The following is a 66205-nucleotide window of genomic DNA, read 5'->3' as shown; positions in this document are numbered from 1 at the left end:
GCCTCGGCAGCAGGCCCTGCAGCCACGCATGTGCGCTGGTCGGGCATGCTAGTCGAGCTAGCTAGCTAGATGCGAGGCCATGCGAGCTTGGCTTGCTGGGCAAGATAGCAGCGCTAGCATCAGCTCGCAAGCATGCGAGCAAGCCGATGCTAGTAGCGCTAGCACCAGCCCGCAAGCACGTGAGCAAGCCTAACAACAGCCCTCTAGCTTGCGTGGGCTTGCGGCTGTTAGCAAGCCCACCTGAAGGGCCAAGGATGCAACATGGAATGCCTTGAGACCAAGGCTTGGGGTGTGCCATGCGCATGGGGTTGGTGGGTGTATGCTTGCTCTCCAAGGATGGGCTTGTGGTCCTTACTTACTCCCTCCCTCATGTTGACACTTGTCATTTGACTATTGCATAGCTAATTTAATTTAACTTGGAATTAAATTAATTGCTTACTTTTCTCACTCTAATATTTCTCCCACACGGAAAGATGATTGAAGTATTTGGGAGTCTTTGCCTATAAATACCAACTTTAAGAGTTGACATTATTCACTTGAGTTGAACTCAATAAGGCATCTCCTAATAGGTGAGAAAACCTTTAAGTTCGTAATACTCTAGTTTTTTCTTGGTCTAGCCCCGACTAAGCTTCGGGGTAGAGGCCGTTCGGGTTGGGTCTCGAGGGCGTGAAACGTCGGAGGCTTGCGCATTTGCGGGGCTCTAGCTTTCAAGTTCGAGCTCTAAGAAAGAGCGAAGTACGCGTCAAGGGTGTGATCGTCTTTTCCTCCCCTCTTGGTTAATTAATTATGTGGTTATTGTTAATTAATATGCATGTTAGTTACTTTAATTTGTGTGCGGATTTTGGGAGGGTTTTGTTCCGCGTGTTGTCAGACATCACGAAACCCAACAAAAATAACATTATGATTCAGATAACATAATTTTTTTTAACAAATTAACAAAAGGTTTACATGAAATAACACTTAGTTTTAGCAAAAGTTGTAACATGTGACTTTAAAATAAATAAAACCTTGATTTAGGAAAATGATATAAGGTTAAGTAAAATAACATAAGGTTTAAACAAAAATAACACAAGGTTTTAGCTTACAAAATAACACTAGATTTTACGTAAAACTACATAATATTTAAGCAGAATTACATATTATTTTATTTAGTAAAATAACATGAATTTTGCATAAAATAACACAACGTTTTAACAAATTCAAAAATAACATAGATTCGATTGAATCAAATCACATTAACATTTTTAGTTCAAATTAGTAGTACATTTTCAATTAATTAAATTAAAATAAAATAAAACAAATTTAAATCTACTTTGTTTTGCTCATTCTTGCTCAACCATTTTTAATGTAGTGAAATTTATTTTCAACTTCGATTGAGCAAATTTGTGCTTGTTTGAGTGGTTAAAATAGTCAAGAACTTTTATGGTTTTTGTTGAGAAGAATGAAGGATTTGATAATGCTAATTTAAAATGGTGGGTTGGGAAATTAGAGAGAGAAAAGGTAGGGAGAGAGAAATGATATTGAAATTTTTATTATTTTAGGTTTATTTTCATTTATATACTCTCATAGCTTTTTATGTTATTTTATTATAAAGATATGTTATTTCACGTAATATGTTGGAGTACCAGTACTCCAGTAGTACCTAATACTAATTGGGGAAAAAGACTAAGAATTAAGAGGAATAATAACTTCCCTTTTAAAGGGATAATTAAGAGGCCATAACAACCAGCTATTGATGAGCGTAACTCCAGAATTAATGACATTCTAAACGAATTAATTTAACTCAAGCAAATAAACCTTGAATATTATAACAAATACAATATTCTAATAACAATGAATTTTCCAAGGAAAAATGGGTACCAAAAAGATAAGAGGTCAACAACCCACATACTTAGCAGTGTATTAAACTACTCCAAAATAAACAATGCAAAGATATGGTATTTTATCAATGTGAGACTATCTTTTTTACTCTTAACAATCTTTGTGTTTCACTCAAGAACTTCCAACATTTTTTCTTTTTAGATTGATACACATTGACTTACAAAGATGTTTCCATTAATATGTGGCTAGTCATACGATGTGGGTGGGTTACTCAGTCGGTCAGTGTTTTACTCGATTAGGGGTTACTCGTTCAGTCATGGGTCACTCGGCGAGGTTGTTTAATCAGAATTACTCTATTTGAGGTTACTTGGTCGCTCAAGGGTTACTCGGTCAGTGTTATGGTGTGTGCTACCAGAAGTCCAAAACCTTGTAAAAAAAAAAATTGGTTTTAATAATCCCAACTTCACTTGATGTTATTTTAATAATCCTAACTTTGGAATATTCTAGAATAATCCCAACTTTAGGGGGGTGTTTACTTTCTACAATCCCAAACCGGTCAACAAAAGTCAATGACATGATATAACAGGTTATGTGCCACATGTCAAGTTATAATTGGTCCAAAAAAATATAAAGAAAATTTTTTTAAAAAAAAAACTAGAAAACCCCTTATCCCTACCAGTCCAACCCTCACCCCCTGACGCCCGATTGCCGCGCCTATTCCTCCCTTCCCTTGCCCGATGCTGCACCGGTTTCCCCCTATCCACTAGTGCTAGTGTTGCGACCCACCCCGCCCCTAATCTCCTCTTTTTTTGGTTCTCCGTCTCCATCGAAACACCCAATCGAAACTCCCTTGAAACCCCTCCCCCACTCCCGAAAATCCCTAATTGTCCCTTCCCCACCATCGAAACCATTAGGGTTTTGGGATAGGGGGAAGGGCAGTTAGAGGTTTTCAGAGTAGGGGAGGGGTTTTCTTGGTGGTTGTGTGGGTGTTTCGGGAAGGGGGACGATGGTGGTTTAGAGGGAGGCGGGAGGGGCGATGCCAGGGGTGGCGAGCCGACGAGGGAGGGGTTGGGCTGGGTAGGTAGTCGGATCGTTTGGGGTGGTTGGGGTTTGGGTGGGTGGTTTTTTTTTTCTTTTTAATTTTAATTTTTTTTAACCAATTAACTTGCGATAGGTGTCATTTAAAAAAAATCGTTCAACTGATCACCGGTCATTGAGATTGAAGAAAGATAACAACCCTCAAAGTCGGAATTATTGCCAAATAATCCAAAGTTTAAATTATTAAAAGAAAAGAGAAATTTCCAACGGTAACCCCCTACTTTTTTAGTTTCTCAATGGTAACTTTCAATTTTTAAAATTATCAAATATAACCCCCAATTACTAATTAGCCATTAAATGTGACATTAGTAGGTAAAAAAAGGGTTTAAATTACAATAATTTCGTTAAGTTGTGGATGAATGAGTTAATTTGCTACCCATGGTTAAAAAAAATTAGGGAGAAGCATTAGTGCTGCCAACCAATTTCCTTTTACACCATTTTTCGAAATTCTTGATTTCTCTTTCTCCGTCTCACAGCTCTAGACTCAACATCTCATCAAAGTTGTAGATATTCTACATACTCTTTGTCAAAAACAAGCAAATTCTTCATTCTAGCTTTTGTGGAAAACGATCGAAAACGAGGGATGCAATACATTCGAAGGGTTTTGTGGGTCTTGGTGTTTTAATTGAACGATTTATGACTTTTTACCTTCGTATTTTTGAGGGCTTCAGATTACAAGTAAGTGCATGCTCTCAATTATGGGTAAAAAAAACTTTTTCAACATTTTGGCATAATTTTATGTTGGGTTTGTGTGTGTCAATTTTGCTAAAAATTTCATACTACGATAATTCGTTTTTCTATTACACTGGATTGCAGAAAATTTGAGAGAATCGGGTTGATACTTTGCTTAAATATATAGAAATTGGTGGTGGATTATAAATATGATGATAGAAATTGGTGGAATTGTGAGAGAAACCTTGTAAGTCGTAGCAATATAAAAGATATAGGGAAGAAGGCATGCAAGGAGTACAAAGCCGTCACCTATCAATAGGGATGGCAATCGGGCGGTGCGGGTGCGGGTACCCCCTCCCCTATACTCGCACCCGCCAAAATATTTTATACCCACCACCTACTTGCCACCCGCGGCGGGTAAAATTTTAACACCCACACTCGCCTAAGCAAGTAGAAACCTAAACCCACACCCTCTCCACCACCCGCCTTTTATCCGCCAACTCAACATTTTTTAAAAATAAATTTTCTATATAACTTGTCATTATACACTTTAAATTGCTGTGAATATGTAATATAATAGCATAATATACAATGTAGTAGGCAATATGTGGGTACTTAGGCGAGTATGCGGGTAAGTAGGCGGGTAATGGGTGGGTCATGTGGGTAATAGGCTGGTATAGCTCAAAATCCACGTCCTACCCACTACTCACAGTGTGTATGACTTTGTATCCATACCCGCCAAGCTTGTACCCATACCGCTCCAACTGGGATGGGTGCGATGTGGAATTCACATTTTTATACCCACCTACCATCCCTACCTATTAAGGAGGTAGATCATGGCTAGTTATCATCATGTTGCACCAATGCATGATAATTTCTTGTTAGTTGGTCAATTATCATGGAAGAAATTAGCTTAATTATAATAGTTAACCATGATTAGGATAATTATTATAATTAAACATGCATTTAACCTTTTTTTACCTACTAATGTCATGTTTAAAGACTAACTAGTGTGTACCCCAGGCGATGCACCGAGTTTTACGTTGAATCTCAACAAATATTATTTGACCTATAAAATATAAACTATATAATTAAAATAAAAGGAACAATAATACTTATGAAACCAAATAAGTGCTCTCAGATTGATGTTTAATACAAAGTATTTAGTATGTTTTAATTGAATATAAAACATAATTAAACGATAGAAAAGATGGTTTTAACATTAGTTTATTTCTTATTGTTCTTGTGTTCAAATCTTGTAATAAGCATTTTTATTTATTGCCATTAAAACATGTTTATAGTACAATGGATGATGTGGCATATATCTAAGAAGGGTGCCATGTGGCACATATTTCGTTTTAAGAACGCTTTTTAATATATAAAGTACATATTAACAATTGGGGGTTATATTTGATAATTTTAAAAATTAAAAGTTACCATTGAAAAACTAAAAAAGTAGGGTTTTTCTAAGCTATGCCCCTATAGTTGTTGAGTTTCTAAGGTATGCCCATGTTTTTTCAAAATTACAAAATGCACCCTCCAACTTAAGGTATTTATTTAATCGTACCCTCTAACCTCTAACGTTAACCCAACATGAGTAATTGTGTTAATTATTAATTACTCCGCTTTGGAGAGAATTTGCAGCCCTAAATTGGGTTAGATTTTATATGAGAGGATTAACGTTAAACATTTTTTCTACATTTTCTCATCTATCTTTTCTTTTTTCTTCTAAAAGCAATCATTGATATTCTCTCGATGTAATTCTTCTTCTTTTTTCTCATCCACTTTTTAATACTTCCTATTCCTATGTTTTTAAAATTACTAAAATCGAGTTAAAATCTGAAAATACACTTGATTAAACAATTTAAATTGGAAGATCCAACTTATAATTTTGAAAAAACACGAACACACCTTAAAAACTAAAAAAAAATAGAACCCGACAGATCAAAAGGAACGCAAAAAACATTCAAAAGATGAAAAGAGACGGAGACGAGAAGAAGATGAAGAAGAAAGTGGACGATAAACCATCAGTATTCGAGTTCTGCGAAATATGCAGAATCAACCACAATCAAGGTCGTCGCCACAATTTCTTCCCAAGCCACACCAATTCACTCTCCTCACTCTTCACTCGCTTCCATCAGAAGCTCTCCCTCGTCAAATCTTCACTCAGAAACCCTAGCTTCTTACTCTCTTCTTCGGATTCTCCTGATCGTCTTTGGTGCATCTTTTGTGATTCCGACATTGTTAAATCTGATTCTGCATTTGTTTGGTAAATTTAATTTTTGTGATTTTTTTTTGAATTTTTGTGATTTTTTTTTTTTTTTTTTTTTTTAAATTTTTTTGGCTGGAATTATGATTGGAGTAACTATTATATTTTGCATTTTTATGTCACAAAATTTGGTTGTTTTTTCATGTAATTAGTGGTAATGTAATTGAGCATTTGGCGAGTGATGATCATCTGAAGAATTTGAAGCATTTTCTGTGGAAGTATGGTGGTGGTATGAACAAAGTGGATTCTTTCAGAATTGCGGATGCTGAGTTAGCTGAGGTAGTTAACTCACTCAACCTCATTATTTAACTGGCAATTTGTTATTATACTTAATTGTATGTATATTTGTATTTATTTGGTGCATTTTTTATTTTTTGATTGAATGATTTGCTGTTCTTTTGTATGCCTATTTACTTTGAACTTTAAGATGTGTTCAGCTTGTTTAGTTTGCAAAAGCAATCGGAAACAAAGGGAAATAACCCATTGTTAAGAGTTTGTGTTTAAGGATACATCTATATTTATTTAAGAGACAATAAATGTCCTGGGACATCTCAGAATAGGATAATGCTAGAGTAATAAGTCACATCAATTTGAGATGGAGGGTCTATCTATCAAGACTCAAGAGTATGTAGTTATGTATCGCAACTAAGTATTTGAAATTCTATTGTCCAATCCTGAAGATGATTTTGATGAAATTCTTATTTGTTGGAGGATGAGAAATGGTGTTTCTACCAAGAAAAAAGTGTTTGGTTTAATTGGCTAGTGTTTCCATGAGTGATTATGCATCAAAAGGCTTCATTAAGAAGAAGTCTATTGTTGACTTGGTAGTTTAGTTATATAGCTTTTGCTCCATTTTTTTTTTCTTGCAAACATCATCCTGACCTCATCCATCTTTCTATGTTGCTAAAATTTACCAATGGTGGCAACTACCTCATAACAATGTATGTTGTTACAAAGCATTCTGTACTTTATATATCATTGTTCATCTTTGAAAGAAAACTAGTTTTTGGCCTGGTCCTGGCTCATTATAATGTAAAATAAGCACTTTCGCTAAGTATTTAAATTCTGAATGAGTTAGAGATATGATGGTTATATACTATAGCAACAACAAAGTCAAGTGATCAAATGAATCAAACCCTAGAGAGATATATAAGTAGTCCCTCTCCCCCCTGAGATGTAGAGACTCATGGTTGGGTCACTTGGGTGTGGCATATGACAATGTGGCAATGGAAACTATGTCTTTTTTTCTAGAAAGGGAAGGAGGAGGCGTTGGCTTGTCACACTTGAAATATAGGACTGATCATATCATATATTAGTAAATTACCATAACTCGGAGCTGCCTTTCTTACTTCTTTTAGAGTAAGTAAGAAAATAGACAAATTGATGTTGCTTGGCCTGCTCCTATTTCTAAGGGCCGCTGCTTCGTTAATCTCAACTACCAAACACCAGCAAAAGATGTCTTTATCTATTTTTTATTTCTTTTTTTATTTTAATGAATTCCATGAATTGTTGTGCTTAGAGTGTAATTTATGTTATATGCTCTTGACTTCTAGTTTCTAGCCTTCAGCTACTTGCACTTTTTTATGCCTTTATTTCATTGTTTTGCAGTGGAAGAAGAGGTGTGCAGTACTGAAGAAGGATGTTCCACCATCAAGATCTTCACATGGGCAGTCGTATGATATCCAAACAAATTATGAATTCATGAATAATTCTAACATAAATAATATTCACTTTCTTGAATCACGTCTCTCAAAAGATGTTATACCTTTACAATATGCCACAAATGAGAATTACCAGGTATATCATTCAGATATCTCACCAGCTGGTGAAGTTAGTTCATCTGCATACGATGTTGCTCCACATACAACTTGGACCCCAGAGCATCATATGGAAACTCAGAGTTTAACATGTATGAGTATGCTTACTTTCAATAGATTATACATAGTTCTTCTTATCCTTTCTCCTTTCTTTTTTCTTTAATGAATATTATGTTGTTAATGGAGATTTGTTTTTTTGGTCTGTGCTTTCATGGCAGGTCAAAGTAGGCAACAACCCCTTGCATCTAGTGTGGAAAATGTCTTTGCTGATGGTCTTGTAAAAACAGGGGTAAGTTTGTTTGTTGTTAATGGCTTTATGTCTTATCTTATTGATCATTAATTGTTTAGTTTCTTTGTCAATAAACTGGCTTAGATTTTCCCTAAAATGGTGGTTTGGTGATTTGATATGTCAAAATGTGCTTAAAATTTACTTGTTCACCTTTCCCCCAAAAAAGGAAGAGAAATGAATTCAAACATGAATGTAGGGATAAGAATGAAAAAATTTGACAAGAAATGCAGAAATTGAATGTCATGTTGTCACCTTGATATTACCCCCTTTGTCTTGGATTAATCACACCGATTTGACGAACGCATGATTTTTATGCACTAATTAACTTTCTTTATTTTTTAAATTATTATTTATTTATTTATTATTATTATTATTTATTTATTTATTTATTTATTTATTTTTAGCTTGTAGTAAGGTATTTGTTATTGTTATTGAAAGTGGGCTATTATTTTTGAAGGGTGTTAGTGAGAATCTTTTTGTGTGAATTTTGTTAAGGGAATAGTAAATAAATGGATCTAAGTGAAAATTGTGGATCAATTCTTTTATAGAACTATCACAAGTAGCCTATGACAACTTTATTTGTGAATTGGTGTTATTAATCTAGGAAGGGGGGATTAATATTACACTTCTTTGAAATTAGGCTGTATAATTTTATTTTTTTTAGTGTGTATCATTAGGGTTGCACAATAACCTGGACGAAGGAACAAGTATTGGCTATGGGTACAAATTTGCATGTCTTATACAGCAATTATAAAATCTTAGGATACATCCAAGATTAGGAAACATATACAGGGACATGAAACATATTAAATATTTCAGATTTTTCACCAAATGCCCTTGAGTTACTTTTTTATTCACCAAATACCCATTAAAATTTTCAAATTCACCATATACCCTTGAATTTAACAAAAATGTCACTAAATACCCAAATGACTAATGGACGTTTACTCCGTTAATCATTAAACCTAAAAATTGCCACGTGGCAACATTTTATTGGCTGTTTTTTATTATTATTTTTTTTAATTTTAAAATAATTATACATATAACTATCAAAAAATTAAAAAAAAAAATCACCCACCACAGCCAGCCACCACCACCAACATATCCCCGCCGGCGCAGGGGTCGGGAGACACCCGTGTCGGCGCCGCCCCAAACCGACACCCCACCTAGCCATCCCCCTGCCATCTCCACCATAGTAGCTGCCGCCCCTCCCTCTACCATCTCCGTCAAAAAACCTCTCCCCTCCCTAGTGTTGGCGTCCAAACTCTCATCCATGCACTAGCAAACCCAAATCACCCCTCCCCCTTCCATCTCCACCTCATAAACCACCATGCCACAACCCCAAAATTATAAACCCCCCAAAATCAAAACCCTAGATCTTGATTTTAGGGTTTTGATTTTGGGGTTTAAGGGTTTCGGGCTGGTGGGTGGCGGCTGCGTGGAGGAGGGTACCTGGCTGCCGGTGAAGGGTTTTGGCCGGAGTAGTTCACTGATATTCGGCTAAGGTGAAAAGACGGTGAGGGGTGTTTGATGTTCGGCTAAGGTGGAAAGATGGTGAGGGCTAAGGGGTGAGCACCGTGGTTGGCATCGGTGGGGGGGTGGGGGATGGAGCAAGCTGGTGTCGGGAAGGCCTAGCGTTGGTCGGTGCCGGCGAGGCTCGCAGTTAAAAAAGGGAAGGTGGCTGGTTGGTGGGGTTAGGGGTGGTGGGTTTTATTTATTTATTTTTTTTTGGAAATTAATCTAAAAAAAATTTTCTTATTTTTTTTAATTAATGAAATAATTAAAAAAAAAAACCAATCAGGTGCTGCACATGGCATAATTAACCCTAATGACTAACGAAGTTAATCACCGATCAGTCATTAAGGGCATTTAGGGCATTTGATGACATTTTTTGTAAAACTCATGGGTAAATGGTGAATTTCAAAAATTTCATTGGTATTTAATGAATAAAAAATTAACTCAGGGGCATTTGGTGAAACCTCCGTAAATATTTTCTTCTATTATGTTTATGGAAAGATAAACATTTCTAGTATTTCATATGGACTTGTCTCTATTTAATTTTTATTTAAAATGGAAAATAGAGCAAGATAAGGAGCTTGACCGCATAAGTTTTCTTGTAAATAATACTTCCTCTGTGATTTTTTAATTGGAATTTCACATTTCTCAATTGTACATTTAATATTAATATCTTAATTATAATTTAGTAAATTAAAAAATGTTAATATTTTTAAATTATATTTTGAAACGAATTTAACAAGATTCCACATGACTATATTTTTTCCAACATATATAAATCACTAAAGACAATCAAAGAGGTGTGGGTGAATAGTATAAATTTTCAAACGCTTAGATTGAAAATGGATGCAGTAAAACTTCATGACGTGACCTAGGATATTACCTTGGGACAATATCCAATTTGCCATTTATAAAATTCTAGGAAATAGATTACAAAAATGAGAGCAACAAACAAAGAAGAAAGTTCCATGTTGCCATGTGAGAGAGGATATGGTTAAGAGGAAAGAGAAAAGAGATAAAGAAAGGGAACTTGGCAAGTGAACAATTAGAATAGTTGTTTAAGAGAAACTTCGAATTCGTTGGAGAAGACAACAAACTAGAGCATAAATAAATGTGTTTAGCTCCCCGTAGCCCCACAAGATAAAACCCCAAATTTTTAGGGGATGTTTGGTGAGGGTTTCAGGAAAGAAAAGGCAATTAAAACCCCCTTTCCTCTATGCTTAATTAGTTCCCTCTTTTTTTTTTTTTAATTTCCCTTCCACCGTTGTGTGATTTGAGTTCCAAAAGACAACTCTCTATTGATTCCCCTCCCTACTTGGTGACTTGAATATTTGTTTAGTAACCTCTATATATTCTACTAATTTACGCACACTTCACTACCTTGTCATTTTTTTCTCAAATCTACACGACCATCCCAATATCCCATCATTGCTATCTTTGGATACTTCCTTCGCCACCGGGGAAATCTAATTGGCAATCCAACAATCTCCTTTGCCATTAATCATTGATTGGCCGCCTCCACTATCATCTGCTCACCCAAAACAAAGCTTCAAAAATTGAACCAAAACCAATTAACACAATGGTCGTAACTTGAAAATTACTATGCAAATTTGCATATGGATAGATGCAATCATTCGTGGTCGATTTTGGCAACTGAAACTCACAATTTAGCTTATTGGTGCTTAAGACCATAATTAGCTTGATTTATTTGTTAGTTAACACAGAGTGATGCTGTTTTATACTTATACATTACTCATCAATATAACATCAAAACTCATGGAAAATGTTTAGGGAAAGAGGGAAAAAAATGGTAGCATTGATTTGTTATGCAAGGAAGTTTTTTGGTTGGGCATATTGAGAAATGAATTTTTGGTGTAGGTTTGATGGTGGGGGAGAGGAAGGAGGAAGAGTTTGTTTTTATAAATCCTATTAATGTGTAATTAAAAAGTTAAGTAGTATGGAAAAAGATATGGATTCTATTGCCTATGCACCCAATGATGCTAGTAGAAAATGCCATTTTTTATTCATTTTCCCTTATTCCACTTTCTGTTTTCATTTCTTTTTCCCTTAAACTATTATAAAATCTACATTAAGTTATGTGCCTAGATGGACGTATTCGATTCATTCATCCAGTTCTTATATTGCTTACCGTAAAAAAAAAATTAGGCCACTCAATTCTTAGTAAAACCCAAAAGAAGGGCTTGAAATGCGACATAGAGAGGAAGGAGAGACAACAATTGAAAAGGAGGTTGCATGAATTGCTCGTTGATAGTTTTTTTATGGTAAAGATGAGGAGAATAGGTTAGGGGTTCTTGTTCAAAATGAGAAGGGGGAATTTCATTGTGGTCGGAAAGGCCATGTAATGAGGACAATGATGGTTGACAGTTAAGAAAAGGTTAGAGAGTGGTTGGTTGAAAAAGGGGCTGTGGTTTGGTGTTTGGTGTTTGGTGGAGGGCAATGAGAAAAGAGAGAGTTTTTTAACTGGTTCAATAGGTTGTAAGTTTACAAGTTACATGGACCAATTGGGAAAGATACATCCGACACTGGATTGTATGGGAAACAAATGAAAAATAGGGATTACTATGGGAAGTTAACTTAAAATGGGGTTTGTATTATCAAATTTTTCCTTAAATATTTAAAATATTTTTACTATGTTACATTCCCTTTTTCTTAAAAGAAATAATATTACAAAATATATCACTGCCATGACAAGGTAAAGGGACAAAACTAGTGGCTTCCTTGCTTGCATACATGAGAAGATATAAGGTGGAAATACTTCTTAAAAGAATATTGATGGTTATAATATAAAAGAAAAGGATAAATGTGTCCGATTAATTTCTTCCATTGTAGTGTGACTAGTGTCTAAAATGGTATGATTAGTGATTGGACTTGTAATGATTGGTGTTGGAAGGTAGAAGCATTGAATATAGAAGCCAGTGGGTTTTCCGGAGGGTTACGGTAGGCTAATGACAAAACGGTCCAAAACCAGACCGGGCCGAACCATACCTCGACGAATCGGAATCGTAGTTTTTGGAGGACCGAGGACATGATCTGAATCAACAGGTTCGGTTCCGGTCTCGTCTTGATTTATCAGGTCGGTTCCTGTTTTAGACCGGATAACCCTTTTCGAGTTAAGTATATGTTATAGGTTTTACGGTTCATGAAAACTAATAATACATCTAAAAAGGAAAGAAGGAAATTGATGAACACGCAAATAAGAGTATTGTATGTAGTAATTAAACATTACAGTAGAATATTTTCCATATAAGTTACAAAAATGAAATCTAAAAATATACACTACAAATTCAACAATTAGAATCCAAAATAATCCTATGCTTAACTTAACTCACGACGCAAAAGAGAAGTATGTGAGTAAACAAATCAAGAACCCCACGATCGTGAAGGCGACGGTGGGCTAGAGTGATAGTGGTGGAGGAGCTAGATCGATCTGTTCGTGGTTCGTGGCTAGGTGGTAGAGCCCCCTTCAAATTGGAGCCCGAACATGAAAGAAAGGTGTCGTGGTTGGCTAGTTCCCTCTTGGCACCGGAACTCAAATTACATGGATTAGAGGAAGAGACTAAAATTACATGGATTAAGAGTGAAGGTGAGAAGACAGAGTTTGAAGGTGAGAGAATTAGAGAGGTAGGCGGCTATGTGGAAATGTGGGATAGATAGGGTTTTTGGTGTTATTTAAGACTGAAATTTAAAAAAATATTAATAAATTTGGTATAAGGTCCTGAATAATCCGGTTTTAACCCGGACAAGATCGGAAACTCGGAATCACTCATTTCCACGGACCGGACCTGAATTTACGGGTCCCAGGTCCGGTCCACACCAGGGTATTAAAATGCGGCTGCATCAACACGTATCGGGCGAATCGTAATGGATTTCAATTTTATCGAACCGAGTTTTAGCGTTTTGGCGCGTTTCCTTGAAATACAATGCATTTTCGAACCGAATCGCTGATACGACTGATACAATCATTACTCGGCCAAGATCACACGCGAATCAAGGTTTTTTCAGACATTTCATGAGATTTTTGATACATTTCCGACGAACTTTCGACTTCTCCATGAAAGTCGATTGTTTGCACCATAAAATAATTTTTATTAAAAATTATTATGTGGTTGGGAGTGGACTGTCAACCCTGATAGCTGAAAGGGGGTTACTTTTATTTTTGCTTTGAAATTTGATTGACCCCACCAGCTATCATAAAATAACAAAATGACAGATGGCTTCCACCCCCTCTCTTCCCTATTTTTTTTTCTTTCCCACATGAACCACCACCCTTTATCCCCCTATTTAATTACTACCATAAGGATTTTAATTTAAAATGCATAAATAAGTTATTCCATTTATATTTAGTAATAACTAGGGCTATTACGAAATATTAAAAAGAGTAATAGTATAATACGTATAAGAATATAAAATTTTCAAATATTATGAGAAAAATCATTATAATCTTATTCTTAATAACCACAGAAGAAATTCGTGTGTATCACTTCCGTTACAGAATCACGCGACCGTTTCCGTGATCGCGACAGAAACTGCATTTTCGAACCTTGGTCCAAACAGGTCCGATTCACGTCAAGTTTGGGTTGGTTTATGTACACCCCTAGTGACAACCAGTGAAAGTTTATCACATCACTTGATATGAGCCTTTATAATTGAGAGTAGTACTAGGATGGGTGACCTCTTGGGAAGTCCTCATGTTGGTTCATGTAGCCAACCCCTTTGAATTTGTAATGAACGGTGTTAGAAGGTAGAAGCATTGAATATGCTCGCTTTCCTAATGTCGTGGAAGTGGCACTTTAAAGAGGGTTGTTGTGGACATTGTGACATGAGTTGTCTTTTTAGGAAAACATAACATTTATCATTGTGATACAAAAGTTTTGGGAAATGTAATTTGGAATATTGCTTGAATTATACGAAGTACCATTAAAACCTTATTTTGGTTATTTTATATAGAAATAAGAGTTTTCAATGGTTCAAATTATAAATATAGAGAAGAAGAATATAAGAGAGGTGTAAATGGTAATATTATTTGCTTAGCTCCTTTTCACTAAAACATGCCACATTTATATATGAGAATATATTAACTCACAAGGACAATGAAAAGTCCCGATGAAAAGTCCATTAATGTAGGATTTACGAAGGGAAGTAAAGTAATAGATGGGTGGCAATGGGGTTACAGAGAGAGTCAAAGATTTAGATAGTTACAAATTAAATAATGTGCATTCTAAATAGTATTTTACAACTTCCCCGTATATGTCTATTATCTAAAATAATGTGCTTAATGTGCATGTATGGTGCCTCATTAAAAACCTTACCGGTTAAAAGAAAAAGAATGCAACGTGTATTCACATCCCCTCGTGATTATGTCACCGATGATTTCTAAGATGACGCAATCCATTATGATGAACTAACATCTTAAATATTGATGTTGGAAGTGCCTTAGTAAATAAGTCTGCTAACATTACAAACAAATTTGCATAACATTTATATTTCTATTCTTCTAAAGATCATGACTAAAGAAGAATTTGGATGAGATTTGCTTTGTTTTATCACCTTGGTATTCTTCCTTCCAACAATATAAGATGCAATATCCTCGTATAGTTGTTGGTGCTCCTTTCCTAAAGGATAAACCTGAATCTTCTTTTATATGCCGAGTTATCGACCTTAACCGTACACATTCATGACTAGCTTCATTAATTGCTAAAAACTCATAATATTTAGTAGAATTAGCTGTATTGGTTTGTTTCATGGAACCTTAAGAAATGGTAGTTCACCATATGTGATTATGTATTTAGTTTGTGATCGAGCATTATGTGAATCAGATAAATTACCTACATTTGCAAAATCAATCAAATTTACTTTGTACAATTTAGGAAAGAATAAACTGATATCCTTCGTACTTTGAGGTAATGAAGTATATTTTTAATCCATTCCAATGCCTTTAGCCGGACATGAACTAAACTTTTGGGTTGTGTATGACTTGCCAGGTACATTAGTGCTCCAATAACACTTAAGTATAACACTTTAGGACCATGATTTTCTGTATTATTTTCCTATTTTACGAGGTTAGAAATAATCCTTCTCTACATCATATGATCTTACAACCATTGGTCGTTTAATTGATGTGGTTTATCCATAGAATATTTTTTAAGAACCTTTTCTATGTATGTTAATTGATGCACAAGGATTCCATTTTTTAGGTGCTTTATTTGTAACCTCAAGAAAATTTCTTCTTATCAACTGTCATCAAAATCTCTTCAAGAGCTCCGATGATATTCAAATCATCAACATACACTACAATTTAAAAAATCCGGCTCCAAATTTCTTCGTATAATTACATTGGCCAATAGGATTGTTCTTATGCTAATCTTTTAACAAATACTCACTTAGACGATTATACCACATATGCCCTTATTACTTTGAGAGATTTATTCAATTTAATACAAAACTGTTCTCGAGAAGTCAGATCTATTTTGCTGCATGGGAGCTTCTTATAAATGTCAGTATCTAATGGGCTATTCTTTTCTGAAATCCACATGAGAGTATATCTCCTCATAAATCAATACCAGGTCTTTGTGTGATACCTTGTAAAACTAATCGTACCTTATATCTTACAACTTCACCTGGATCATTTCTCATTTGCACAAAGACCCATTTATATCCCTATACCTCCACGTATACAGATAGGTTTAAATACTTCTTTTTCCTAGAGATTTTGATTCTATTTCAGTTGCTTATTTCCATTTTGGTCAATCATTTCTTTGTTTACATTCTTCAATGGATTTTGGTTCATAATTCTTATTTATATCCATAACAACTAATGGCACATTACATAGAAAAACATCATTGACGTTGATTTGATTTCGGTTCCATTTAATTCCAAATTCCATACCGGATATAATTTGTTTAGATTTCTTCATTATTACGCATAGTATAAAAATGCGGTATCGGTCGGATCACGGAAATAGTCGTGGTATCACAGTAACTTATGCTTTAGTCATGGGCTGCATAGCAGTTGTAGCGGCAGAATTTTGTTTTAAATTTATTAAACTAAAATTTATATTTAAGGATTTTATTTTAATTGTATATTTTTTTAAATACAATTTAAGTCTTTTTTTAAGCCAAAAAAATCAAAGGAGTACGTTAGTCAGGAGTAGTACAAGTAGTATAATTACAAAATTGAAATATTGGCAAGTGGAGAAGTACATTTTTAAAAAAGTACCCACGTGAGGATTAATCATTCATAGAAAAAACCTACCCCACTATTCCCATGGATCATAGAATAGAAATGCAGTATCGGTCGCGATCGCGGGAACGGTCGCGATGATGCGATAAAGGAATCGGTTCGTTGATCGCGGACCGCATAGCGGTCATCGCGGTAAATTTTTTTATTTTTACAAATATCAAAGGAAAAATATTTTTAGATAATTTGTTTAAATTATTTTTACAGATATTTTTTTTTTAAATAGATTTAGATTCAATTTATCATGAAATAATGAAAATAATAATAAGAGCTTGAAAAGTAATATAGGTTTTTTTTTTTAAACAAAGTAATGCAGCACTTCGTATGAAGTAATTACAGTACTATAGTTAAAAGGAGAGGTTGAGTGGGTCAAAAAGTCAAAAATAAAAAGTAAAAAATACACACATGTCTGAAGACTCCCAACCACAAAATTACCTCATTCTTATCAACCCTCAACCTTTAGCTTTCTTCTTCTTTCTCTCTTTATTTCTCTATGCGATGGTACAGCTTGTGACATGCATGGAGTCTGCCTCTAAACTCCGACGAACTCACGGATTTAAGCTTTTTTTTTTTTTTTATGGGCGATTCAGTTATGTATCGGCCGTATCTACAGAAAATGCGGGGTTTTTTAAAACTTCGTTACAAAACGATAAATCTCGTAACGGCAAGCTTCCAATTCGTTATATCTCGGCCGCATCGCGGTGTCACGGCCGAGTTTTTATTTTATGCCATTGACCCCACCCACCCACTTGAGGGAGTTTAATTAAATAAAACTCCCTACTCTCTCTCACGTGCTATACTTTCTTTCTCCTCTTTAAGTTCAACAAAGAACTCTCTCGAGTTCAATGGAGGTTTCTCCATTTTTTTTCTTCATTTCTTTCCTTTAGAAAGCAAGCTATCGGTTTATGCGGGCAAATTTTAGTTCGTATCGGTTGAATCGGCTTAAATTGCGGCGTTTTAAAAAACACCGTATCAAATCGACAAAACTCGGATCGATAGCTTTGAAATCCGTTATATACCGGCCGAATCGCGACGTACCGGACGCATTTTTATACCATATTATCAGATACTTGAATTTCTTTTTGTATCATGTTTAAATCTCTTTTGATGATCTTTTGGAAATTGTTTCCTTATTTTGAAACTTTGTTCCTTTTCCAAGTACTCTTATCTTTAGAACCTATTGAACTTCCACCCTTTTGTGGTTTTGACTCATTAGCAAATTTATGTTGTCCTTCTGGGACATTAAGTTTTAATGGAGCATTTACAAATGAATTATGTGACTTAAGTCACTTTTTTTGGTCAGTAAACGAGTCTGTCAATTGATTTGCTTAACTTTGTAAATGAATTAATTTTTGAACTTACTTTTCACATTGTTAGTTCATCTAATTTCCTTTTTTCTCACCCTTAAATTTTGAAAGTTAATTCATTAAAATGACAATGTGCAAAACGAGTCGTATCCTTGTGGTAGGCTAAGATATTTAATTATTGATGGGGGTTCAAATCTAACATATATTCTCAACCTCCTATGAGGACCCACCATATGTGATATATCATGTCCCAAATTGGGAGCATGGATTTCTTAAGCAATGGTTTGTATTAATTCTTAGTCGTTTAATTAATGACTTTGCCTTACAGTTCCAGGTATGAACATGTGCTATAGGATGTTCAACATTGATCTCAATGGACATGTAATAATCATTGAGACAAGTCAGGTTACGAGTTGATAACAAGGACATATGTGACCATCTAGTCGATGCATCGATTATAACCATAAAATACCTGAATGATTCTTTCCTTGCTACAATGGTTCTTGATAAAGTTCATCAACTGTAACACATATTGGTTTAACTTTTCTCTTTCACAACTTTGTCATCTCTAAGTTTCTACTTCTGATGGGAATGTGAATTTGTGAAATGACCTTCGCGACCTCTACCATATCTCCCAAATCCATGTCTACGGCTCATCCACACCATTGGCCACAACCACTATTGTGATCTCGACATCAACCACTACTATTGGAATGGTCTTTGTTTTTAGATTCTTCCTCATCATGGGATGTCGCATTCACTTTAGGGAAGTGAGTAGAGCTAGTAGGACGTGGTCACGAATTAAGAAGTCATGTAACTGAGTTATATTCGCTAATTAATTTAAAACATTACAATCTCAAATTCACTTTAGGGGAGTATCACAGTTTAGACTATTCTTAAGGACTTGTGGGTCTTTTACGGTTAAAGATTCATTTTTAAGCCCTTCATGGAGGTTATGTCAAAGAAATTTCAAGGCTTTAGCTTTATATAGAGGTTTTAATTCATTATTCTCCTTAATTGTTTTATCAAACCCTTCAGCATCTAAGGGTTATACAATTTATGAATTGCTAACTCAAATGATAAAAAGGATTAAATAAAGGAGAAACAAATATGGGTTACAACCCAAGATAACAAAATTTCAATTATGTGAAATATATATCTATCAAATACAATATTCTAATCTTAAAATTTCTCCTTTTTATTTTTTTTATTTTTTTCTTCTTTTTTCTTAATAATTCAATGTAATAAACTCTACATATATAACTTTTATTTTACTAGAGATATAGAGGATGAGAATTATTCTCATTATTCACCTTTCACTAATTTAATTAAATTTTAGCAATCTAATAATAGTTATTCCAAAATTACTTTTTGTGGCTTATCTTTCAACACACCCCTTCAAACTTTAAATTTCATTCCTATTAATTCTCGTAACTTTTTGAAGGTTGCGTAAGATAGTGGTTTCGTAAAAATATCTGTGACTTGCTCCTCGAGCACAATTGTTCCTTGCTCAACTTGATCTCGAAGAAAATGAAACCCTTGAGCACAATTCTCCCATGTTGTATTGGATTTTTCAAAAGTTTTATAGTTGACACATTGTGAACAAATGCTGTAGTAGATCCTTCTTGAATGTGACCAAGCTTTTTAAGAGATTTCTCAACCATAATGCTACCAAACTGTATAAGCTTTACAACTTGATAGTGCCACGACTGGTTGTTTGTTAGAACTCCAGGTAAAGGAGGTAGTTGAACCTAGATAAAATACATATCGAGTTGTACATTGTCGCTCATCTTGATCTCATAATGTTGCTCCATTTCCAAAAGAATAGAATATCCCATAATCAAGGTACCTTTAATATACCTTACTATTCTCTTTGTAGTGCACCAATGTGATTCTTTAGCTGTCTTCGTGTATCTACTAACAACGCCTACACCGTATACAATATTAGATGATGGTTAAATATCTTAAACTCCCCATTAGACTTTTCTATAGAGTTGCATCAATTAATTTTCCTTCTCCAGCTTTTGTCATCTTTAATCCTGTTGCAATAGGTATAAGGAATACTCATAGGTTTGCATGTATCTATTTTAAACTTTTCAAGAATCTCTTTTGCATATTTCTTTTGTGAAATAAAGATTCCATCTTCACATTGCTTCACCTCTATGCAAGAAAGAAGTTCATTAAGCCACAATATGTCATCTCCAATTCTCTAAACATTGCCGCCATGAAATCATCAAACATTGTTTGGTTGTTCCTAGAAAACAATAGATCGTCACCATTTTTCTTCGAACATATAAGCTTACTATAAGAACATTGTCACCATTTTTCTTCACATAAACAACATGTTCGTATGGACACTTGATATAACCATTTTTTTAGTAAGTATCTATCAATACGTGTATTCGATAGGACTTGCTTTAAGCCATCAAGTGCCTTTTTCAACCGAAGCACTTTATCTTCTTCTCCCTTTGATGACAAAACCTTCTAGTTGTTCTACATAAACCTTTTTCTCTAAAATTCCATTAAAAAATGTCGACTTGACATCAAGTTAATATATCTTCCATTTGTGATGTGTTGCAAGTGAAATCATCTTTACAGGTTCCAATTCTAGAACCTGCGGTTCCGAGCAGGTTCCGGTTCCAGTCAAGGTACCTTAAATTTTTGCTCACCCCTAGTTAGAGCATAGGTTTTTTTTTTTTTTTTTTTTTTTTTTTTTTTTTTTTTTTGAGAGATTAGAGCATAGGTTATATAGAAAAAGGAAACTCTCTCAAAAAAAAAAAAATATAGAAAAAGGAAACGAAATAGGAAATGGTGAGCTCAAACACGCAAATTTTCAAAAGTAGGAAATTCAAGGAAATAAATAATACTCTGTATAAGTATAATTATTCACTTCAAAGAAACAATATTACAATTGTATTAAGGGAAGAAAGAGATAAAGAGTTAGAACAAAAGATATTATAATTTTTTATTTTTTTTTGGTGTTTAGAGAGCCACAAGGTCTGAATAAGCAAATACTTCAGCATAATCAACACCATACTTTTGCTTGTATCCTTTTGCTACAAGTCATGCCTTATATCTATCCATACATCTATTTGCACCTCTTTTGATCATGTAAACCCATTGTACACCTATAGCCTTCTGGCCCTTTGGTAATGTAGCCAGCTCCTGGGTATCGTTTTTCTCTATTGAATGGATCTTCTTTTTTAAAGCAGATTTTCATTCTTTCTCTTCCCTAGCTTCCTTAAAATCAATGGTTTCAGGTCATATAAGCAAAATAACTCAACTTCTTCAACTTAAGTTTCTTTTCTTAAATGTCTGTAAGGCTTCTCATCTTCACAGGTTTTTTTGATAGCGGTCCTTTAGGGTGTGTTCTATTCACCTGATTTTTAATTATGTGAACTTATCAACTCTTTTTTTTTTTTGGGAAAAGGTAAAAATTTTATTAATCACCCAAAAACAATATACACCGAGGCATCTAAGCCCCTAGGCAAACGCCCTTGAGCCAATTAAGCTCCCTACCTTTAACATTCTTACTTGCTATACTACTTATCCTATGATAAACATCAAAACAAATTTTATTTACAATTACATCATGCCTATGAATTTTCCCATCCCAAACAACATAGTTTCTCTGCTGCCGAATATAATTCACTAAGGCAGTGCATAAACTTTGACTGACCATTCTGAAAACGATTTGCAGCCTTCCAGCACCAACTATTGCAAGACCCCATATCAGTAAAGTCCATCACTCTTCCAACTCTCATATCTGACTGTACTCACTCTTCAAACAGCAGATGCTTGTCTTAGAGCATAAAGGATAGCTATCTTCTGAAATGACCCCAACCTTCTTTAGTTTCTCTTTGGTTCTGTGCCTCTATCCAAGGTGCTGTCCAAGCTATAAACCTGTGCTTAGGGATTTTGTACCTATTCCAGATCCAGTTACACCACTTGAAGCCAATTGTAAGCACTAGCAACAGTGTACCCATTCTGATGCTGATTCCACACATTTTTTGTGAAACCATGCTTAATTTTCTCCTTCACCTTCCATATTTGCTTCCATTGCCAGCTAGCTTGGCAGGACACCACATTCTCTTCCAATTATTACACCTTATTAAAACTTATTTGACCTTGTTAGACCTTATTAACACTTATTGACTCTTATAAGACTTTATTAGACATTATTTTGTCATTCTTGAAACATATTGTATAACATATTGGTAATATGAGTATATAACAATATATATTAAAATAAAAGCAATAAAATATGAAAATATTAGCATTTTTGTTATTGAAAATATTAGAAAAAATAAAAACAATAAAAACAATAAAAAATGTATGTAGCAATTGACAGGCTAAAGTCGTATCACCTAATCAAAAATAATTACCTAAGTCCACTAGCTTATGCAGATAGGGAAGCAGGGTCGAATCCACGGGGAAACTAGTCTTTCTACTCCTAATTAATTAATATAGTCTAAATTATTAAAGTAACCAATATTTGTTGTGATTATAAACTATTCTACGAAGATTATGAGTAAAGAGAATAATTAAGGAAGAAAACAATAATAATAAAGCCTAGGGCATAGGTTCACTAATAAACAATATTCCAGGGTAAAACACAACAATCAATCATCAATGCATTAATTAAACAGATCATAAAGGGCTTTCGCTACGTATTACAATCACAGAATTAAATTACCGGTATTAAATCTCATCTCTCGAATCTCGACCTAACCATTTATAAATTAATCTGCCCATTGAAACTAAGCTTAAACATCAATTCTCATCTCTCGAATCTCGAATCAATATTGCTAAACCCATACAATTAAACCTGGCCAAATCTAATTGCATAGCATTTAAACAATCAATAGGAAATCAATTAAGCATTAATGATCAACAATCATAAAATTACCCTTACATATTATTTATTAGATCCCCAAAAACCCTAGAAGGAAAACTACTCAGACATAGTTAAAACTAAGCAAAACATAATAATTAAACAAGACATGAAGAAATTGAAAGAAGAAAATACTGAGATTAATTAAGAGAGAAATCGTACCAAGACGGCGAAATTACAATTGAGTTAAGGAACAAGAGAGAATAAAAGTCTAGAGAGAGAAAGTCTAAGTAGAGAGAATGAGAATAAAAACTAGAGTAAGAGAATTATGAAGAAGTGTCTAGTCTTGCCTAATAAAATTACATTTATACTAAGCAAGAAGATCTCCGCTAAAACAAAAGCAAAACGAAAAACTAAACTCCCTAAAACCAACACGCGCCCGGTCGGGCAGTGGCTCGCCCGACCGGGCCCGCCTTTTTCTCTTCAAATGCCTTCTCGCGCCCGGCGGGGCAGTGGCTCGCCGGACCGGGCCCGCCTCCTTTGCCTCAGATGTCTTCTCGCGCCCGGTCGGGCAGTGCTCCGGTCGCGGGACCCTTCAAGGTGTTGCTCCGCCCCGCCCGGCCGGGCGCGCCTTTGGGCGGTGCTCTGGTGGTCCGGGCGAGGCTTCTTGGGCCTCGAGGCTCTTCCTTGGGCTCTCCAACTTGGCCCAAGCGCCTCGTATCTCCAAAACTGAGCCCTTGGTCACCGATTTGCTACCTCCAATTGGTCTTGGGCTATCGAACGTGGTCGCGGTGTTTCACTACTTGTAGATGCTCCTCGAAAAACCCGGGAAAATGCTCCAAGTACGCAAATTCCTACAAAACTCAAGCAAAACTACCAAAGCACTGGAAAACACAAATTAGTATTAAAAGTGGCTCGTAGGAGCCAAAAACACTACTAATTACGACCAAGGGACGGGGATAAATATATATATAAAATGAACACATCAGCAATAACACCAAATAAAATTTTAATGTTCTAAAAGTATGATTCATCATCATCACTGTCATCATTTTCTTCTTCCGTATCATCCTCTACGACACCTCCAACCCACTTCCATATAACTTTTGTTAATTTATCCCGAATATGGTTCATAGCTTTTTTCCTTAAGTTATCGTACATATTATAATCTGCTCTAGTCTCCATTTCTTCTAACCTCTTGAAATATTGGTATCCCTAGTTCGTATAATCGGATAAAATTGTGAAGCGTAAATGTTGCAATAATGATAGACAATTGAAATGTTTCATCCATCGGTGGCATCATCTTTAAGATCTTCCATTTTTTCTTTAATACGCCGAAACATCTTTTAATTGTTGAACGTAAAGAGAATGTTAATAATTATAATGCTCTAAGTTTCCAATAGGTGGACCCTTTTCTTCAAAATCTGGCAAATGATACCCAAGTCTTTGCCTATATGTGGGCTTAGATATCCAAGAGTATTTGGATGGGGTGTAAAAACTCGGCCATTACGTCGTGAATCAGCTGAGATGTAACGGATTTCAAAGTTGCCGATCCGATATTTCCTGATTCATAACGCTGTTTTTTGAAACCCCGAGATTTCGGCCGGTACGGCTGTTTTGAACAGAAAATCGGCCGCATCCAACGTTATTTACAGAGTTTGGAATAAAAAACCCAAACCTTAAGCTATAAAACTACTTTTTCGGCGAGGATTTATGGCATCTCCATGAAAGTCGGCTTTGTTTTTGCTAAATAACAGAGAATTTTTTTTTTTTTTTTTTTTTTTTAAGTTGGAGTGGTTGGGTGATAAGTATGACAGCTGGCTGCCTAGAATACTCTATAGTTCCTCTTTAATTTTTAACTTGACCCCACCACCTGATTAGTGATTACCCCTTGTCTTCCCCTTTGTCTTTTTTGTTCTTTTTCCACGTGACCCCCAACCCCTTTTCAACTATTTTAGTCAGTTAAGTCTAGAATTAAGTCCATATTTTATTTTATATTTATTTTTTATTAAGAAAAGTCCATTTTTTTAATTAAAGTATACAAGAATATAGAATTTTTAAAAATTATGAGAAAATTCATTATAAAAATGTATAAAACTTAAAAATAAAATAAAATAAAATTATTGCGCGACAACCGCAATGAAGTCCGCGAACAACGCATTAAGTCCGTTACCGAGTTACCGTGACCGTTTCCTCGATTGCGACCGAAACCACATTTTCGAACCATGGGATATGCTGAGTGAACTAAAAAGTATTTTCCTTTTCATTCAGAAGAAAATATTAGTATACGCTAAAAATAAGGTAGCATATTTATCTAAGTAATAACAAATTTGAACTTTAAATAGTACCTGAAGGTGGATGGGGGAATTTTTTGGTTACATCACCTAAACAATGTGTCCCAACTGTCGTGTCATGTGCAAAAAACACTCGGCCATGACATTCCATGTTTTGTTTCCTTTACGTCCTCTATATAGCTTACCACCAACATCATCAACAATTGCTTCTATATGGGTACCATCTAAAGCTTCGACACAATCCTAAGAATGATTTATTTATTTATTTATTTATTTTTTTAATATAAGAACAAAAAATATGTAGCATGTTAGGATTAACATTTTTACTAATTAAATACATTAGAATTGTTACCTTGAAAAATGGCCAATATAATGAATTGTTTTTAATTTCTAGTGGTGTTTCATTGAAACTCTGATATGGTCAAATAATATCACTAGATAATGAAACCAAAGCTTTCAACACTGTTCTAAAGTAGATAGAAATGGTTGATATCGAATGTTGAAATCTCTCCGCAGCATCACGATATGAATCAGCTTTAGCCATCATGAACAGACATATACCGACTTGCTCTTCCACGTGTATAAATCGACCATCAGATAATAGTTCTTTCCCTCTTAATACATCAACAAGGTTTATGAAGATATCTTTATCAACCCTTAGTTTCTCTTTGCACAAATTAGGATGTCCGATCAATAACCTATGTATCCACTCACTTCCAGGTTCACCCCCTACATGTAAAGGCATTCGTTCTATTTGAGTAAGTAATCTCTTCGACTCGTGCAAGGCAATATACGTCATACAATTTTGGTGTAATGTTTTGCTCATTCTATAAATCAAAATAAAAGTTAATTTCTCCTAAAAAAATAAAAAATAAAAAATAAAAATAAAAATCAACGAATACGTAATTAATAATATGTGACTCTTCATACTTGTCTTTGAAATATAATAAAATAAAGTTTCACATATCACAATAAAAACACATTTATCAAAATAAATTAGTTACCAAAATTTAACTTATTCCATATTGGAAAAAATGAAACTTACACACCCAAACTTTAAAATAACAAGTGCTAAGCATCTTAGACGACTTATGATAGTTTAATAATCATCATCCAAGTTATCATTGAAGCTAGGCCTATAGCAATCATCTGGGAATGAGATTTTTTTTTTTCTACAAATACATGATTCTAAACTCATTATCCGGAAGAGACAAAAAAAAAAAAAAATCACTTTCATCTAGATCACGTAATATCTACACTTGAAGAATGAAAGACTTTCCGTAATTGCTAACTGCCTGCATTCCTTCCAATATTGAAATCATTTTTTCATATTTTGATGGAGATGGTCTAGGTTGTGTCTTAGAGGAACCAAGTTGCACGTTTCTTCTTAAATATTCCATGGAAGTTTTAATGTCATCCTTCACACTCTTTCTACTAGAGGTAGCACCGCAATATGAACTCTTACCTTTGTTAGAAGATATGTTCTTGGGAGGGGACTTGTTTTCGTAAGCTGACCTTCCATATTATCATCTTTGGTTCTAAGTTCTTCATCAGAATCCCCGGATCCTTCCTTAGAATCATCTTGAACAAGAATCATGGGTTGTTTGTGTTTGGTTTGTATGGTTGGTCCTCCAACGGCGAGAGACCAAGATTTGTTACCTGTCGCATACGTCCCAACAAATATATCATACAACTTATCCTCAAACATCAAGGGTTTCTTTAGAAAGCTTGAAGAGTTCTTATATTTCTATAAGCCATTACAATAAAAAAAAAAATATTTATATTATTCCAAGTAATAATAACAAAAATATAAGTAGGAAAAGCAAAATTCATAACCTAAATACCTTTATAAATGTCTTCCACTTCTCATCTTTTGGATCAATCACAAGGCAACCCGTTTCCTCATTCCAACCAATTCCAGTCCAACTTTTATGTTCGTTCCAAGCTTTAAATTTTGTCCTAATGTCACTATAAAAGTTTTCCAATTGTTTCTTTTCGAAGTCTTTCCCTGTTTGTGCATTCAAACGTAATAGAATTGTGTCCCAATTATACTTGCCACCTCTTGACTTTTTGTTTTCTTTTAATAAATCCAAAAATATCTCAATATCCTCATTGTTCCATGATGTCCTTCCCTTAGATTCCATTGTAGTTTTGCTAATAAATAAAATATTCAAAGCGATATTAACTAGTTAAAAGTCAATAAGATACTAATATGGGTGATGTTGGGACTTACAAATATAGGTGCTAAGAGCAAAAATGCACAAAACAACAAACACTCTAAAGCAATACTTTAAAAACCAAGGTACACGTTCAACTCAATTCAGAAATTCGTATAAGCTAGCAAATCATATCCTTGTATATGAAATAAATATTGTCAACGATAATGTAAGATAGTATTACATATTTCAAATTTAGTAGCTAATATTTCATGAGATAATTCACGATGATCAAATCACACTTTTTTTTTAGCTACGAAAATAATAAATTCGTATAAGTTGCAAATTCATGACTTTACTATCCATTCAATAATTAATAATATGAGAAAAGCAACAGCTACATTGTCTCCATATTTTATCTTAGAGCTAGTGAAATTCAATCCACTTATTAAGTACAAGTTAGTTCTTATTTTTAATTAAAGATATATGGTGATTGGAAAAAAAATAAAAATGATTTTGGACTCCTACACCATAGTTATTTACATGATTCTTTGATTTCATTCGTTGTCCTTATTGTATCTTTAGCTTTTCATGAAAGTATGGACTACATAATATGATTTATTGTATTTAATATTTTTTTTAGTACAATATAGAAGTTAAAAATACTACAAAATAAAGTATGTACATGTAAAAAAAATGAACAAATGTGATGTAAAAAAAACACGGCAAGCACGCATCTATACTCTATCTCACTAATGGTCATCTTAATTTATCGATCACTTATTCACGTATCATGTATTACACTAACGTATGAAAAAAAAATAATGTCAATGATAATGTAAAATAAAAATCATGTTTTACTAAACTAAGATTGTTATAGAATTCGGCTTAAAAATTCCATTGAAAAAAAATTAATAAAAATCAAAAACAGAAATTTAAAGCCATTATATAGACTTACGTGGCTTGTTTGTCGATCAAGTACACTTTTTATTGAAACTACCTCCGTCAAAACCTGAAAAATATAGTATGAAAATAGTATATTAGTATCAAAATAATAAAGTTATCTAAAATACTCATAAACAAGCTCTCTTACCTTCTTGGTGTTTTGAGATACACCTTATTAGTTATTGAATAAGAAAAAGTATGTGCGTGTATATTATATATATATATATATATTAGTAATGGTAACTAATTGCATGCATGAAGAAACTAAAACCACTATTTTATAGCTTAGAAATAGTGTGTACTTGGCTTTTAACAACATGCAATTAATCACTATTCTATAGCTTAGGAATAGTAAAAAGTTAATGGTTAACAACACTACTATTTTATAGTTTAGAAATAGTATAATTTTCCTTTGGTTTTGTTGTTGTTCTGACTTTCATTTTCATTGATTTCCCTTTGTTTTTTTTACAAAAATAATGAACTTTTTTATTTGCCTGACTTTTATTTAAGCAAAATTTATGTGATTGACATGTTAGTCTTACCATAACTTATGAGTATAACATTAGTTTAATTATTAGTTTTTATGCAAACGTTACTTTATTCTTATATGAAATAATGATAATAAAACACATAAAAATTGACAAAAAAAAAAAAAAAGTGAAAAGCAATCTTAATTAGTAATAATTCTGTATTAATATAATAAGTGGAAATAAGGTGGGGAGAACGTTAATTTAGAACTTATCTGGACTTATTAAACCTGAAATAAGTGAAAATAAGGTGAACAGATTAGACCCTTAGTGAATGGCGATGATGATGATGAATCATTATTATTTCTTAGAGTCCTTAGTTGAGTTTGTTCAGAACTCTTCTTTGTGATATCATTCTACTCTTTAAACACTATTTCCTCTTTTTCCTTTTCCTTTTCCTTTTCCTTTTCCTTTTCCTGATTATCCCATTTTCAAGTCTCCTTCATTGAATGATTATTTATACTACCTCTGTTACATGTTATGTGCAACTTTGGGTATTATTTGTGAAATTAAATATTCAAAAGTTGCACATAATATTTAACGGAGGTAGTATATAATTTATACATACGATTCTACTCTTCAAACATAATTTTTGGTAATTGGATTATATAATTTATAAGCTTTGGACTTGGTTTTTAAACGCCGGCCAAGCGCAAGGCACAGTGATGCTCGAGGTTGGCGCCTTAGCTCTTTGGGGCTCAAAGACCTACAAAAGGCGCGTGCCTTTGTGCTTTTTTCTAGGCTGCTTCTTGTGCCTTTGCGCCTTATTTTGCACTTTCCGTTTTAAAGGATCAATAGCTATTTATTTTCCCCAAAGTATACTATGAGACTTTGTTATGGGCAGGTTTTCTTCAATTCTAGAGGAGAGAAAAATCCCATATACTGTAATTCGATTTGATAAACTCTTGTTATTGATCACATGGCCCTTTCACCTTTTCTCATAATTTCATTTTTACACTTATTTAATAGAAATTATTATTTCTTTTCTATATAAATAAAGTGCGCCTCACCTACAAAAGGCGGGCGCCTTCGCCTTGCGCTTAGGACTCTTTTCGCTTTCGTGCGCCTTGCGCCCTTTAAAACTAAGGCTTTGGGTTGTGAACTGTATCCAATGAAGATACATTTTTCACCTCGATTATCTAACTTCTTTCTCTATGCCTTGGTATTTTAGCATAGGCTATGCACCTAAACACTTGAAAATGTTCTAACATTTGGCTTCTTAGTTCTCACCACTCCATGCTTCTTGTGGAGTTATATTCTTCACACTCTTCGTTGCACAACAATTTAGAATATAAGTTGTGCATATAACTTCTACCCAAAATTGCTTTGGTAATCCTTTGTCTTACAAGATGCTTCGCGTCATGTCTAAAATTTAATGTATACTCAACCCTCGATTTTAGTGTGTTCAATTTATATCCGCTCTCTAGCTCTACTTAAGCCTTAAATTGCAAAAATGTATCAAATTGTAACTCGGTGTTAAGTTGCAGCGGAAACATGTGATTCTTCGCCATTTTTTATTGAGCAATAAGTCTTCCACTTTTATCTTTAAGAAGAAAAATATTACCCTCCAAATGAACATTGTATTCTTTTTCAAGGAGTTGCCAATAATAAGGATATTACTTTTCATATTAGGCACATAATAAACATTAGAAATGAGTTCTTCATTTCCATTCTTTTGAAATATTGGTATTTTTCCTTTACTTTCAACTTGTAGTTTGGATGAATCTCCCAAACTTACATTACCTTGTATCCTCTCATTAAGGTCAGTAAAAAAATTATTTTTCCCACACATGTGGTTACTAGCACCACAATCAAAAGACCACATGTCTTGTCGATTTTTATTTTTTTTTCTTTGATTTAGCAACAATGTAGGACTTTCCTCATTGTTTTTTGAAGATTCAACGTAATTCAAACGATTTCCCTAATCCTTGTGTTTGCTCCAACACTCGGATGCACAATGTCCATATTTTTGACAATAATAGTATTGAATGTATTTTGTTTTACCACATTCTTTGAAACTCCTTCCTCCTCTGTTTGACCCTCTTCTATGGCCAAAATTTCTCTCACTACTTTGGTTGTAGTTACCACGACCTCTTCTTTGTTTACGAAATCCACGTCGTTGATTTCCACCTCTTTGTTCATTTGATGACAACTTTGATTCAAGAGCATGTTCTATCACGGCTGGTGAATCATTATTCTTAATTCTTTGTTCATGCGCTCGAAGCGATCAAAGAAGCTTTTCCACCGATAATGTATCAATGTCTTTAGATTCTTCAATTACAGTTAATACATGATTGAATTTTTTATTACAAGATTGTAGTACTTTCTCGACGATCTTAGCATCTTCAATCATTTCTCTGTATGTTTTTGCTGGTTAACATATGTCATTTTGATATCTTTAAATTCACCTCGTAATGCTTGTAAACGGTTTTTTTTTTTTTTTTTTACTTTCTTAACTCCTTTAAATATCATTGCGAGAGCATCCCAAGCTTCCTTGCTTGTGGTTGCATTCGAGGTATTCACAAATGTTTCGCAATCTAATCCTGCATAGATAAAAAATAAGGTGCTTTAATGTTTCTTCTGATTTTTTGTATACTCGTCTTTCTTTTTTTAGTTAGTGCTGATTTTGTCTCATCTGATGATTTTTCAAACCCATCATTAACAATTTCCCACAAATCATGAGACCAAATAGTGCTTTCATTTTAATGCACCAATCTTCATATTAGTCTTTGGATAATTGGGGTACTTCTGGCTAAACAAAATAGGTAGACATTTTGAGATATTGGTAAATAACCTCGCTCTGATACCTAATATAGGAGTAACACAATTTATGAATTGCTAACTCAAATAATAAAAAAGATAAAATGAAGGAGAAAAAAAAACTTATGGGTTACAACCTAAGATAACAAAATTTGAATTACGTGAAATATATATATTCATCAAATACAAGACAATGAAGAGTCTATTTATGTAGGAGTCACAAAGAGAAGTAAAGTCATAGGGAGTTACAGAGTCATAAACGTTGAAAGAGTTACAAAGTAATAATGGATATTCAATATAGTATTTTACAACAGTTCATACTTTTTAGTGTCATAGTAAAACCATTAATCAATTTCCTCCACTACCTATCATAGGTTTATAGCATATGTAAATGATGATAAAACAATTTGCAAAGTTTTTTGATCATCATCTAATGCAGCAGTTGAATGCTACAATTGAACCAATACACGCTACATTATCAAGTAGCTCACACCATAGAATAAAAACTCGGTTGTGACATCGCGATGCGGCCGAGATGTAACGGATTTGAAGCTTGTTATGAGATTTACCGTTTTGTAACGGAGTTTTAAAAAACCCCGCATTTTCAGTTGATACGGCCGATACACAACTGAATTGCCCAAAAAAAAGCTTAAATCCGTGAGTTGGTCGGAGTTTAGAGGCAGACTCCATTGTTGCCGGCATGTCGCAAACTGTATAACCGCATGGAGAAATAAAGAGAAAAAAGATGAAAGCTAAAGGTTGAGGGTTGATAAGAACGAGGTAATTTTGTGGTTGGGAGTCTTGGGACAGCTGTTATTAATAAAAAGGTGGGATAGTTGTGTATTTTTTACTTTTTATTATTGACTTTTTGACCCACTCAACCTCTCCTTTTAACTATAGTACTGTAATTACTTCATACGAAGTGCTACATTACTTTGTTTAAAAATAAATCTAACTACTTTTCCAACTCTTATTATTATTATCGTTATTTTATGATAAATTGAATTTAAATCTTTTTAGAAAGAAAATATCTGTAAAAAAAAATTTAAACAAATTATCTAAAAATATTTTTCCTTTGATATTTGTAAAAATAAAAAAATCTAACGCAATGAGCGCTGTGCGGTCTGCGATCAACGCATCGATTCCGTTACCGTATCACCGCGACCGTTCCCGCGGTCGCGACCGATACCACATTTCTATTTTATGGCTCACACTAACTGAGCTAGCGTTGGTGTGTCATACAATGACAATAAAATGTAGTTTAAGCTTTTTTTTTTTATTATTATTACGGTTTTTTCACCAAATGCCCTTGACCTTGTGTAAAATTACCAAATACCCTGAAGGTTTTCAAAATTCACCAAATACCACTGTCGTTTGTTATTATTCACACCGTGACCTCAAAATACCCATGACGTTAAAGTTCCGTTAGCAATAAAATTTAATTCACCAAATGCCCTAAATTTGCTAAATAATTACACAAAATAAACGACTAGTTTGAAATTTAGGAAACTAGCTGCTAATTTTGATTCTCACCCTTTTTTGCATAAATACTCAACACATAGTAGTCTTCTTATTTGCTTAGCCACAATTTTAACATCATGAGTTATATTTTCCAATCATCTTCCTCAATATATGAGTACTCTTATGTAAGAGTTGCAAACAAATATTGCAGTTGTAGGAGAAAATTTGCAACTAGAAGCTCTAATTCCGTTAGCCCGCGGATAAGCCCAGACCGTTTATTAGGGCATAAAGGGGGCTTGAGTTTGCTATATTAAGCCTGTTGGAAAATATATGAACTATAAGCTCGGTCCGTTTCCTGCCAAGCCTGCAAAATTATCATCTCTACTTCATTTGACCCCTTTTTTTCTCTGCTGTGGTCTCCAACACTTCTTTTTATGAATAGAGGTTGTTTGCAATTCTTACGCACTCATACATTGAGGAAGAGGATTTAGACATATAACTCATGGTGTTAAAATTTGTGGTTAAGCAAATAAGAGGGTTGCTATGTGTTGAGTATTTATGTAATAAAGGGTGAAAACCAAAACTAACGGTTAGTTTTCTAAATTTCAAACTAGTCGTTGTACCTAAAAAATAGAGGTATTTTGTGTAATTATTTAACAAAGTTAGGAATAATAACAAACGTCAGTGGTATTTGGTGAATTTTGAAAAACTTGAGGGTAGTTAGTGAATTTTGCAAAAGGTTTAGGGCATTGGGTGAAAAAACCGTTATTATTATTATTTTTTATTTATTTATTTTTATCCATGGGGAAGGCCACAGCCCGAGTAGCCCACCCTTGGATCTGTCCTTGACCACTGGAGCTGCATTTGATTCTCCTTTTTTGCTTCTTCAACACTGTATTCTTCACAAATCTTGATGTTAGTTTCCTATTTGATGTGCATGATACCTGCTTTTTTCTTTACTTGTAAATGGATGCACCAAAATTTTACCAATAACACTGATTTTGTGATGGCATCTATATCATGTCAGGTCTGTCCGAAACAAAGCATTGCCAGCAGAGAGCCTTTTACTGAGGGTAAACTGCCATTTTCTGGACTCATAATTTTTCAACCTTAAATCTACAAAATGCTGTTAGACTTGCTGTAAGGGGTTGTGACAAATGTTGATAGTGCCTGCTTGTCCTGTTATTTTATTATCTGGCTATATTCTATACAGGTTACCATAGTCTCAGTCGAATATCTTCTGGAGGTATGGATGTTATGAATGGAAATGTTCATTCTGGGGCGCTGCCTCCTTGGCTTGAAGGATTTGAGGCATGTAATGAGCATGAGCAATCAAGAGGGCCGAAGGTGAATGTTACTGAAAAGAATAGTAAAAAGACCAACAAATTGAACCCAAAGAGAGTAGGGGCTGCATGGGCAGAGAAAAGGAAAGCAGAATTGGAGATGGAGAAGAGAGGAGAGATAATTGCTAATAGCTCTGATGCTAACTGGCTACCTAACTTTGGTGGGGTTTGGCAATCAGGCAGCCGAAAAGAATCAATGAAAGAATTTAAGAAGGAAAAGCTAAATGTCTCGAAAGCAGAAAGTGAAGTTGAGTCTGAGACGAAGTTGCATCCTTATATCAGCAAACGGATGGTAAATTCATTGCATAACCCTCATATCTTTTGTATTGGCTGCCTATGTTCGTTGTGAAATATTTATACTTCTTCTTTTTGGTCTCGATTAACCAATTTGACGACTACCTAGTTGAATCATCGTCTGATTTTTGGCCCTCCATTTGTTGTGGAAAATAATGCAACTCTTAATTATCAAGGAAGAGGAGAAAAGAAAGTCTTAAGAGAATTTTATCCCTGACCAGCAACATTAACATGAAGTGGGTATTTGGTAGGTTGTGCCACTCCACAATCACAGTCCAACTCACCACAACCACCACCACCACAGCGGCTACCTACACAATCAACGCATCCCCTTCACCACCAGACCAACACCATTTATCAATGAACGCCCTATTTTCCTCTAATTTGAAATAGGCAAGCAAAGGAGAGAGAGAGAGAAAAAAAAAAAAAAAAAAACCACTGTCCACCAACCACTATCAAATGTGAGCATATATTTTAACAAATTCGAGTGCTTGGAAGTCGAATTCGACTATGGTGGTTTCAGATGTGGAACCTTCTAAATTCGAACATAAAGCCACGATTTTGGTAAATTTTGTTGAGTATTTGCGGTGAGGACACTTTATGGTGAGGGTGGTGGAGATGGTAGAGGAGTGATGAAGGATGGTGGTGTGAGGTGAGGTGAGATAGGATGAGTAATACTATATGGGTATATAGTGTTATTAGGTAGAAAATATGAGGGTAAATAAGGGAAAGTATAGTCTAAAAATTGCCCAAAGAGGAAACATATCAAGTAAAAAGCCTAAAAAGTAATACAGGTCAAGTAATAAAGAGCGGAGGAAGTATATCCATTAGACCCTTTGTCTAGAATATAGCATAGCTATCTACTTCATATTAGTAACAACTGCATATACTTGATAGTTTAATGAGCAATTTTGGTTTTTGTGTAACATACGCCCTCTTTTCTTATGTAAGTGTATCTCTTGTATTTTCACAAAGTTTTAGGCAAGTAAATTAAATTGAATATTATAGTGAGCTAGTGGGTGAAGTTGGAAATTTAAAACTTCCGAATAAGGCAAGTGATGCACTTGTTTAAATTGGAGGAAGTAATTTAAAACCAGAAAATTCTGAAAAAGTGTGTATGTGTAAATAATGGATATTCCTGTGTTGATTTACGCAGCATACTAGGAGTGTTTGGATAGAAATCATAAAGGGAAAGAAAGGAGAGAGAAGGCAAAGGGAAGGAGTGAGCTTGCAATTTCCTTCCAAATATTTTCAACAATGGGAGCATTTTGTATATTGATAGGGGAAGTGAAAGGAATCTGTCCAATCCCCTCTCCTCCCCTTCCCCTTGTCATATCCAGAAAAGGGATAATAATCCCTCACTTTCGACTTCCTTTTGCTTCCATCCCCATCCCCATCCCCATCCCCATCCCCACCCCCTCCCTCTCCCCCAAACACCAAAAGCCCCTACCCTACTGCATTGGTGGATAAAATGTTGCATAAATGGATACTATAATGGAATTGTAGTAAAACTCTGAAATTATTATTGCCACCCCACAGTTAAATTTTGTTCTAATTATGCCATATTAGATTTGTGGCTCTGCTTTTGCTTTTAATCAAAGAATTTATCCTTTTATTTATTTATTTTATTCTTTAAACAGCGGCAAGATACAAATGACAATTCCAAAGATGTTCAGAAGACTGGTGATTTCTCCTAATACTGATCAACTCCCGGTAATGAGTTAGTGAACACTGTACAATTGGGGATTGTGATGTTTTATTGGTATGTGGTGTTACTGGGTTGTGGGTTGAGCTGAAAGCTGCAAAGTCATTTTGTTCAGAAGACTGGTGATTTCTCCTAATATTGATCAACTCCTGGTAAGGAGTTTGTGAACACTGTACAATTGAGGATTGCGATGTTTTTTTGGTACATGGTGTTACTGGGTTGTGTGTTAAGCTGAAGCTGCAAAGTCCATTTATCCTCATGGTAATGTGTAGCTGTAAAGTCCATTTGTCCTCGTGGTAATGTGAAGCTGCTAACAGTGCTAACAGAGGTTTCCATTTACTAATTTGGAATCATGTTGTAGTATAATGATTTAATTTAAATTGTCAAAAATCTGTACTGGATATGATGTTTTGTGATCACACAAGTTCTTATTGAATCTTGAGTATATTCTTTAGATGATAGATGTAAGTGTCCCTTTGTGTTAAGCGGAGTGTACATTCATGCGTGTTTTGCTGCTATATATCATGTAAAAGTTGCAAGTGTTTCAAACTTTCAACACAGAAACGTGGAAGAAATGATATGCTATACTACACTGCACATGTATTTAATAGTCTTACATGCCTCTAGTTTTTATAAGTTACTATCTCAGATGCACCTATCTTGTATACAGGTTTCATTCAGTCACTCGTGGTGGGTGCCACTGATGGATAAATCTTCTGCACTCCTGTTGACTCCTTTGCATGTCATAACACCATATAGAGATTGTTTTCTTTGCTGAAAAGTGTAATACATATGATGCACTTTCCTGCATGTAAACTCATATGCAGTGTGATCAAATATGCACTGTATAAGATGACGGAATAGCCACTTATGGTTTTTTGTGATCCTCAAGAACAAAAGCTGGTGGAATGCCATTGCTGACCACCTTTAATCTTGAAATTCCAGTATCTCCCTTTTGATGAAACTAAATTTTCTTCGCACAGGAACTCCCGGGAAAACCATTTTTCTATCATCCGATCTATATCGTGTAATACCACATTTGTTGTGATATTCCCAGCTCTCGCTATCATACTTGATGTGTAGATAGCCGTCATCCTTCCGGGTGCTTCTGGTCCATCACTACCTGGTCCATCAATAAGTATCACATTCCATTTGCTTGAATAGACCTCATTTGGCAAGTTTGTTAGTGCCAATTTGCAGTTTGATGTTTCTATAGGCCCAGAATTAGGTGCACAAGCAGCTCCATCTCTTGCATGTTTTAGCAATCTGTATGCTTCTTTGGCCTTCACATCATAACTGACCTTGTAAATCCTGGTGCTGTTTGACCTTCTAACTCTTACTTTTTCAGGGGTGTCCTCCAGAATAACTGTGGTTCCTGCAGAATTAATCTTTGCCAAGCGACGGTATTGGGGTTCCCATCCAAAGATTAGAAGGTTGCAGGGTGCCCTCTGAGTGATGATATCTGATAGAAACCGATATTCCTTTTTTGTGATCGGATTTTTATTTGGAGGAAAAGAGGAAGCCCTTGTATGGGATGGAACTTCCTTGCAGCTTGATTCAGATAAATTGCATGTCTTTAAAAAACCTGCCCATCTAGAGCGTGGTGATGGAGAATAAGAGGTAATAGCAAACCTTAGAAGCCTGAAGATGGACATAAAAGCAAGGACGAAAACAAGTATGTGGATTAATCTCTTACTTGTGAGAGTGATTTCCATTCTTTTCAGCTGCCTACGTTTGTTGGAATCCGAGGAATTTACTGTTGATCTGGGCAAGACTGGTGGACAGATCTGGGGAGTGTGGCAAGCAGATGAAGTCTCTGGAGGCATTATTTTCTTGCGATGTATTCTACTATTAACGAAAGGCGATATAGCATCATATTTTCTTGATGTGGAACTTATGAAGCTTTCAAAACTGATGGGTAGTTATGTTGATGGTGAGGCTTGGGTTAATTTTTTGACCAAATGAACATAATTTGGCTTCCATTCCAAGGGTTCTTTTTCTGTTATACTTCTTGCTTCCCACCTAATTTGCTGAAGGCGTTGCCATTTTTGTGGGATTCAACCGCTACATTAAAACATACTTGTATTTAAGTTAGGAAATCATAGTACTCGAGTGTTTTGGTATCACTTTTACATCAGACGGTTGTTAGATTTTTTTTCTCAAAAAAAAAAAAAACTACAGTTGTTAGATTGATTGAAAATGAAGGTTTCTGCCAAACTTAAAAGCTCACTTTAGGTTGTTTAAGGCTCTATTTGGTTTGATGGAGAATAGAGGAAACTATTGCTTTTTTACTTATATAAAAGGAAAATGTTTACCATACCAAAAGAGCTATTCTTGCACTCTGTAAAATTGTTTTCCAAAGCTTGTCGTCCAAAAACTTCATGCTCGATTAAAACATACAATTACATGATCTGATGTATTGCTGCAGTTATTGCTCATATAGATTTATAAATTCCCGCATTATTGCAGTGATATAAACAAGTGACAAATTTATAGACAGCCAAACAATCTAAATGTGGTTTGATTTATTGGGTCAAATATCATTTTCAAAGCTAACTGATTGCTGTCATCATCTTACTAACAAAAAAGAGCCAACGAGTGTATTTCGCAAGAGAACATACATAGCTCAAAGACCACTTTTGTGAAATCTTTGAGCTAATCATCCATAGTAATACCTCAAAAACAACAAAAAAGTTAATCATAGTAGTAGCAAGCAGCATGTGAACAACAAACTAACCTAAAGAGAAAACAGTCATAACCTCTCTAAACATATTATTATACATACAGATTTAAGCATCATCATCGATAATGCAATTAATAAGATGTTCTTCCATCACCCTCGTTAATGATATCTTTGAAGGCGGCACCACTTGGGATCATAGGCAGCACATGCTCTTGATGAGGTACAATCACATCCAGCAGGTATGGCCCCGGAGTATCCAACATTTTCTGCATGGCGGCCCTCAACTCGCTCACCTTGGTAACACGGGCAGCAGGAATATCACAGGCTTCAGCGAATTTGAGCATATCGGGGAAGATTTCAGCCTCTTTGGCAGGGTTTCCAAGGTATGTATGCGCTCTATTGGCTTTGTAGAATCTGTCTTCCCATTGAACCACCATACCTAAATGTTGATTGTTTAAGAGCATTATCTTAACCGGCAGGTTTTCCACCCTAATAGTAGCTAATTCTTGCACATTCATGATGAAACTCCCATCCCCATCAATATCGACAACCACTGACTCTGGTCGAGCCACAGCTGCTCCAATGGCAGCTGGTAGCCCAAACCCCATGGCTCCTAAACCACCTGAGGTCAGCCATTGTCGAGGGTTTCGATACTTGTAATGCTGGGCAGCCCACATTTGATGTTGCCCAACACCAGTACTTATAACAGCATTACCATCCGTCAGCTCATCGAGCATCTGAATGGCGTATTGGGGAGGAATAGCCTCACCAAAGGTCTTAAAACTCAATGGAAACTTCTGCTTCTGCTCACCCAACTCCTCCCTCCAACTAGAGTAATCTAAATTCAACTTTCCTTTTCGAGACTCCAGAATCTTATTCATACCCTTCAACGCCAGCTTAACATCAGCACAAATCGACACATGAGGCTGCTTATTCTTCCCAATCTCAGCAGAATCAATATCAATGTGCACAATCTTAGCTCGACTAGCAAACGCCTCGAGCTTCCCTGTCACACGATCATCAAACCTAACCCCGAAAGCAAGCAGCAAATCCGCCTTATCAACAGCATAATTCGCGTACACAGTCCCGTGCATTCCCAACATATGAAGGGACAATTCATCATTACAAGGGTAAGCTCCTAACCCCATCAAAGTACTAGCCACCGGAATCCCTGTCAATTCGACGAATTTCCTCAATTCCTCACTAGAATTCAAACACCCACCTCCCACATACAACACAGGCTTCTTAGCCTCACTCATCAACCTCACAATCTGCTCAAGAAGCCCTTCCTCATTCGCCGAAAACTTCGATTTTGGCAGCCTAGAAACATACCCACCAAGCTTAATAGGCTGATCCCAATTAGGCACAACCAATTGTTGCTGAATATCTTTAGGAATATCAATCAAAACAGGTCCAGGCCTACCAGAATTAGCTAAATAAAAAGCTTCCTTAACAACTCTAGGAATATCCTCAACATCTAAAACCAAATAATTATGCTTAGTGATAGAGCGAGTAACCTCAACAATAGGAGTCTCCTGAAAAGCATCAGTACCAATCATTCGGCGAGGCACCTGACCAGTGATCGCAACCAAAGGGACGGAATCAAGCAGCGCATCGGCGAGCCCCGAAACAAGATTAGTAGCACCAGGACCAGAGGTCGCAATGCACACACCCACGCGCCCAGTAGCTCGAGCATAGCCTTCCGCGGCGAAAACTCCACCTTGCTCGTGCCGGGGGAGGACGTTCCGGATAGAACCAGAGCGCGTGAGAGCTTGATGAATCTCCATTGATGCACCACCAGGGTAAGCAAACACATTGGTAACACCTTCACGCTCCAAAGCTTCAACGAGGACATCACAGCCTTTTCTGGGTTCATCAGGGGCAAATCGGGAAACGAAAGATTGCGGGTTTTCCTCGGTGAGAGGGGAAGGAACAGCGGTTTGAGTAGCGGATGGCGGTTTTGGGTTAGCGGATTGAGAGGCGGAGATTTGGAGAGGGCGGCGGAGGAAGGAAGATGGCGTTTTGGGGTTAGTGGGAAAAGGGAGGGAGTAAATGGAGGATTGGGGTTTAGGGGTTTTGGAAGAGAGGGTTGGGAAAGGGGAGAATGAAGGGTTTGAGGAAGTAGCCGCCATTGATGAAGGCATTGAAGGTTGAAGAGAGAGAAATTAAAGAAGAAGAGAAGGGGGATTATGAGTGTGATCTGGTTTTGTTAATAGGGTTTATTTTTGTAACGAGTGGAGGCGCTCAACTTTTGTTTTCAGCCATGGAAACGAACTAAAGTAGCATTGTGAATTTTTCTTTTTAAAAAAAAAAAATTATAAAAAAAGACTTTGGGGTTAGAAATATTTTTGTCATGTCTTAAATATTTGATTCGAATCCATATTCTCTCATTTGAAAATCCAAGAAATTATTTGCAAATCTATGCAAATGTATGGTTTGATTTATCATGTAGTATCAAAAATACTCCGTGTAGTATTGTACAAAGTATATTTTAAATATATGGATTCATAAGAATTTAGGTTTGTCTCTTTAAAAAAAAAAAAAAAAAAGAATTTAGGTTTGTCATTAACTATATGGTTAAAATATAAGCGCAGATTGCGAAGGTCTCTAATTAGAAAGATGCAAATACATCGAAAATCACTACTCATATCAACTTAAAGCGGTGGGGTGTCAACTATGCCAAATATGCAATTTAGTTATGATTTTTATTATAAAGTTATGTTAATATCTAAATTTGTGGTTTACAAATATTTATTATTATTATAGATGTCGTATGACTATTCGTTAATGATATTATTTCTTCCCGTAAAAAAAATATATTTTAAATTTTAAATTACAGTGCTCATTTTCCTATAATATTGCATGTTAGTTCATTTTAAATCGATAACCAGTGATTTTTCAAGACGACTCCTCTTGTTCTCTTTTTCTTAATTTAATGTTTAAAGGAAAATTAACAACATGACATGATAAATGAGAAATCAACATTGATAAACATGATATGTTGATCTAGGGGTAGTATAATACTTTTAGTTGAGTTGTAAGGAGCATCTATACTTTTTATTTAAAAACACAATACACAAATTTTTCATACGACACATGTCATCATAAGTCACTATTCACTCATTACCACATACGACACATGTCACCTCCCCTTAATCTTTTTGTTTATTTTATGCATTCTATAGCTTGCAAATTCAAGTAAAAAAAGTGTTTTATTTCTACCATAATAAAATCAAGTTGAACCAATTAATACACATCACATAAACATATGAATTATAATAATAAAAAAAATGTCTTTTCAACTCTTAGACATAAAATATAACTTAAATCAATATGTCATTTCATATCCCATGATCTTTATGTATATACCTAACTAAATTCCTTCATCTTCTTCCATAGTTCTACCCTCCCTCATTTTTTCCTTTTAAGTTTTAGCAATGAAACAATTCTTCGTATTTCATATCAAAAGTTTCAACTATTGAAAAACATACCTACATATGAAATAACCAAGTAACACCCCGTGCATCGAACGTGCCAAAAAACTAGTTTATATAAATTTACAAAACAAAAAGTATACATTGTTTAAGAGTGATAGAGAAAATTCATTAATTTTTTTGCCAAGCTCAGCTTCAATGGAAAGGTATCAACAAAATTTATACCTTTCCATTTATACAAATTTATAATTTTTTTTTTATGACATTCATAATTTTTTTTATTTTTTATAATTAATTAGGGTAATGCATATAAGCATTTAATATACTTCCTTTTAGTATTAAGTTGGGAATTTATCGACAATTCACGATTAAATTAGTGTAATAAATGTTTATTTATTGTCAATTCTTTCCATTTTTAGCTTCTTAGGGCTGCATATATCTTTTTCCTTAATTGATTATCGTTTTAATTTATATTATTTTCCGAAAATAATATCAAGCAAATTTTTTTTTTTTTTTTTTGAAAGATTCAAGCAAGTTTTTAATATGTGGCAAATGAGCCCCATAACTTAAGACTTATGTGCAAATCAGCCCCTTTAGAATTAATTGAAGCAAATCAGCCCTGCACCTTTAGAAAACGTGTAATTAACACATAAATGATATATTTCGGCCATATATAATCTGAAATTTATAATCTCACCGGAATACCACTATTATTTTACCACTATACCACCCTTATACCATTTATACACAACCCTTGTACATTTGAAGTACGTTATTTATAACCCATATACAACAACACTATAATGAAATTAAAAAATACATCAAAAAAAATAGTGACCTACATGTACATCAGTAGCACGTTCAAGCACAACGCTCTCCAAAACATCTCAACTCTCTTCCATGGCTTCCTCTGCAGGTAACTTGATTTCTCTCTCATGATGTAAACCAAGATTAAAACCTAATTAAAAGATATTATGTAATTGGGAAAACCTAATAAATTTATTGGTAAAAAACATTGAAATTCAGATTATTCAAAATTGCATTTGAATACTACTTAATAGAAGATAATCCCTACAACAACAAAGTTGAATCCAATTGTTACAATTGTATGTTTTTATGGGGAATTGTATGTTATTATAAAGTCCCTTAATTATTATTTTTTCTGGTGCAGTACATCCAAATATAATTAATCTCAAATGCTTTCATGGGGGAAAATTAGTTGACGGGAAAGAAGATGTGATTTATGTGGGTGGTTCTTGTATTGAAGGAGAAATTGACATATGTAAATTTGATTTTAGAATGGCCAAAAAGCTGATTGAGGGGTTAGATTACTCTTATAATTATGTTGACATCTTGTATCTTGTGAAAAGAAGAGGCCTTCAAATTTTATGTGATGGCGAAACAATGGAGGAACTCTTCGTGTTGAAGGGGTTACACATGGAGCCATGGAGTTCTACTTCCATCATTCTATTGAAGAAGGTGATAATGGAGAACTTTTGTATCCATCGAAAATAAAAGTTGATTATTCAAGGGAACTTAATAGAAAAACTACAGAAGTTCCTATAGAAATTATAGACTATGGTCAAAATGATGAGGAGTTATATAGGAGTGAACCTGAAAATATAATTGAAGATGTTGAAGCTGGAAGTAGCGATGAAGAGTTTATTGATGTGCAAATAAAGAAAAAAGAATGGGTCACTAAAAGAAACAATTATGGAAAAAAAAACACGGAGGAAAAGAAATTTGAGAAGGTTAGTATAGATCACAATGGGGTTATAGAGAAAAGTGGACAAGCAAACAAGCCTACAAAAGCAAAGGATAATTATTGGGGTGTAGATGAATATATAGAACAAGATGAGCATGACATAGATGGAACTGAAATAGATTCTGAGGATGAAAGTCCACTTAGTCGTAGCGATGACGAGGAGCCTCTATATGATCCTAATACTCCATTTGGGTCTGTTCAAATAGAGTTAGGGCAATTATTCCAAAATGTAGATGTATTAAAAAAAGCACTCATCTTATATAGTTGCCAAACCCACAGGTCATGGAACTATTGCCATAATGAACCACAAAGACTACTTGTGAAATGCAAGTTTTATGAGAGTGGGTGTCGTTGGAAGCTTAGTGCGAGGTATACAAAAGAGTTTGGGTGTTTACAAATCCAATTTTAAAAGATGTTCACAGTTGCACACCCACTATGAAGAATAAAAGGGTACATGCAAACTTTCTTGCCGAGGAATACTAAGAAAAGCTTCTAAAACATCCTACTTGGAAGCTAAAATTGTTTGTTCAAGATGTAGAAGACACCTATGGTGTGAAGATTAATAGGTGGTAAGCTGCAAGAGCAAAAAAATATGCCTTGTCTGCATGTGCAAAGGTTGTTGAAAAACAATATGAATTTCTCAGAAGCTACATGCATGAATTGAAGACTTCTAATGTAGGTACTAGCGTATTCTTATCTTTAAAACCACATATTTCACGTTCAGAACCTCAATTTCATATGTTCTACATCAATTTTGCTGCATTGAGACAAGGATTCCTCCATGGGTGTAGAAAGGTTCTCGGCCTTGATGGAGCATTTCTTAAAGGATATTGTAAGGGTGAGCTACTTAGTGCCACAACAAGGGATGCAAATAATCAAATGTTTCCGGTCGCTCGGGCAATTGTAGAGACTGAATCCAAAGAAGGTCTTGGTTTCTTAAACATCTTATAGAAGATCTCGAAATGCAAGATGGAAAGGGATGGACTTTGTTATCAGATCAACAAAAGGTATATTTAAATATAAGTTTAACCTCTTCATTAGTTAAGCTAAATATTATTTAATTAAAATATATTTTTTTAGAGCTTATGTAGTTCATGGTTAAGTTCATTTTTGTACATCGAATATATTGTCTGTCATAGGGATTAATGTCTGTCATACCACAACTTCTCCCCAAATTTAAGCATAGGCTATGTGCTAGGCACATATCCACAAATTCTTGATTATAAGACGAGTTCCATTGCACAACCCTATTGATTGTTTCGTATTTCGCATCAGTTAAATTTGAGAACTTTATCAATGCTATCAAGAAATGTGCAAAGATATTATAGCTCGGATAATTTGGGTCATACAAGAGATGGTGGGTTCCTTGATAGCATGGAGCCTATGGAATTATTAAACTCATTAAATTTTTCAGATCATTGCTTAGGGTTGAAAGTTGGTTCCCCGGAATACTGATGTGAAATATGAAACAATCAATAGGGTTATACAATGGAACACGCTTTATAATCAAGAAGTTGGGTCATAGGGTGATTGAAACAGAAGTAGTTATCACGGGTCCAAGGGGAAGAGAATTAGTATTGATTCCACAAATTGATTTAACACATTCTAATAAAAAGATAGATCTTCCTCTCAAAAAAAAGGCAATTTCCTTTAAAATTAGCCTTTGCCGTGACAATTAATAATAGTCAAGGACAAACGTTGAACAAAGTTGACATTTTTCTCTCAAGGCTCGTGTTTAGTCATGGTCAATTATATGTTACAATGTCAAGAGTTACATCTCCTTCTGAACTAAAAATCTTACTACAAAATAAGGATGTTTGTAACAATTTGACTAAAAATATTGTATATAAGGAAGTATAAATGCGTAAAATAGCTATGTATCTAGTTTTGTTATAATATTTATTTAGTATTTCTTAGCGATGTTTGTTATAGAGTAATTTTAGAACTATACTTTTGTCCCCAAAAAAAAAAAAAAAAAAAAAAAAAAATCTTTTTTCATGTTAATGCTCCCTTTTTATTTTATTAAGGATTTCTTTCATTATCTGTACTATTCATATGACCTCTTAATTTACATCTGCAGGGTAGGATTGGTAATGATATAGGTATGTTTATTATTTTTTTATGCCTACTTTAATGATGTTTAAATGCAAGAAATGGATACAATATACACACTATGTCGTTTTATTACCCTTTCTAAACATTGAAAGTGAATATGAGACTGCATTTATGGGTGGTGAATAAACAAGGTAGAGCTAAAAGTGCAAATTATGTTCATTATTCATGGAGTATGGTATTTATTGACACATAGGTTTGGACTATAGTTTTACTTAGTGCTTATTTTGTTTTTTCAAGATATTCATAAATATAGACACTTATGTATAATTTCTCACTTTCTAAGAGATGAATATAAAGTAACATTATTTGATGCTGATATTCATAAATATAAAGACATTTTGAAACAATGAAAAGTTTATTCGATTGATCAGCGAGATCTTATGCCTCCGGATGCATCTTACAAATATGACAGTAATCAAATGAGATTGAAATTTGGTAACAAGACCATGATAACAGAAATTCTTGATGAAAATGATGATATCCCAAGGTACAATTTTAGGTTTATTGAATTTTGCCACATTCCACAGTACGTTTAAATGAACAATTCTCCTCTCATTGTTATGTGTCTTTTTGTAATTAAAATGTACCTAATATAAATATTTTATATGAATTATAAAAATATTTTTCAAGTTTTAATAGTCATATCATTTTTTCTTGATGATAAATGTACATAGATGTTATTGGGTTGGTTATTTATGTGTTTAAACCATATACAGTGTTGAAACAAGGAAAAGTTTATATGATTGCTTAGCTAGAGCCCTCCGGATGCATCTTACAAATATGCCAATAACCAAAGAGGTTGAAGTTTGGTAACAAGACCATGATAACAGATACCAGTCATAACCAACTTCTCAGCCACCCAGAGTTGCCTATATAGCCCAACACTAGTATTTGGTTCAGTATCCAACATAATTAGCCCCCAACTTTAGGCCTCTCATGATTCTTACGGAATTGGGGAACTTCTTTGGTACTATGTCTCTTCCACTGCACAAGACAATTTGTGGTACATGGACCCGGGTGAAACGCCTGATATGACCAATAATTTAGATACTTTCATGCCTCTGTTTAATTTGAGCATTAATATTTATATTTTAGTTGGTAATGATCGTTGCATTCCAGCAACTGATATGGTCACACCACTTTAAATCACTCTAACCCCTCCCCCTTGCTCTACGTTATATCCTTTTGGTTTTTTTGTGAATGACCTTCCTACAGGAAATCTAATAACGAAATGCAATAGTTCAAAGGAGTTATATTATGTCACTTCTACTACCACTCCTTCTATATGTATTGCCACTTGATCTGATCTCTCACTACTGCATCCTTACACACGTGGCACGATCGTCGTGGGCATCTAGGAAATCATGCTTTAAGCTTTCTTAGATCTAGAAATCTAATTCCTTGTAATAAGGAGCACAAATCCATGTTTTGTGTTTCTTGTTTATTCGGAAAACATGTTCGTTTGCCATTTAATACATCTAATAGTAATATTTCTATTCGTAGTACTCATGGTCATAAATACTACTTGGTGTTGTTGGATGATTTTACCCATTTTGTTTGGACCATACCTCTAAAATTTAAATCTCAAGCTTTACAATCTTCCTTAAATTTTAGATCATACGTGACAATTCAATTTGAACGGTCAATCAAAATTTTTTTTTAGAATGACCACTGTAGAGAATTTGATAATGACCCCTTAAAATTGTTTTGTATCAAAAATGGTTTAATATTCTGTTTCTCTTGTCCACACACTTCTTCACAAAATGGGAAGTCCAAGTGCATGATTCACACCTTAACTTACATCTCTCGTACTCTTCTTATTCATGTCTCGATTCCTCCTTCCTATTGGGTAGATTCTATAGAGACATCAACCTATCTTCTCAATATTTTGCCTACCAAAGCCCTTGCCGATAACACTCCTGCTTATGCTTTGTTTCACAAGATACCATCTTATGATCAACTTTAAGTGTTTGGGTGTCTTTGTTTTCCTAATCTTTCGGCCACGACCCCAACTAAATTGGCCTCTTTTTGGAGTTGGAACGAATCGGCTAGCAAATCAGGCCATTGATGATTACCTCCAATGAATATATAGGGATCGGTCTAGTGATTTTTGAATCCCACTTGTAAGAGACATACACTAAGACGATTATACCACATTCTTCCGGATCGTTTTAACACATAAAATGATCTTTATAATTTTACATAATAGCGCATTTTCTAATGCTTGTATTTTTTAATGGTTTTTTTAGTCTATCATGCACTTTTCTATAAATATTTAATTTTGTATCTACAGATCCATATAAATATATATGTCGTAACAACATCCATCAATTGCATTTGCAATCCTTTAAAGAATGTTATGCACACCAAAAATCTTACAATAGTTTCATTCCTTTTTTATTAGAGAATATGCTTTCTTCTAACCAATTCCTAACATTAGGGAAAAACTTTATTTGAGCAATTAGTCTTGCTTTATTTCTGGTTATTAGAGAATATGCTTTCTTATAACCAATTCTACTCAATTTCTCTCTTTATATTTCGGCCAATCACTCCAGCAATGATGTTCTTCCATTGTCCTTGGTTCTATATCATTTTCATTTGATGTTATTTCGATTGCAATGGAGTGGGCAAATAGCTCGTTTATGCATGATAACATATTTCAAATCCATTATTTCTTAATGGAAACACATAATTTATCAAAATTCCATTGTTTTCGATATGTTTAGTTCTTTCATTTTAGAAATACTCTATAAACACCAAAATATGGATCTTTTGGTGATAACATTTTCCATTGCTTTGATATGTCTGTCTAATTAGCATAATAATTAATTTAATTATTAACTTAAAAGGTAAGGGAAATTCCCACCCCAAAAGTAAAATTTGATTCGTGAGATGCAAACCTACCATTAGACTAAGCTATGTTTGGTAATTATTAACTTAAGTGGTTTTATATTTATTATGTCAAAGTTCAAAATATAAATTCATTGTTGTATTGACAATAAACCATCAAATGCGTGCATATAGTATTGAAACACTTCAACCTCGTATATTCTTTTAGATTTTTTTCTTCTAAAAAAACAAAAAGATCAATCTAGAAATAAAATATAACATAAGAGCTACCTTGGTTATTTCCGAAAAATTGTAGCACACTTATATAGGGGTGTCAATTCGGATGATCGAATCGGGTCTGATATGGTCGGGTCGGATCGGGTATAATTTTAAAATTAAGTCATACTAAATTATTACATCCATGTGAGTCCAAATCTAAATTGGATATTTTTCGGATCGGTTTCAAATCGGGTCGGATGTGCTTTTGACACCTCTACATTTGTACAATATGTTACGAACGTGGTGGCAAATACACTTCAACAACAAATAATAATTGACTTTTTGAGTTGGATTATTTGCTCTTATTATATGTCACAAAGATTCAGGACTAACGTGTTGATTTCACAAAGATTCAGTAGGAACGTGTGACATGGCTTTTAGATAGAATTTAGGGGCTATAACCATGTAAATTAGCTTAATTATTAGCTAGATATGCTTACCACTTAATTACCTTAATATAAGTAAAAAAGTTTACAGTAGTATCCTAAACATCGGATTGGTTCACCAATAAATACAAAATAAAAAACTTTAGATTGACCTCTTATATCAGTATCTTTTATGAATCTCATACAGACTAAGTCAAAGGTTGATAAAACTTGAATTCATATGAATTAAAAAATTAATTTTTCATTTTAAAAAACTAAAATTGAAGAGTGAGAGATAACTCAAATAGTTGAAATTTCGTTCACGATTACAAGAATATTGAGATTGATTCTCACCCCGCCATGTGGCTCTTTAAAATATATACATATATATATATTAATTATGTTTCCTAAATCCTTGGCTTTTCTTTTCGGCTAAACTATAAAATTACACGGATTAAAGGTTATTCCTAACTCCTAAGCTTTTAAAGTTAGATGTTGTGGGATTGAAGCTCTATCGGTACATATTTTACACGAGGAGTATCATACATTCATATGAGGTTGAAATCTTGTAAAAAAGAGGCAGCAAAAATGCAATATATTACTTCTTCGTATTTAATTTTTTTTTTTTTTTACATTATATTTGTGAGTTAATTAAGGGTTCGTTTAGTTGAACATGAAAATTTATATTCCAATGAAATTGAAATTTGAAGGAAATGCTAGATTGCGTTTGGTTAAGCATGAGATTGAAGTGGAAATTACCGAGGTACATAAATTAAGTTCCTCCATTTTATAAGGAGTGAAATTTCTGTAAGGAATGGTATTGACACCGTTATGATTTAGGCAAGATTGTGCCAGATTGTCACTTTCCTACAACCTCCGTTATCGGCCTTATCTCCATAATGGCCTATATTTATAGCCACGTTGAGAGATGTTTTCGACCACGTAGGCACCTATTGGACTTACATGCCACCTATGTCAATAGGTGGCTCCATCTTGGTTATTTTTCTATTACCCAAGCATGATTCATTTTCAAGGTACGATCTTTATCTCTCTCTTTCTCTCTCAAACACTCTTTCATCTCCTTTCTTATTCTTGTCATCAGTTGCTAACTTAAAATCAGATCGGTTATCCCCGAATAATTCCCTAGACTAGCTAATCCACGTTGATTGTGCAAGTATTCAATTGGACGATAAACCTTTACCGACTCCAGACACAAGTTATCAGAACTCACACGAAATAATTTCTACTTGCTAACCAAATAACACAAAAGAATATGTTTTAATTTTTTTGGTCATCAAATGACACCTAAGAAGAATATTTAGAGAGGAATTATTTAATTTAATTTTTTAATTTATATATATACAATTGGTATTGAAAATAATATAGAATTGTGGTTTTGTTAACCCTCTTTCTCCTATAGTCAACTGTTAACCCTTTGATATAACTAACAGTTAGCTAGCTTCTTCTTTTTTGTTTATCCTATACATTGATTGAACTACTTGTACTGGCCTTGTTTCAAAGCCATAGAAGAACAACCATTGCAATCCCAAAATCCTGCCGCCCTCATCAATTTCATTCTTTTGTCTTTACTTAGCTAAAACAACCCAGTCTTGCTATATATACAAGCATATGCTAGAAGTTCATACTTCAAAATCAATTATATGTTGTAAACAAATTTAAGCTAATCAGACTGCCAGATTTCTTTGTTATGTAAAATTAAAGAAAAAAATCAGCTGTCTGTCAAAAAAAATTTCATAAATTCAATCATGTTAGAAGGACAGTTGCAAGTCCTAAACGCGCTTGATGTGGCCAAAACACAATGGTATCATTTCAAAGCCATTGCGATTGCGGGTATGGGCTTCTTCACAGATGCATATGACTTGTTCTGCATCTCTATGGTGGCAAGACTACTAGGACGTTTGTACTACACTGCACCTGGAGCGGAGAAGCCAGGGATCTTGCCTATCAATGTCTCAGCTGCTGTGAATGGGGTCGCGCTTTGTGGCACCTTACTTGGACAGCTTTTCTTTGGTTGGCTTGGAGATCATATGGGAAGAAAAAAGGTTTATGGTATTACTTTAATATTGATGATCTTTTCTTCATTTGCTTCTGGACTGTCATTTGGGAAAACTCCTAAAGGGGTAATGACTAGTCTTTGTTTTTTTCGATTTTGGCTTGGGTTTGGTGTTGGAGGAGAATACCCTCTTTCGGCCACTATCATGTCTGAGTATGCAAACAAGAATACTCGTGGGACATTCATTGCCGCGGTCTTTGCAATGCAAGGCATGGGGATTTTAGCTGGTGGGATTGTGGCCTTATTAGTCTCAGCAGCCTTTGAAAACAAGTTTAAACCACCCCCTTTTAATGTAGACCCTATTGCCTCTATCCCACCGGAATCAGACTTTATTTGGCGAATTGTCTTGATGTTCGGAGCCATTCCTGCTATCTTTACGTATTATTGGCGTATGCAGATGCCTGAGACAGCTAGGTACACCGCCCTTGTGGCTAAGAACTCGAGACAGGCTGCTGAAGATATGTCAAAAATCCTCAACATTCATTTGGATGCAGAGGAAGAGAAGGTTGATAAACTACTCAGAAGTGAGAATCACCAATTTGGGCTATTCTCACGTGAGTTTGCTAGCCGATATGGTATCCGCCTCCTAGGAACCACCAGTACTTGGTTCTTACTCGACATTGCTTTTTACAGTCAAAACCTCTTTCAAAAAGATATCTACTGGTCTGTAGGATGGATCCCGCCCACAGGTGAGATGAGTGCTATCAGGGAGGTTTATCAAATAGCCCGATTTTCAACCTTGATCGCTCTTTGTGGGACAGTCCCAGGGTACTGGTTCACTGTCGCCTTCATAGACATAATTGGACGATGGTGGATCCAAATGATGGGATTCTTTTTCATGACAGTTTTCATGTTCGCCATTGCCTTTCCCTATGATCATTGGAATAACAAAGATCACCGTATTGGTTTCTTAATCTTATATGGTCTAACCTTCTTTTTTGCCAACTTTGGTCCGAATGCTACCACCTTTGTTATACCAGCCGAGATATTCCCAGCTAGGCTAAGGTCCACTTGCCACGGTATATCAGCAGCATCAGGAAAAGCAGGGGCTATAATCGGAGCCTTTGGGTTCTTATACGCCTCACAAGAGAAAGACCCGGAGAAGAGAATTCATAATTATCCAGCTGGTATAGGCAAGAAGAAGTCCCTCATCATTCTTGGTGTCATCAACTTTATTGGTATGTTATGCACATTCTTAGTGCCTGAACCAATGGGTAAATCTCTTGAAGAACTTGCTGGAGATGTTGAAATTGATGACGCTGAATATGAATGCAAAGTTGTTGCTTGATTATTACTTGTACTACTAATTAAAATACCAAGTGTACTATACATGGTACATCTTAGTATGATTTTGTTGTTTGTATTGTGTATCAGCCTCTTTTTGGTATTTTAATAAGGTATTTGGGAGAATCAAAATACCTTTAATTAATTCCCTTGTATTATCAAATTTCTGCGCAAGACGGCTAAATTTTTAGCTATATGTTTATTTGATGAATTGTTATTGATCAACTATGTTGTCATCTCGTCTTAATATGAAGCCATTAAACATACTATATGCGAAATACTTCGTATAAATTTATAGCTATGATTTAAGGAATTTTTTTTTTTTTTTTTTTTTTTTTTTTTTTTTTTTTGTTTTTTATTTTTATTATGTACATACACCATTTTAGTATAATTGACACCAAATGTTGGGTGGGGATCGTAAAAATAAGCGGTTTATGTAATGTAAATTAGTTAATTTAATTTATATTGTAACTTTGTAAGAAAGGGGCTAAGAACATGAGAGTGCAGAAAAAGTAGGTACACCATGGTAGGTAAAGATCGTAAAGTAAAAACATATTAATAATAGTGAGACATCTAATAGCATACAAATTCATTTGTTTGAGCATTTTTTTTTTTGGCAATTAAAAAGAATTTTATTAATTACCAAAGAGAACAGTTTAGGATACACCAAAACACCAAAAAAACACTGACTCACAGGTCAGGAAACCAAAAGGGCAAAAACAGCAAAAACACCACAAAGAAATTAACAAAATTTCCTCATATCTTCTCTACATCTGCAAGCAACCTTGAATCTGATATCTCTGAACAACTGAGCAGCAGTAACAGTTTTAGAACCTTGATTGAAGATCTGATCATTTCTATGAAGCCAAATAGCATAAACACACTCAGCAAAGAACATCAGTACCACCTGATGCTTAGCAGCCTTCCTTTTAGCACTCTTCATAATCCAAGTAAGCTCATTAGTAAAGTTACCAGGAACTCTCTGAAAATGCAAATGAGCAAGAACCATAGTCCAAATCTGAGATGACCAAACACACTCAAAAAATAAGTGTTCAACAGTTTCAGGAGTAGTATTACATAAACAGCAAGAACTATCATCCACACACCCCACGCAGCTAATCTAGCTCTAGTAGGAAGCCTGTTATGCATAGCAAGCCATAAGATAAAGAGGCTTCTAGGAGATGCCAAGTTTTGACATAACACCCTGTTCCAAGAAACTTTCACAAAATCTCCATGCAAGTGCTTATACATTTCCTTGATAGAAAAGGACCCTTTCTTGATAAATCTGTCCCAGCCAGAAGCAGAAATGATGATTTGAGAGCATTCAAAAATTTTCCTGAGAGCCCAGGAACTGTTAGCAGGACAATTAATACTAGTGACTGTTTGAGCATTTAATATGGAACAAAGCTTCTCTTTGTTCACTTTTGGGGTGCGTGAAAGTAAATGGGCAACAAAAGTCTTTGGTTGGCTCACTTGTTGAGTTGTGGACACTAGAGTAACATTAAGAGGAAACAAAGGGTTTCCAAAGATTAGTCATTTCACGTTTTACAAGGAGTAACTTTAGAAATCACCTCTAATCAAGGCTCATCCATTATCTGATTTAGCTCAATTTTTTAACAGTTTGTCAGGAACATCAAGGGCTTCATCTTTAACGGTGTGATTTTTGTTTGTTGCTACATATTGTGAGTTATAGTTGTTGGAAAGAACTCTATTTTCTCGTGATATTTTCTCAATTTAGGCCTTCAAACCTCTTATGATTGTTGTTATTGGGTAAATTGAGTACCCACTTTTGAGACTTGAATTTGTGTTTGTGTAACATTCTTTTATCATAGTAAGAGCAATTAGTTGGACTCTCTAATCGTCCGTAGTTTTTACTCTTCTCTTTGAAGGGGTTTCCCATGTAAACATCATGTGTTCTTTGCATGGTTGCTTGTGCTTATTCATTGCTATATGTTTGTGCGTTTTATGCGTTTCTATTGCTGGTTTATTGTTGATCTTAGAAAATAAATTATATTGATTGTGTTGGTGATGACATTGAACAAACTAGTAGCGGAAACTTGCTTGTGCTTTGTTTTTTCACTCGATTATTCCACAAGAGGTGGGTTTATCTATTAACTCAACAATAAATCACAGGAAAATGTATTTGTATGTAATTTTGCAAGAAAATAAATCATATGGTCAATTGCCATGTCAAGCACGTGCTTTTTTCACAAATTTTAACTATCATACAAACCACCATTAAAATGGTAATGGATGGCACTCTATAATAGAAATTTATCAACAAAATAAGGTATATGGAAAGAAACTCGTATTACCGTGAGCATTGGCATGAAACCTTGCATAATGTTCCTTTAATTGTCATGTTTTTGCCATATTAAATCAATCTACTATCTCCAATTCATGTAGTATATGAAATGATCAACTAAAAGGATTTATTGCCGAAGATGAGGTGGTTTATGGTTTCCCTGCGGATCCAAATGACTGGAGAAGAAGAAATGAGAGCAAAAGAGATTTGAAAATTAAATTACGAAGTATAAAGTATTTGAAATTAGTTTCTTTATGTTCCTCTCTCTGTTTTTTTCTATTAAGTTTCTGTTTTGTTTTTAATCCCTTGTTATACAATACTTACAAGTATGTTCTAGTGTGTTAAACAATACTGCATTCTTGTTTGTTGTAGGAGAACTTCGTTATCATAATTAAAATCTAATAATAATACTCTGTAATAAGTTGCTTGTAGGATCACACAAACGCAATAAGTTAACTCTCAGCCATCAAAGGGGCAAGTTCATTTCAATTTCATTGTGTCGACTTTTGCACCAACTCTTTCCTATAAAATCAAATTTTGGCTCATTAAAGAAAGGATTCCGTTTGTGGGGATTCTTTTTATCACTAATGATCATGATTCATGAAGATATGATAGCGAATACATTGTTGTTATCATAGCCTCAAAACACAGGCCTTATATCTGTAGATTTATCTTCAATTTGTCTGTGTCACTGACAGAACGAAAAAAATATCAAAAACAACCATGTTCTTTCTAATGTGTAAATTCAAAACCAAAATCAACTCATTTGAGTTGCATTAGAATCAATCAATAAAGACCTAGAAATTCAACCTGAGCATCTTATACTCGTAAACATCTTTAATTTAGTTTTAAAACTACTACTCCCACTATCCCATAATATAGTTCCTGTTTTCCTGTTTTAGAGATTCAAAATATTGTTTCTGTTTCTAATTTTGGATAGTTAGTAAAGTCCATTATACCATCACTTTTTTAATTTTATTCATTGTACTTCTTAACTTACCCTTAAATTTTGCACATGTTTTGTACTTTTTTTTTTCACTTTTTCTTTCTAACTTTTGTGTATTTTTCACTTTTATTAATATATTTTATCCACTTTTTCCTCCCATTTCTTAAATACCGTGAAAAAATACAAATAAGAACTATATTATGGGATGACCGTTAACAGATGAAATTAATTGAAGCATATACTTCGTATGAAATATCAGGAAATCCAACAATGGGCAAAAATCAACAGACGAAAACAACTGATTCAAAATTTACAAAAAAAAAAATTAGCATGAAAACTGAATTTTCATATAACAGCAAAAAAATCAAAAATAATACTGTATGAATAACGCCTTAATTACAGAAATCAGTATATAATTTCATAATCAGAAACATGCAAAAATTCTGATCGAAAAAATAATACCTAAACAGAGCCAACGATGATATTGTTAATAGGGATGAAGATAAGCTTCACGAAAAACCCAACAAAACCCATCACAGCAAACCCGACCGCAGTACGCAACGCAACCTTGGAGAACTCTAAAAACAAAGAATTACACGAAGTATATGAGCATAAAATTGGGTAAAAATCAAGATTAAGAACCCTAATTGTTTGGAATTGTACCTTTGCTATCGGGCTTGTGGCATCTTTTAACAAGGCGGATGCTATCCCTTGAGAACTCTCTGAGGGGGTCGATGACGGAATCCAAGGCATCCATTGTAGAAAGAGAGAGGAGATTCAAATTAAATTTGAGATTGGATTTTGAATTTTGATATTTGAAATTGAGTGAAGTATTTCGATTTTTGGATTATTTAGGAATTAGAAGGCTGATACAAAACGGAAAAGGGGAACGCGTTTAATTGAAGTGATGCTGACTATCATGTGTTCAAACTTGGCCACACAAGTAATTGAGGAATAACTCGAATAAGGATTAGGTTAGGTTAGGTTAGGATCTGTTTGTTGTAGAGGACTTTTCTTAAATTTTTATTTTATTTTACTAGTCTTTTATTTATTTATTTATTTTTCTTTTTTAGGAAAACATTAGTTGGGCTATAATATTAAATTAAATCAAGTTTCACCGGAAAAATTGTCCAACCATACAAAAGTCGACTCACTAGTACTATGCCCTGCCACTAGATGTGTAAGAGTATTACCCGCCTAACGAATATGATTACAATTAAAAAAACAAAAAACTATCTTTCATTCTCTTAATAACCTCATTAAAGAGCATCAAAGGAGAATAGCTCATTGCATCTTGGACGATCTTTCGAGCCACTAAATATGCATCACACTCAAACTCTATGTGCATATAGCCCAACTGCCTAGCCACTTGAACTCGAACCTTGCAGCAGCAACTTCAGCCATTTCCACCTCAAACCTGGCCTGAATTCTCTTCGTTGTAGCATCAACAATCCTGCCAACATTGTCCCTCAAAACCACACCCAAACCAACCCATCTTCCTGCTGCTGTATGTACATCAGAATTTACTTTGATGTTCCCAGCCGTTGGAGGATTCCAGCATTCACTCCCCATCCCACAAGTAGCTGATAGTGGCTTAAAGACGTGTCCAACATACTCCATGTCTCCATATAATCTCACAACAACTTTGCATAGCCTGCAGCAACCTGTAGAGGATCATCCATAGGTTCTTGATGGGTCTTAGCATTCCTACACAACCACGCAGCCCAAACAAGCATACAAAAAGTGACTAAACTCCTTCCTGTCAATATGATCAACAATCCAACATAAGCGATTATTAAAAGATAGAGTAGGAGCGTCGTCTTATAGTAAGTCATTGTATTTGCTCAGAGACCAAATTTTAGCAGCATCAATGCACTCAAAAAGTGCATGTATCACGGTCTCAACAGCTCCTCCACAACCTTGGCACAAAATGTCAGCCACAATATGCTTGTAATGCAGTCTTTCCTTGACAGCAAGGCTGCCCTTGCATGCTCTCGAGCTGAAGTGACGAAGATTAGGAGGCCCCTCAATATCCCACACCAGTTTCTAGATACCCTCTTCCTGAACACCTTGTAGCATTGCCCACGAGCATACCTTTCCAATCCTAGCAAGCCAATATCCTGTAAGCATCCATTTTTTGTAGGCCACCAATATTATATCTTCGCGCTAGTGTGGTGAAATAGGTATGCCAAAAATTAAGTTGCACTCCTCCACCACAAAAGTGTTCCTCACCACCTCTTCGTTCCAGCCCCCCTGCTCATAATCAAGAAGATCTGAAACCATAAGTTCAGGATCAGCATTTAAATTAGGTGTAGGAACAATAGACAAACTTTCACCTAGCAACCATGCCTCATCCCAAACCCTTATGCTCGTATCATTGCCACTCTCCATTTAAGTCCATCCAAAAGAAGAGACTTCGCGCCCCCAAATGCATGCTTCGCCATGTATAGCTCGGATCATACCTTCTTCTAGCATCCAAAATTTCATCATTTTTATTATACCTAGCCTTCAAAATAGAATGTAGCAAAGAGCTTGTATCCTTGTGCAATCGCCAGGTTTGTTTTGTTAGAAGTGCTTGGTTGAAACACTTTAGATTCCCGAAACCCATCCCACCCAATCACCCATGGACTTTGGCATATACATCAAATCCCAATTATGCCAATGCATTTTCCTACTAGTATTTATCGATCCCCACCAAAATATAGCAATAAGAGCATAAATTTCATCAAATAACCATTTGGGATACGGAACACACTCATCATATACATAGGGATTGCTTGTGCAACGACTTTTTATCAGAAATTCTTTCCCGCCTAAGACAAGAATCTTTCCTTCCACCCATTCAATTTCTTCCATAACCTCTCCGATCCTTTAACACTGAAAAAATGACCTTTTTTTATTTCCCAATTAGGGTCGTTAAACCAAGGTATTTCTGATGCTTCACCACCTCCTTGACACCCAAAATTTTGTCTAAAATTATTTAATTTTAAAATTTTAAATGTATTTTATTTTATTTGTTATTCATCTAAACTTATCTTTAGTTTGAAATTAGATGAATTGATATTAAATAAACCGACCTTTTTGCTTAACCTAGTGGAAAAGTTTGCCTCTCACAACCAAGAGATTATGGGATTAAAGCCCACTAGACGCACTTTGCGATGGGGGTTCCCTTATCCTTCCACTTCACTTCTAAAGTGCCTAGCCCCCTAACCCGGGTCAGGAAGGCCTGTGAGAGGTTTCGACCTGAACGAACCCTTCTCCCTACCAACCAAAAAAAATAAAAAAACTAAACCGACCCTTAATGGTTACAAAAAAAAAAAAAAAAAAAAGGGTTCACAGTCAAGGTTGACATACTAACAACATTATGCTTTATATATTTATCCTTATAAAATTACAGAGTACCTTAATTATAATATAGATAAATGATAACAAACCATAATTAGGATAAATTCCTACCCTATAAAAAGTATAAGATTAATCTTATGAATAGTGTTACGCCATTTACACCCTTCAAAATGTGTATTTACATATATACCCTCATTAATATGTACAAGTTTTTTTTTTATTTTTTTATTTTTTTTATTTTTTAAATTGAATAGTTTTTCAACAATTATACCATCTAAAATGTTTATTTACCATCATTAATGACAATTGCCCCTTTTATTTATAACTCTTAATAATAGTATGTCGACATTTATACGCCAAATATTTTTGTTTATATATTTTATCTCATTATATGCTGCCAATAACTAAATTTGTGATGTAAGGTCAAATCGAAAAAAATTCTGGATATGGCTAGATATGACGCGAGCGTTAGCTACCATAGTAAGGTTAAAAGTTACTGTACCATTAATCGAATAGGATGATGTGATACTTTAGGCACCAAAAATAGTGCCACGTTGGATATTATTTGGGTCAAAGTCAAACTATTCACCAAAAATTATTTTTACCGAGACGAAATTATTTTTACTAAACTGAAATTATTTTTTTTATTGATTCTCTATTTTATTTCTTTTTTAAAGTTACTGATTTTACTAAACTGAAATTATTTTTACTGAACTAAACTTATTTTTACTAAACTAAAATTATTTTTGCTGATTTGAAATTAATTTTACTAAACTGAAATTATGTTTTGAAGGAGAAGTGATCAAGGCCTTAGGTTATGTTCTCTAAACTTTAAAAAAAAATTAGTATAAATAATTTCAGCTTACTAAAAATAAATTTTAATCATTAAAAATTAGTAAATTTAAAGAAAAAAATATAATAGATAATTAGTTAAAATAATTTTTAATTAGTTTTAGTTTTGATAAAAAATAATTTAAGTTTAATATAAATAATTTCAATTTAGTAAAAATAAGGTAAAGAGAATACTCACTCCGTGTTTTAATAAGTGTTATAGTTTGACCGACACATAGTTTTAGACAATTTAATTGAATTAAATAAAATAAAAGGTAAGTGGGGTAGTTGAAGTATTAAAAAATTGTAAAAGAAAAATAATGGGGTTCATAGTTTATTGAAAAGTAATCAATGTGGTAGGAAATATATAATAAAAAAGTAGTAGTGGATTTGGGTGGGTATAATAAGAGGAGAGAGATATAATATTTAAATGTAGCTTTTTGCCAAAAAAAAAGAAAGTGTAATACTTATTAAAGCACGACTGAATTTGATAAGTGTAACACTTATTAAAATATGAAGAGAGTAAATAAGTAAACCATAAGACCAATCAATAGTCGAAAACTTTTGTATACACCCGGTTTACACTAATATTAGTGTACATCGAGCAGTATAAGGGTAATTTTTCACTAATTTTAGGGTAATTTTTTGCCTTTTTTTTAGGTAACTTTAAACATAATACAATTTCTATATAAATAGACAATAAAAAAAATTTATAAAGGTAATTTAATTACATTTAATCACTAATAATTGATTTTTAGTCATTTAAAATGTGATTCTTTACTAATAAAACGTAGATAATTTTATTTGTATTGGATTGGGGTAACCGTTATTCATTTCAAGGGTAACTTTTGATCACTTTAAGTTATCTTTATAATGGATGTACCTATAAATATTATTAAAGTAACAACCACTGACATCATCACTACTTACGTGTCACTCTCTTATTTAATTTTTTCCCGCCAAAATGCAAGGATGATGTCATATTGTTTTTTTTTCCCTTTATTTGCTATCCAATTCATCATTGTTTTGAAAATTAAATTCAAATTGAATTTTAAATTTTAGGTTTTCTACGCATATTACGGTATTTTATTATTTACAAGTAGGTGTTAAAAATAGTTAATAATATAGTTTAATTGATTCTTCCTAATTAAATATGAAAATAATGGATTTTTGAAAATTGTATTTTTATATTTAATTAGAAAATATTACGTAATTGTTTTCTCTCAACATGTGTTAAAAAGTCTATAATTCATTACTCATTTTAAAACGATGCACAGGGCTAATTTAGTAATAATAATAATTGTATAACCGATTTTTTTTTTAAAGTTTGTGTCAATAGGTATGGTTCAATTCCTAGTACCGAAAAATCATTTGCAATCTTCACTTTCCAACTAGTCGTACCACTACCCCACCTAGTATCTACCAATCAAAAACCAACTGCTCACCAAATTTTATTCCCATCTCCATTATTTTGCTTCTCTTTATTTGTCTTCATCCTGTCACCTTCATTAAACAGTAAGCAGATCTCTATCCCATTAAAAAAATTGATAATTATTCACCAGTTTTTGAAGAGATCAACAAAAATGGATGACCCACACAATCAAATTACGGTAAACAATTCACTTAGAATCCCTTTTTTTTTTTATATTATTTACTCATTTTATCATGTCTTAGCTAGTCTTTATCTTTTTTATTTTTTTGGATTTTGGTAGAGTTCTTAATATTTGTATGTGAAGTTCATAATTTACTAATGTTTTTTTAGAAAATGAAATTCAATTAAATTGATAAGAATTTCATTAAATTAATAAAATCAGGAATGAATTTTTTAATTTTTTACTTTTGGGTATATTTTCTCCTAAATGTAGCAATTTTTTACTTAAATGTAGCAATTTCTTACTTTAATGTAGCAATTTCTTACATGTATTTTTGTGTGTGACATGAATTTGCAGTGCTTGAACTATGTGATGTTATACATGATGGTTAGGAATTGAAGTGAGTTTTGGGCCTTTTGAAATGTTTCATTTTTTGTTTTTTTTTTTTTTTTACAAGAATTTGGGTTTTGTGATTTTGCTTTTATAATACATTCTCTGAAATTAAAAATGCCCTTCACTCTAAGCTCACCTTGTGACTTAACATCATGAATTTGAGACCTACCATCTATTTGTGCACACATTTAAACACTTGTATATTCAAAGACATGTATGTTCGGGTTAGACCATTTTCAGGTCAAGTATGTTAATTGGGTCATATTCGGGTTGGGTTAAAATCAGGACATTTTTAGTTCAATTATAAGGCAATTTAATTCGAGACATTTTGGGTATCGGGTCTGTACGTGTTCGGGTCAATTTCAGGTATCAGGTTTGTTCGGGTCAAACACTTTGGATCAATTTCGAATTAGGTCAGTTCGGGTGTCGGGTTAGGATCGAGTTAACTCCATTTTTGGATCGGGTATGGGTTGGGTCTGATCAATTTTGGGTTTCGGGTCATTTACCAATCGATGATTTTGGGTCAATTTCGGGTTATGGGTTGGGTCATTCGAGTTGGGACATCGGGTCTAGGTTAGGATTACCACGTCTAATTGTATATGATTTTGTGCATTATAATATTTGCTACTTTGCTAGGCACAAAGAGATTAAAGGGAGTTAATGGAAAAACTAATTAGTTACTTATAATTTGAAAAACCTAATGCACCATATAACCTTTAGTAAAGGTAACATATTTAACTTAAATGATAGCCAAAATTGCAACAATTAGTGACGTAAAATATTAACTTTGCTCATTTTTATTTAAACTAGTAAACATAATATTGTTTAGAAAACAAAATACTTTATTTGAGTTGAATTTTTAGCATTACTATTAGGAAATTTTGTGTACACTTACACGTATTTTGGTTCGTTTGTGAACAGTACTCGGTTATAAGAAATTTGTTAACAACTATTCATTTTTGCAAAAGTTTGTAAACCACTACCCAAAAATGAATTCTATCTAATTTCACCATTTGTGGGCCCACATTTTCGTTTTCCTCCCATTAACACCCTTCCTAACTACCTCTTCTTCCCCTTTTATTATTTCTTCCAAATATGGCCAATAAACCAAGGGGTATCATTTAGGTTTAGGTTGGGAAGGGGGTTAATTAGGGTGGGAAGAGGGTTAATTAGGGTGGGAAACAAAAATGTGGGTCTCTTAAACAGTGAATTTGGACGGAATCCGTTTGAGGGTAGTGGTTCACAAACTTTTGCAAAAAATGGGTAGCTGTTACCAAATTTGTTAAAAACGGGTAGTTGTTCACAAAAGAGCTAAAAAAAACAGGTAGCTATACACAAATTATTATTATTATTATTATTTTTTTTTTTTGGGGGGGGGGGGGGGGGCGGTATAATATCTATGATCACTCAATTACGATCAGTTACTTATTAATGTTTAGCGTGCTTAATTTCATGTGCAGGATAAATTATGTGAAATATGTGGGGATATTGGCAGGGTAGATTACAGCATCATTTGCTCCAAATGCAAAGTAACTCGCGAACATGTGTACATTACTCTATCTTATCCCTTCTAAAGTTCTCATTATTGCAGAAAAGAAAAAATTAATAAATAAAGTGCTCAGAGAGCATATTGTATATATATAGAGAAACCAAATTAAGTAACATCAATCTCAGCCAAGGTCATCACACCTTGCGGAATAGAGTTAACATACACATGTTCAATGCCATCTAGAGGACTCGACTTAGTCTAGTAACCAAATGAGCTACACAAGAGGTTGATGCTGTTGAGTAATTTAGAGTATATTATGTAGGCAATATTCATGTTTACTTTGCTTAATCAATGTTAGTATAGGTGAAGGTGCTAATATAGGTGAGGTGTTTTGATGAAGTATAGAAAAGAAATTAGAAGCAATTAATTACTCGGTAAAGAGGAAATCCAAGCAGCCTGGTTATTCCTTAGTGGCGTTTGGCTTGTATAGCAAAACAAAACATTAAGGGCCTGTTCACATTAACTGAACTGAGCTGAACTGATTGGAGTGAAGCTGAGATGAACTGAAGTGAACTGAGCTGAAATGAATATTTTATGATAGAAGTAAATTAAGAACTGAACTAAACTGAACTAAAATTAAGCTGAAGTGAACATGCCCTAAGTGACGGTTAAGCCAGTTTTCCTTGCAATGTTTGGCTTGGTTTTTTGCTTCAATATAAATATGTTAATTAGCATATGATGGATAGTGAGAAAATGGGGAGTCAGTTTCTTTTGTGACTTTCATTTTTCATTTTCTTAGTTTTGCCTGTTTTAATCATCATCATTATAATTTAACCAAAGTTTAATTACATTAGATCTCAAACATACTACACTGTTGTGATTGTCTTCGTTGTATCTCTTAGTAATTTCGTGATACCCGGTGTGTATACTAAGGTCGAAATATTACTTTAGAATAGTGATTTTGTTCACGCCTCAAAGTGTTTATGTGACCCGGTAAACCAATTTCCCCAACAGATGCTCCATTTAAGTGGGATGAATCATTGTTCTAAATGGTGACTTAACAACAAAATTAGTCATTGGAAAACAATTTATAAGTTTTACTTTTTGGAAACTCTATATGATAAAGAAGGTTTTAGATGATTCTGAATGGCAAAGGAGGCTTCAGATAGAAATTATATAGTTTGTTAACAACATTATTTTGAGGCTTGTTCTTGCATGAGAAATCATTAGTTTTGTAACAAACTTTTATGTATAGCTCACCTTTTGCTGCAGCACTATACCTCGTTAAATTTAACTGCATGCATGTCTCTGCTGGTGGGATAGGAAATTCCCTATTTCTCATATTGAGAAACAAAATTTGTTTCTCATGGAGGCATTTTCGTGAATAAAATCAACAACTTTTTCATTATTGTAGGCTCCACAATTGAATAAAGTTGTTGATTTATTTACGAAAATGTCATTTGAGAAACAAATTTTGTTTTTTGTTTCTCACTATGAGGAAATGGGGCATCCTCGTTCGGGATTCTACAGCTAAAAGAGGATGAAATTTTTATAGCTGAAGTTACTTTTCTTAGGGATTTAGGATTGTATAGTATGTTGTCATCAGAGCTAGAGAATTTCACACCTTTAAGATTGTTATGTGCTGCTTCGTATTTAACAATTTTCATTGCATCCACTTGAACACATCAATTACATACATGTAGCATTGAAAATCATACTAAAATTTCTCATCATATTTGTTGATCGAGCTAGAAAGACTAGGTTTCTGTATCACAATCCTTTCATCTTCCTGGACATGTATCAGCAATTTGTTGATGACCTTCATACTATGCTTCTTGCATTCTCATGAACATAAAAAATGAATTTGTGGTTGATGAAAAAATTGTGCCTTGTATCCTTTGAATAATAATTTTAGCTTCTTATAAGGCCATTTTATATTCTGTCGAACATACAGCTCCTCACTTTTAAGAAATATTTAGTATTTTGACAGCGCCATTTGTTCTATATCCCAGGTACTGCATGAGAGTATTGTATGATGATGACAGAGATAAATGGGTTTGTGAAGAATGCAACTCCTCCAATCATTCGTCAATAAAAGGTGTCTTTTCATT

General features: G+C 34.2%; 3 protein-coding genes, 1 long non-coding RNA gene and 1 pseudogene across 4 annotated transcripts; 2 read left to right on the top strand and 3 right to left on the bottom strand.

The window, feature by feature from the left end:
* Positions 1-5503: 5503 nt before the first annotated feature.
* Positions 5504-36886, top strand: LOC145568647 (TITAN-like protein). Its single transcript, XM_081628079.1, has 7 exons — positions 5504-5860; positions 6013-6139; positions 7469-7769; positions 7896-7966; positions 34051-34096; positions 34237-34658; positions 36301-36886. The coding sequence occupies exons 1-7, from the start codon at positions 5565-5567 to the stop codon at positions 36355-36357; spliced, it is 1320 nt and encodes a 439-aa protein (XP_081484205.1). The 5' UTR covers positions 5504-5564; the 3' UTR covers positions 36358-36886.
* A 160-nt stretch (positions 36887-37046) lies between these two features.
* LOC145566361 (arabinogalactan O-methyltransferase 2-like) lies at positions 37047-38191 on the bottom strand. Its single transcript, XM_081625804.1, has 2 exons — positions 37278-38191; positions 37047-37170 (listed from the first exon to the last, which is right to left on the bottom strand). Exons 1-2 carry the CDS (start codon positions 38189-38191, stop codon positions 37047-37049), a joined length of 1038 nt encoding a protein of 345 aa, XP_081481930.1.
* A 748-nt stretch (positions 38192-38939) lies between these two features.
* On the bottom strand, positions 38940-41253 carry LOC145567439 (acetolactate synthase 1, chloroplastic-like). The gene has a single exon (XM_081626711.1). The coding sequence runs from the start codon at positions 41190-41192 to the stop codon at positions 39180-39182; it is 2013 nt and encodes a 670-aa protein (XP_081482837.1). The 5' UTR covers positions 41193-41253; the 3' UTR covers positions 38940-39179.
* Positions 41254-51601: 10348 nt separating this feature from the next.
* LOC145567437 (putative inorganic phosphate transporter 1-3 pseudogene) lies at positions 51602-53197 on the top strand (annotated as a pseudogene).
* A 573-nt stretch (positions 53198-53770) lies between these two features.
* On the bottom strand, positions 53771-55674 carry LOC145567438 (uncharacterized). The gene is made up of 2 exons (XR_014095629.1): positions 55509-55674; positions 53771-54175 (listed from the first exon to the last, which is right to left on the bottom strand). It is a non-coding gene; the product is annotated as an uncharacterized LOC145567438 (long non-coding RNA).
* Positions 55675-66205: the final 10531 nt, after the last annotated feature.

This window comes from Chenopodium album, chromosome 11 (assembly GCF_948465745.1).
Source record: "Chenopodium album chromosome 11, dcCheAlbu1.1, whole genome shotgun sequence".
Lineage (NCBI taxonomy): Eukaryota > Viridiplantae > Streptophyta > Magnoliopsida > Caryophyllales > Amaranthaceae > Chenopodium > Chenopodium album.
This window is presented reverse-complemented; position numbering and strand designations above follow the sequence as displayed.

Bases quoted from the DNA above. Each gene is read 5' to 3' on its own strand.
- LOC145568647 (XM_081628079.1), top strand. From the start codon at position 5,565: ATGAAAAGAGACGGAGACGAGAAGAAGATGAAGAAGAAAGTGGACGAT. The intron at 6,140-7,468 runs GTAGTTAACTCA...ATTGTTTTGCAG, and splicing joins CGGATGCTGAGTTAGCTGAG to TGGAAGAAGAGGTGTGCAGT. The intron at 34,659-36,300 runs GTAAATTCATTG...TTCTTTAAACAG, and splicing joins CTTATATCAGCAAACGGATG to CGGCAAGATACAAATGACAA.
- LOC145567439 (XM_081626711.1), bottom strand. From the start codon at position 41,192: ATGCCTTCATCAATGGCGGCTACTTCCTCAAACCCTTCATTCTCCCCT.
- LOC145566361 (XM_081625804.1), bottom strand. From the start codon at position 38,191: ATGCCTCCAGAGACTTCATCTGCTTGCCACACTCCCCAGATCTGTCCA. The intron at 37,171-37,277 runs GCATTCCACCAG...GTTTACATGCAG, and splicing joins ATTAAAGGTGGTCAGCAATG to GAAAGTGCATCATATGTATT.